This window comes from Oncorhynchus mykiss, chromosome 19 (assembly GCF_057628025.1).
Source record: "Oncorhynchus mykiss isolate SJ-2025 chromosome 19, ASM5762802v1, whole genome shotgun sequence".
Lineage (NCBI taxonomy): Eukaryota > Metazoa > Chordata > Actinopteri > Salmoniformes > Salmonidae > Oncorhynchus > Oncorhynchus mykiss.
In genome coordinates, this window is record NC_143040.1 from 35454096 (window position 1) to 35526184 (window position 72089).

The 72089-nt window shown below is 42.5% G+C and overlaps 1 protein-coding gene across 2 annotated transcripts; it reads left to right on the forward strand.

Moving 5' to 3' along the window:
• Window positions 1–17140: 17140 nt before the first annotated feature.
• On the forward strand, window positions 17141–40664 carry LOC110497563 (potassium channel subfamily K member 2). Of its 2 annotated transcripts, none has more exons than XM_036954521.2 (8): window positions 17141–17719; window positions 20859–21078; window positions 22530–22620; window positions 26793–26910; window positions 28534–28694; window positions 29917–30103; window positions 30526–30665; window positions 36275–40664. In XM_036954521.2, coding segments are annotated over exons 1-8 (1242 nt in total). In that variant the 5' UTR covers window positions 17141–17718; the 3' UTR covers window positions 36599–40664. The 2 variants fall into 2 exon arrangements, with proteins under 2 accessions (XP_036810416.1, XP_090066960.1); XM_090210834.1 differs by lacking the exon at window positions 17141–17719 and adding an exon at window positions 17844–17984.
• Window positions 40665–72089: the final 31425 nt, after the last annotated feature.

The following is a 72089-nucleotide window of genomic DNA, read 5'->3' on the forward strand; positions in this document are numbered from 1 at the left end:
CAAATCTCGAAGCATCTCCATAGTCAAGGGACAGCTTAAAGATGTGAGGTTCTGCATTGGAGATGACCCGATACCAACGGTGTCTGAGCAACCCGTCAAGAGCCTGGGTAGATGGTACAACGAAAGCCTCCGGGATAAAGATCAAGTGCAGCAAGTAAGGCAGGACATCGCCGACGTCTTGAGAACATCAACAAGACCCTACTGCCTGGGAAGCTCAAGCTTTGGTGCCTACAGTTTGGACTTCTCCCCCGGGTGATGTGGCCACTCACCGTCTATGAGGTCCCAATAACAACAGTGGAGAAGATGGAGCGAACCATTACCTCATACGTGAAGAAATGGCTGGATGTCCCACGATGCCTGAGTAACATCGGCCTCTTTGGCAAAGGGGTCCTTGAACTACCTCTTACAAGTCTAACGGAGGAGTACAACTGCTCTAAAGTAAGACTTCAGATGACATTGAAGGACTCCAAAGACCAGAACATTAGCAAGGCTGCACCTCCCCTACAAACTGGACGGAAATGGACATCATACAAGGCTGTGCAGCAAGCAACATCAGCCCTGAGACACCAAGACATTGTGGGGAATATCCAGCATGGAAGAAGAGGCTTTGGCCTGGCAGCAAGCAAACCAACGTTCCATAAGGCAACAATATCTGAACGCAGGAAGCTGATGGTCGAGGAGGTGCGCAGACAGGAGGAGACTGCAAAAAGTGCAAAGGCTGTCTCTCTTGCTTAACAAGGGCAATGGACGCGGTGGGAAGGCCTGGAGAGGAGAAAGATCAACTGGAGTGAGCTTTGGCAAATGGAGGCAAGCAACATCAGCTTCATCATAAGAGCTGTTTATGATGTGCTTCCATCACCAAAAAACCTACATCAATGGTATGGCGAGGACCCGACCTGCCCTCTCTGCCCAGGTCCAGCGACTCTCAGGCATATAATGACAGGTTGCAAGAGCAGCCTCTCACAAGGCCGCTACACCTGGAGGCACAATCAGGTCCTCAAGAGCCTGGCTGCAGCACTTGAGACCAAGAGGAGTGCAACCAATTCATTACCTCCAAAAACAAGCAATCCCGTCAAAACAACAACATTCATCCGGGAGGGACAAAAAAGCTCCAAGCATCCTCCTACGAAACCAGAAACTGGACACCTAGCCATGGCCCGGGACTGGAAGATGCTTGTCGATATTGGCCAGCAACTCATTTTTCCACCTGAGATTGCTTCTACCAACCTTAGGCCAGACATGGTACTCTGGTCCCCTTCACGAAAGGCTGTGTACATCATAAAGCTCACAGTCCCGTGGGAAAACTCTGTTGAAGAGGCCTACGAGCATTAGAAACTGCGTTACACAGAGTTGGCAGCAGACGCAACTCAGCGTGGCTGGAATGCAAAAGTCTGGCCAGTTGAAGTGGGATGCAGAGGATTCGTGGCTTCTTCCACCATCAGGTTGCTGAAAGAACTTGGAATCCATGGACAGGCTCTGCGGCAGACCGTCAGAGCAGTTTCTCAAGCAGCTGAAAGAGGCAGCCAGTGGATCTGGATCAAACGGAAGGACCCTTGCTGGGCTATAACTTCCCCCACCCCCACCTGAGAACCCAATTCAGATCCCTCCAACTTGAGCAGGGCATATGAGGTATGCGGTCAGCTGTAGGGCTGGCTCAGGGAAGAGGACGCCCCTGCCTTGCATAGTCGCGTGGGAAATCTTAATTGGGCATAGGACACAAGCTAAGGCTTGATCACCCTTTAGCTGGCCACCTTTGATGAGGGTGTTTAGTGATTAAAGGCCGAAACACCCACTGATTCGAAGGCACACTACTGAGGATGTGTCCCAAAATTGACATCTTAACCCAGTCTAAGAAATAAACCTCCCATGCCACTCTGTCAACATCACGGCAAATCTCATGTGAGTGCATACCATCTATTGGCAAAATGGACCGTTTTTTACATCTCGTCCCGTGTTTTAGCTTGGCTACACTCATGTAAATGGAAATCTCAAAAGTTTTTCACTCAATAAAAACAATTAAAGTAACTGTCCTGTGAAAATCTAACATTTAGAAGTTAATACTCTGTTAACTCATACCCAAATAATGTTGTTGATGTGTGGACAAAGCATAAATTGGAGAAAAAACATAAAAACCCCCACCTCAAACTTGTATCAAAAACGGCTATTTCCTAATATAGTATGATGTCATGAGGAGGATGAGCTGGCCAATCAGAGGTCTAGAGGAGGATGAGGATTTTTTTTTTTTTTAAAGGATAAAATGTCACTTACATTGCAAGTAATTATAGGTCATTTTAATAGAACGTGAGTTGGCTTGATATAGGTTGAGTTCAATAACTACAGGCAGATGTAGTTGGGGCTCCCGAGTGGCGCATTGGTCTAAGGCACTGCATCTTAGTGCCAGAGGCATCACTACAGACCCTAGTTTAATTCCAGGCTGTATCGCAACCCACCGTGATTGGGAGTCCCAAAGGGCGGCGAACAATTGGCCCAGCGTCGTCCAGGTTAGGGTTTGGCCGGGGTAGGCCGTCATCGTAAAAAATAATTTGTTCTTAAATGACTTGCCTAGTTAAATAGAAAATTAAGATGTATGGTGAGATGCCAGAGGAAGCTTTGAATAGGTCAGTAGCCTACAGAATAATATGAGAAGAAAGCAGTTGTGTAATTTATCTAGATATTCTAAAGTAAGTGTTTTGATAACTTTCAAATGTAATAACAGGTCCGTGCAGAATAAACGACCCTTTACATAATACCATAGAAGCAGTTTTCAGCTAATATAACAATGTCCACCTTTCACCTTTCATTGTCATTCCCAGCCGATACATATACTGTGTCTATCGGCATTTTGTGTGGTGGTAATGGGGCCAACTTGGCAAACATGTCAGAGTGGTCATACCTTCCTGTGTGGTGTCCCGTATACAACAGGAGTTCCCTGATCCTGGTACAGAATACACAGGGTTTCTCCCTCCCAATATTGACTGATACCATTCAATTCAATAATCAATTCAATAATTGAAGTAAAAGTTGTGTCTAGTAAAATTGTCATGCCGAGTGGCAGGTCTCTCTCCATTTAGAGACATCAGTATCAAGCCCGTCTGTCAGTCTGGACTTCACACATCATCTTGCAAGTCTCCAATAGTGTTTCTGTGAACACATACACACATAGTCACGGTTCTATCACCAATGGCAGTAAGGATAGATAATATCTGACACACAAACAGGTACTATGTTGAAGTTTGAAATACTGGATATTTCTGCTGTCCTGTATTTTTAGTAATTACCTTCAGTCCTACATTGTGGATGTGTTAAGTGCCTATCTCTCGGTCAAGTCTCCAAGTGCTGGGTCCATAGATGCATCTGTGAACACATACAGTACACATTCACTGTTCTATTACCAGTGGCAGGTAGGATAGGTGTAGTCTCACGTTGCCATACCTCCAGAATCACATCGTTGTCACGCCTCCCTTGGGGGTCTGGAGGATTTTGTATTGCAAAAACGGTTTGAATGGTCCGCTGCCTCCCAGTGGCAAGATTTTGATTGGATGTTACATTCCAAGAACCGTCCCCCCACACCACAGGTTGTTGGTGGCACGTTAATTGGGGAGAACAGGCTCTTTCTAATGACTGGAGCGGAACAGGTGGAATATTAACAAATGCAACAAACACATGGTTTCCAGGTGTTTGATGCCATTCCATTTGCGCCGTTCCGGCCATTATTATGAGCCATTCTCTCCTCAGCAGCCTCCTGTGCCCCACACGCCCATTGAAGGGTGTGGTACATGTTATGTTAGTCACTGTTTTCCGACCAGGTAGGACACATTATGTAGAAAGTTGTTCCATATGCTAGCTAGTTTGCAACATTGCAGAAAATTGATGTTTCAGCATGATCGTGCACGGCCCCATGTCACAAGGATCTGTACACAATTCCTGAAAACTGAAAATGTCCCAGTTCTTCCATGGCTTGCATACTCACCTGACATGTCACAATTTGTGAATGTTTGGGATGGTTTGGATCGATGTGTACGACAGCCTGTTTCAGTTCCCGCTAATATCAAGCCACTTCGCACAGCCATTGAAGAGGAGTGGGACAGCATTCCACAGGCCACAATCGAAAGTCTGATCAACTCTATACAAAGGAGAGGTGTCGCGCTGCATGAGGCTAATGGTGGTCACACCATTAGTTTTCTAATCCACACCCTTACCTTTTTTTAAGGTATCCGTAACCAACAGATGCATATCTGTAACCAACAGATGCCATGAGAAATCCATAGATTAGGGCCTAATTAATTCATGTCAATTGACTTATTTCCTTACTTGAACTGTAACTCAGTAAAATAGAATTGCATTCGGAAAGGATTCAGACCCCTTGACGTTTTCCAAATTTGGTTACGTCACAGCCTTAGTCTAAAATTGATTAAATAAAAATGTTCCTCCTCAATCTACACACAATACCCCATATTGACAAAGCGAAAACTGTTTTTTAGAAATGTTTTTACATTTATTACAAAGAAAAAACAGAAATACCTTATTTACCTAAGTATTCAGACCCTTTGCTATGAGACTCGAAATTGAGCTCAGGTGCATCCATTTTTACACCTATACTATTTTACTATACATAACTTTAACCCATTATTCTATACATAACTTTAACCCATTGTATAAAAGGTATAAATCTTGATTGGCTTACACAAGCCTCAGATCAGTTTAAGAATATCTGTCTTGAGTAGGGCTGTGGCGGTCATTACATTTTGTCAGCCGGTGATTGTCATGCAAAAAACTGCCGGTCTCACGGTAATTGACCTTTAATTAACATATTTAGCATCACCTAGCTTCCACGCATAGCCTACAAGCGACTGATGCAGACCTTTGGAACATCTACATTTTAAAAGGTCTAATAAATCCATTTAATATAGCCTACACCAGAGGTTCCCAAACTTTTTCACTCCGGGCCCCCCTTCCAGCATTGGGGAACATCTGCCCCAACCCGCTGGAAGTGGTGTTGGGGGGCCAATAGGTAGCACTCTTTCCTCTGGTATAAAAAAGAGCCTTTAAAGAGCTTGGAAAATTCCAGAAAATTATGTCATGGCTTTCGAAGCTTCTGATAGGCTAATTGACATAATTAGAGTCAATTAGAGGTGTACCTGTGGATGTATTTCAAGGCCTACCTTCAAACTCAGTGCCTCTTTAATTGACATCATGGGAAAATCAAAAGAAATCAGCCAAGACCTTAGAACAAATATTGTAGACCTCCACAAGTCTGGTTCATCTTTGGGAGCAATTTCCAAATGCCTGAAGGTACCATGTTCATCTGTACAAACAATAGTACGCAGGTATAAACACCATGGGACCACGCAGCCGTCATACCACTCAGGAAGGAGACGTGTTCTGTCTCCTAGAGATGAACGTACTTTGGTGCAAAAAGTGCAAACAATCCCAGAACAACAGCAAAGGACCTTGTGAAGATGCTGGAGGACACAGGTACAAAGTATCTATCCACAGTAAAACGAGTCCTATATCGACATAACCTGAAAGGCTGCTCAGCAAGGAAGCAGCTACTGCTCCAAAACCGCCATAAAAAAGCCAGACTACGGTGTGCAACTGCACATGGGGACAAAGATCGTACTTTTTGGAGAAATGTCCTCTCGTCTGATGAGACACAAATAGAACTGTTTGGCTATAATGACCATTGTTATGTTTGGAGGAAAAAGGGGGAGGCTTGCAAGCCGAAGAACACCATCCCAACTGTGAAGCACGGGGGTGGCAGCATCATGTTGTGGGGGTGCTTTGCTGCAGGAGGGACTGGTGCACTTCACAAAATAGATGGCATCATGAGGTAGGAAAATTATGTGGATATATTGAAGCAACATCTCAAGATATCAGGTTAAAGCTTGGTCGCAAATGGGTCTTCCAAATGGACTAATGGACAAGTATACTTCCAACGTTGTGGCAAAATTGCTTTAGGACAACAAAGTCAAGGTATTGGAGTGGCCATCACAAAGCCCTGACCTCAATCCCATAGAAAGTTTGTGGGTAGAACTGAAAAAGCGTGTGCGAGCAAGGAGGCCTACAAACCTGACTCAGTTACACCAGCTCTGTCAGGAGGAATGGGCCAAAATTCACCCAACTTATTGTGGGACGCTTGTGGAAGGCTACCCGAAACATTTAACCCAAGTTAAACAATTTAAAGGCAATGCTATCAAATAGTAATTGAGTGGATATAAATTTCAACTTTATTTTTCATGTTCACGATTTCTTTATTTTGAATTCAATACATATGGAGTGAATTTGACCCCAAACCCCTGCCCTATTGCTTGCATTAGATACCAAATTTAAAAACTCTGACTCAGTAGAATTGTGAAGAGAAATGTAAAAACATTCTCTCCCCAGGCGTTCCTTTGTGATCTACATTATTCAGAGCTTTTTTCAACTAGCTGCAAACCAAATCCTGTTTTGACACTACATTTTCTCAGCTATTTTTACCTCTGGCTGATAAACCAAACTAGACCATGGTACTCTTCTGTACTCGCAGACCTCTTGATAAAAAATTGAGCCTTGGCCATCGTCAAACTGGCTAGTTAGCTGATTGGCGGCTATTTAGTCACTTGAGAAATAGGTGCACTGCCTTGGTTAAACAGGCTAAAACAAACTACTTCCTTAGCGCTATTACTGACGGTGATCACTCTAAATTCTGGAAAACCGTTTGTTCATTCACTGAAGCTGGTGTAATTTCCACATACAGCCTCTAGTTGCCTCCCAGCAAGAAACCAAAAATTGTCACTCAAACAGGAGGAGGAACTAACAAAATGTCACTAACTAAAATGAAGCAGGTGGGGTTTTGTAGGGGTTCTGAAAGACACTCATGAGGGTGGCCACTGAAAGTTGACTAGCAACCACTGGGCCCTAAAATACATAAGCATGTCCAAACTCTAAATATAAATGGAAAAACCAAAGCCTGTAACACCTTCCCCCTTAAGACAACAAATATATTCCTTTTAAATAAAAATAAAAAAAGCTACTTTACGCACAACCAACTCTGTGGGCTCTATACAGGCAGTCGAGTTCTTACACATAATCTTGAAAAACCATTTCTTTATGGACCTCGTTTTGTGCACGGGGGCATTGTCATGGTGAAACAGGAAAGGGCCTTCACCAATCTGTTGCCACAAAGTTGGAAGCACAGAATCGTCTAGAATGTCATTGAATTCGGTTGAGTTAAGATTTCCCTTCACTGGAACTAAGGGGCCTATCCCGAACCATGAAAAACAGCCCCAGATCATTATTCCTCCTGCATCAATCTTTAAAGTTGGCACTATGCATTGGGAAGGTAGCGTTCTCCTGGCATCTACCAAACCCAGATTTGTCTGTCGGACTGCCAGATGGTGAAGCGTGATTCATCACTCCAGGAACACGTTTCCACTGCTCCGGAGTCCAATGGTGGCAAGCTTTACACCACACCAGCCGGCTGCTCGGCCAAGGAAACCCATTTTGAGAAGCTCTCGATGAACAGTTCTTGTGCTGACTTTATTTCCAGAGGCAGTTTGTAACTCGGTAGTGATTATTGCAACCGAGGACATATTATTTTAATGCGCTTCAGCACTCGGCGGTCCCATTCTGTGAGCTTGTATGGCGGCTGAGCCACTTCACAATAACAGCATTTACAGTTGACCAGGGCAGCTTTAGCAGGGCAGAAATTTGACGAACTGACTTGTTGAAAAGGTGGCAATCTATGACAGTGCCACATTGAAAGTCACTGAGCTCTTCAGTATAGGCCATTCATCTGCCAATGTTTGTCTATGGAGATTGCATGGCTGTGTGCTGGATTTTATACACCTGTCAGCAATGGGTGTAGCTGAAATAGCTGAATCCACTCATTTGAAGGGGCGTCCACTTACTTATGTATGTAGGGAATCTAATTTCAAGTGTTTCTTTTACACCTGCTATGTTAGGTTAATCTATGGGTAAATAGGGTTGATGTGTTATGCTCAACCCGCTGAGTTTTTCACCACAAAACTCCAGAAAATTGCCAAAAACAGTAGAACCGGCTCATCTGCTTTTACACTATGATTTGACTATTAGATGTTCACTGTTTCTTTTGAAAGAAAAAAAGGAATAGTTTTACCATATTAAAACAAGAGTTCAGTTAACAGTGTTGACCTTAAAATGAGGGACAAACATAAATGAATCACTGATGAAATAAATAATCATCTTCAGAGATGATTTTGTCAAAGCAACAAAATAGCTAGGGCATACGATGATGGTGAAAAGTGTGAGAATTTGGGGGGGGGGGGTTAAACTCTCCCTAGAAGTCACAGAGGATTCACAGAGGGACATGTCAACATTTCTACTTAAAATATGTTATTTTTGTGGAACGACCCACATGCGTCTCTAACTATGTTGTGTTGCTTGTTCCCATCATCCAGCATGGACTGCTCTAACTGAAGTTACAGTCAGGCAACAAAACGGCTGTGTTTGTCCAAGACATAGCGTAAGTGCATTCACGTGCATGTCCCACAGAAACAGGACACGCGCGCACACACATACACACCGAGCACCCCACCGCCCCATTAGTTATGTAGCATGACCCTGTGAAAACTAGGTCTATTTATAGTCCAGGAGTAATAATAGTCATTGTTGGATTTATAGATTACTTATGGGTGATTTATGGATGGGATGGGAGCCTCCTGACCTGACAATGACAAGGACAGTTTTTGGGTCATCGTGGAAATGTCAGGGTTGTTTTCCAACTGACTCTGAGGTGGAACCCTACTGGGCACGTGCAGAAGTTTGACCCTGAAGTGGCATCATCCAAAGCCAAGAGAGTCTTTAGTCTTTAGTCCATCAGAACAGACAGCTAAGATCAAATCTATGGTGGATAATGATTTAGGGGGCTGTAAATGTTTTTGACCCCAAGTTGATCCACTCCTCCCAAAACCAATGTGCCAATGTGTTCAATGTGTAAACGAATGTTTTTCAACTGTAGTGCTTTGTGTTTTATATTTAAATGTGTAAAACTTTGTGCTGCCTATGGCCAGGTCTCTCTTGCAAAATATATTTTTTAAACTCAATGGGGTCGATTTGGAAATGTATGCCTTATTTACGTGTTTTGATTTAAACTGCCAAGAACCCTCCCACTTGTTGGCCAACAGATTTTCTCATGGAGTTTTCATTCAGTAGGATTTTCAGTACAATGATCTAAACTTTTCTCGACAGACTCACAAGAATATATTGAGAGAATGGGTTCTAAGTATTAGGGATCAATGAAGAAAGCCATCCAAATGTGCCTTTGTCTCTGTTTAGTAGATTAAAACATACTCTGTTATTATAGATTATTTAGGGTTATGAAAGTATGAAATCTACTATTTATGAAATCTACCTAATTCATGAAAAAGAAAACAAGTTTGGAAAGACTTTATGCACAACATTTTGGGGAATCAAAAATACAGAGGTTTGATTCATCCTGAAAATTGCCATATTCAGTAGTTTAATCCATGAAATATTAGAAGGGGAGAAAAGTGTACAATAGTAGTTGAACATTAGTCATATAAACCTACCTCAGTCTTCACTGATTATGAGACTGTGATGACAACGGTCCAGTCGTGAACAGTATGCCAAGCTCCAGGTTTAAACTGCCACGTTTTGTGTGTGTTGCATTCAAATAGGCGACATGTCCCCAAAAAATGTATTTTAACTTTTAATGAATTATTATCCCCTATTGCTAGCGACCCTCAGCAACAACCATGTAGCAGTGCGTTCGGAAAGTATTCAGACCCCTTGACTTTTTCCAAATTTTGTTACGTTACAGCCTTATTCTAAAATGGATGAAATTACTTTTTTCCTCATCAATCTACACACAATACCCCATAATGACAAAGAGAAAGCAGGTTTTTAGAAAGTTTATAGAAATACCTTACTTGGTTAAGTATTCAGACCCTTTACTAAGAGACTTGAAATTGAGCTCTATTGATCATCTTTGAGACGTTTCTACAACTTGATTGGAGTCCACCAGTGGTCAATTCAATTGATTGGACATGATTTGGAAAGGCACACACCTGCAAGTTGACAGTGCATTTCAGAGCAAACATCAAGCCATGAGGTCAGTGGCGGAACTAGAGTTTCATACGTGGGGTGGCCAAGGCTACTTCAGGGGATCCATAGACCATGACAGAAGATTAGTGTGTAACCTTAACCTGGCATCTAAGGAGCATGAATGAATCCTATGATTTCTGATTAGAGGTAGAAGTGATAATTCACTTAACCTGGAGTTATTCAATGTGGCAGATAGGGTGGTCCAAAGGGGTTACTTCACTAGAATTCTTTAACATACTATGAATAGTCAACGTCTCTACCTCGGATCTGCAGATTAATCTCTTTCTTTCTCTCTCTCACACACACACACACACACACATGACTGTACTCACATATTGGAGAGACTTGGGTCAATCTGTTTTCATGAATATATAATCTGGGTCTATAAGTGTTGAACATCCCAAATATTTTCAGAAAATAAAGCAGAGAAAGTTTTGGAATTGGCCTAATCAAGACCAAATTAAATCTGTGTGACATGATACCCTTTGGATTTATAATTTTAGAATGTCAGTGTACTAGCTAGTACACAGTGCAGATTTTAATCAGGACCGGAGGGACTGCCTAAATGCCAAATTATCCTAGGTAGATTTAAAACAGCATAATTCTGCGGTTCTGGTGAGAACTGGCAAAATATTTCACAAACTCATCCATGTTGAGGGAGAGTGCCCTCCTTGACTCAACACTGAGAATTCTGAGGTGACTTAACCTGTCATCAACCATTGTTGTCCTAAGGTGGGTTTTAATCCGTTTTTAAAGCTGAGAAGATTCTCTCGCAAGAAGCACTGCTGACTGGTGTAACAACAGAAATCTTACAGAGTTGAAATAGCTCATGGAGACCTCTTTATAAGGGTCTAGAAACACAACAAAGTCATGGAGAGTAGACGGTCTGTCCCTTCCACTTCTCTCCTATCAAGAAGCCACTTGGTTTGATGAACCTCATGTTTGAGGTCCTCTAAATCTGACTCAAAGGTCTGAGCAAAGGCAAACAGAGGCTCCTCATTCAAGAATGTTGTACTCTTTGGGTTGAGAGACTGGACCCCTTGCATTATCTCGCAATTCTTCTTTGAAAAGCGCCTCTGCAGCTCAGCTGTGAGACTGTCAAGCACCTGATAAAAGATAGCTCTTTGGAAGCTCTCACCATCACTTTGATCACTATTTTTCTGTCCCACAGTGCTCATCATCAATGAGACATGAAATCTTAAGCTTGTGTTAGGTTGTCTTTTACACACTGATGTACACTTATTTTGCAGTGCTCTGCAATCTCTTCAACCTCTTTCCATAGTTCTCCATAGTAACCCTCACTTATGTAGTCCTGTAATGTGTCTGTAAGGGCACCTACTAGATCCACAGCCCTTGCTAGGTCAAGAGAGCTTGATTAAAGCATGTCAGAAAGACATTTGGCGTCACCAAGCACTTTACAAAAGGTAACCAAAAACCTTATGAAATGTAAATCTATCTGAGAAAGAAGGCCCCTTGCCTCCACTGATCCATCACCACTATTTTCAAGTGTGATATCCTGTAGCGCTCTCAGAACTGCTGGAAGCCTGTCCCTCAGATTACGGCATGCCACGTATCTGCATGCCCACCTTACATCCGTAAGTCTCTGTAGTTCCCTGGGCTGCTGCTGTGGATATGGCTCTTTCTGAACTGCAAGCCCCTTGAGATGAACGTACGAATCAGATACAAAGTTATCAAGCTTCTGCAGGAGAGCAACAAAGTTAACTGCCTCAGGCACTGATTTTACAGCATCAACAAGAACCAAATTCTAACAATGTGCATTACAGTGCACATAAAATCTTGCACTGTTTTTAATCCGTGCAGACACACCAGAATGCTTTCCGCTCGTGACGGATGCACCGTCATAGCCTTGCCCCACAAGATTATTTCTGTAGTCCAGACCATGTTTTTCAAGGCAATCAACTATAATTTTTGTGAGACCTGCTGCATCTAAGCTTTCAGCTGACTGAAAGTGTAAAAAGCTTTCGTGGAGAGCCCCGTTGTAATAGTACCTCACAACTAAAGACATTTGATATTTTTTCTGCAAATCTTTGGTTTCATCTGATATTACACTAAACACTTCACTTTCTTTTTCAGCTAAGGCCTCAAGAACTTCTTTCTGGATTTGGTGGCCTGTGAACTTAGCATTGCCACATGCATTCATCCTTTTGACCGTTAATAGGAGCACATCTGCAATTGTTTTAATGTAAGTACAGTTTTCCTCCATTTTCTTTTTCCGGTCCTCATTCATGACATCTAACATTGATGAGTTTCTGTCAATAGCCCTTTTATGCTGATTCCAAGTATACAGTGCCTTGCGAAAGTATTCGGCCCCCTTGAACTTTGCGACCTTTTGCCACATTTCAGGCTTCAAACATAAAGATATAAAACTGTATTTTTTTGTGAAGAATCAACAACAAGTGGGACACAATCATGAAGTGGAACGACATTTATTGGATATTTCAAACTTTTTTAACAAATCAAAAACTGAAAAATTGGGCGTGCAAAATTATTCAGCCCCCTTAAGTTAATACTTTGTAGCGCCACCTTTTGCTGCGATTACAGCTGTAAGTCGCTTGGGGTATGTCTCTATCAGTTTTGCACATCGAGAGACTGACATTTTTTCCCATTCCTCCTTACAAAACAGCTCGAGCTCAGTGAGGTTGGATGGAGAGCATTTGTGAACAGCAGTTTTCAGTTCTTTCCACAGATTCTCGATTGGATTCAGGTCTGGACTTTGACTTGGCCATTCTAACACCTGGATATGTTTATTTTTGAACCATTCCATTGTAGATTTTGCTTTATGTTTTGCATTATTGTCTTGTTGGAAGACAAATCTCCGTCCCAGTCTCAGGTCTTTTGCAGACTCCATCAGGTTTTCTTCCAGAATGGTCCTGTATTTGGCTCCATCCATCTTCCCATCAATTTTAACCATCTTCCCTGTCCCTGCTGAAGAAAAGCAGGCCCAAACCATGATGCTGCCACCACCATGTTTGACAGTGGGGATGGTGTGTTCAGCTTTGTTGCTTTTACACCAAACATAACGTTTTGCATTGTTGCCAAAAAGTTCAATTTTGGTTTCATCTGACCAGAGCACCTTCTTCCACATGTTTGGTGTGTCTCCCAGGTGGCTTGTGGCAAACTTTAAACAACACTTTTTATGGATATCTTTAAGAAATGGCTTTCTTCTTGCCACTCTTCCATAAAGGCCAGATTTGTGCAATATACGACTGATTGTTGTCCTATGGACAGAGTCTCCCACCTCAGCTGTAGATCTCTGCAGTTCATCCAGAGTGATCATGGGCCTCTTGGCTGCATCTCTGATCAGTCTTCTCCTTGTATGAGCTGAAAGTTTAGAGGGACGGCCAGGTCTTGGTAGATTTGCAGTGGTCTGATACTCCTTCCATTTCAATATTATCGCTTGCACAGTGCTCCTTGGGATGTTTAAAGCTTGGGAAATATTTTTGTATCCAAATCCGGCTTTAAACTTCTTCACAACAGTATCTCGGACCTGCCTGGTGTGTTCCTTGTTCTTCATGATGCTCTCTGCGCTTTTAACAGACCTCTGAGACTATCACAGTGCAGGTGCATTTATACGGAGACTTGATTACACACAGGTGGATTGTATTTATCATCATTAGTCATTTAGGTCAACATTAGATCATTCAGAGATCCCCACTGAACTTCTGGAGAGAGTTTGCTGCACTGAAAGTAGAGAGGCTGAATAATTTTGCACGCCCAATTTTTCAGTTTTTGATTTGTTAAAAAAGTTTGAAATATCCAATAAATGTCGTTCCACTTCATGATTGTGTCCCACTTGTTGTTGATTCTTCACAAAAAAATACAGTTTTATATCTTTATGTTTGAAGCCTGAAATGTGGCAAAAGGTCGCAAAGTTCAAGGGGGCCGAATACTTTCGCATGGCACTGTACATAGCATTGATGCGATGCTCTGCCTTCGAATGGAGCTTAAACCCGGAATCTTTAAAACAGCGCCTTTTTCCAGTTACAAAGACCTGACTGTGATGCGAAGGCAGATTCAGGTGTATTGGGCAGAGAAAAATGCCTACAGGCGAAACAATAAGTCGAATCTTGACTTACAGACTTTTCAAGCTATGAATTGTCCTTATACAAGGAGCTGTTGGAAGCCCTTTTCCTAAGTACCATGCTGAGTTCTGGGAAATGTTTTCAAACACGGCTGTATCGGACCCTCTTCTCTGGATCTTGAAAAGTCTGAAATACACGTTAAATAGTGTGTCATATCTCTATGGAAATGTATAATTAAGGGATCCACAAGATTAGGTACTAACAGCTACTAACTAAAATGTGCAGTTTAAAGTATAGGCCTGGCCTCCCATTGGGTCCTGATATCTCTCCCTTTCTTTTCATGTTTAATTGACCCTATGCAAAAATAAGACTGTCTATGGTTACATCTAAGCATCCAATTACCCACATTTTAGTCAAATCTCAATCTTAATTACAAATCCCCATTATCATAACCTTACCTTAATAAAATCAACTACCGGCCTAAGTTACTAGTTAGATCATGGATAGCCCTACTCTGCAGTAAGTAACTTAGCTAGCTATAATTTCTTACACCTTTACGATAGCAAACAGGCTATCTGCAAATTGTGGTAATCTTTTGAGTAACGTTAACAGATTGATAATAACAATTGTTCGTTTTGAGTTCAAGTATCGAAAATCTAACTGAGTTAATGGACTTCAAATTGCTGAATGTTAACTTGCTGAACACTGACAGCTGTAGCCTACTGGTTACCCCACATTAGCTAAACATTTGTATACTGTAACTTACGACACTGCACTGTATATGCGGGTATTAATAGCACAGATGTAAACATAATGTTAGTCTAAATTGGGAACCGATCTCTCTTATCTGATGAACTGTCTGTTAATGGAGCCAAAGGTCTAACATTAACTTACACAGCGACTCAACTTTCATCAAAGTGGAAACCTAAACCCAATGCTAAACCTTAAACATGATACTTCAAACATGATGCTTTTGGCAATCGCTAAAAGAGCTTGTGGAGCTGTGGAAATATTCTCTCTTCTTCTTCTGTATGTTCTTCTTATTCTTATTCCTTTGTATCTCGCAACCAACTTTAATATTCTCTCCTTCCTCATCCTCGATTTAAAAAATGCGGGCCGAACGTCAAAATAAATGCTTCTTTCAACAAGAGGTGAAATGAGATGTCAATCAGCATCAAACTGCCAGTAGCGAATTACATTTTGGGGTGGCACCCGGGGGGGCCAACCAGATGTCAGGGGTGTCCAGTGCCACCCCGGACACCCCTCTGGCTCCGCCCCTGCATGAGGTCGAAGGAATTGTCCGTAGAGCTCCAAACAAGGATTGTGTTGAGGCACAGAAGACTCGAGGTTGTAATCACTGCCAAATGTGCTTCAACAAAGTACTGAGTAAAGGGACTGAAAACGTATGTAAATGTGATATTTCCATTTTTTTAAATTTGTAACACGTTTGCAAAAATTTTAAAAATTAAAAATGTCTTTGTCATCATGGGGCTGCTGCCAACATACTGACTCAACTCCAGCCAATTTAATAATGGGAATTGATGGAAATTGATGTAAAATATATCACTAGCAACTTTAAACAATGCTACTTAATATAATGTTTACATACCCTACATTACTCATCTCATATGTATATGTATATACTGTACTCTATATCATCTTCTGCATCTTTATGTAATACATGTATCACTAGCAACTTTAAACTATGCTACTTTGTTTACATACCCTACATTACTCATCTCACTGTACTCGAACACCATCTACTGCATCTTGCCTATGCCGTTCTGTACCATCACTCATTCATATATCTTTATGTACATATTCTTTATCCCTTTACACTTGTGTGTATAAGGTAGTAGTTTGGAATTGTTAGGTTAGATTACTCATTGGTTATTACTGCATTGTCGGAACTAGAAGCACAAGTATTTTGCTACACTCGCATTAACATCTGCTAACTATATGTATGTGACAAATACATTTGATTTGATTTGATTTGAAGACATTCTTCAATCTGAATATTGGCGTTTTTAAGAGAGTGTTGTGAAAACACTTTTTCTGGTTGTCGGTACATGTAAAAGGCAGCATCAAAACACACAAAATATATATTTTTCAGACTGTCTATCATACAATCAAATGGTTAAGAAATGCACATGGTTAATAGCCTAAATATTGACTTAGGATATTTTTTTTTGTGGAATTTTACCTTAATTTTTGCATTGCTATATTTAGGCAGATTAGAAACAGTGAAAATGGGACAGGTGGAAGCAGTAATTGGACTCCCAAGTTCTGGGGCAATAAGATGGTACATTACATTAGAATTTTACACACAACCACACAGCCACACTGTAAAAAAAAATATTGGGTGAATTGAATTTTACTAAAAAAAATCAACCAGCATTTCTGCAAGTTGTTTCAACGATTTGTTAATTTTATTTTGCCATTCATGGGAGAATAAATCCAACTTAAATATTTTTGGTTGTCCTCTTTTAAAATAAGAGGACAACCAAAGATAGAGAAAATAAAGTGAATGAACTAGAAGTCTGGTTTTTAATTGCCTTGCACTTCCTATCTTGTCATGTGGGGGATTGTGGGTAATTCAACATTTTGTTGACTTTATGATTATTTTACACAATGTTGTATGCATGTTTGAAGAAAGAAAAGTATTCTTTCAATATTAGTATTAATCAGCTTGTTGTGCCATGAGGTGTAGGTCTAATATCAAAGCCAACCACATTTCCTCAATGCTTGCTGTAAAACTGCCAGTTACTGTTGGTGGATTGCACGAAAATGCTCCAGAAGAAGTGATCTAATTATGCACTAAACAGTACTTGAAACACCCAAATAATGTTTTCAACCCCTTCTGGTAGTACTCCCAGTCCCTGGCCAGGTGTTGCACAACACTTCATTAAGTGGTGTTACAACACACTGTGTCAGGTTTAAAAACATCTCAGGATGACGTGTTTCAATACTCAAGGAAAGTTAAGGTTTTGACTCCTTTGCGTTGGTGGCAGCTCAGATGCCATTCGTTTTGGTGTTACAAAGCACTTCATTTTAACAGTGCAGTAGCACAATGCTGTTGGTGTCCAACAGCATTTCCTGAATTTGCTGGAAGCAATTTGACCCCACCATCAACCCAGAGAGCCCCATGCCTATCCCTTTCCTCCCCTCTCCTCTCCTCTCCTACCTGTCCCCCTCTCCTCCTTTCCCCCTGTTGTCCCCTCTCGTCCCTTCACACTGAGCACAGACGTCAATTCAACATCTATTTCACGTTGGTTAAAAGTAATTTCATGGAAATGACGTGGGAACAACGTTGATTCAACCAGTTTATGCCCAGTGGGTCTTCTCTGTTTAGTCTGTCCCAGGTCTCTTAATGCGAAAGTGAAACGGCCGGTAAAACCGAGAGAGAGAGAGAGAGAGAGGGCTCGGCTCTGGTGCCATGTGGAAACGTCCGCCTGCACGGATCTGCCCGTGAGCACCGACGGGGCAAAGAAAGGGAATTGGAGAAAACGGTAAAAGGAGATATAACGTTCAACTAATCACGGAGAGAACGTCTGGTGAGAAGCGGAGAGCAGAGGGCATCGGCTAGCGAAGAAGTAAGTGGCTCGCGTTCAGGTCTTTTAATGTTTACCAGACTGGTGTGTGTGTATGTGCGCGCGTGTAAGTTACGTGTACGTGCTTGTGTGAGAGGATAAAGACTGGGTGATGATCCAATCTCTTATAGAGAGAGGCCCGGCAACTGCCCGGTGTAGACCGTATAGGCTATTGAATGAAAGTGCTGAACGATTGTAGCCTATTATTGTTCAATCTGATGATGCAGATTCCCCTCCGGACGACAGAACTGGCAGCTGGTTCACTGTGGTGAGACAAAGTTAGACCAGAGTTTAGTGAAAAGTAGTCACTGCACAAACTTACTGTTCCGTAGATAATAATATTAGTGATTAAGTTTTGTTTGTAAAGTTCTGCAAATAAGGTTTTGCACTTTTTGAGTTTTGTTGGGTTCTGTTATTGGAGTTTTATGGTGGGATGTGAGTTCCCTTGTGCATTTAGACAATTGGTATACAATACCTAAAAAAAGTCTAAAATGATTAGTAGTTCTTTCTTTCTTTCTGAATTTCACTCAAGCAGCACCGCGTTATCCCGTGCGTATGCCTAAGGACAGGTGGAGCGCACTGTTTACGGGCATATCTTATCCCCAGCCCTCAATCTGTGCAAACATGTATTAACTCGCTTATTCTGCACATTTGGAATATAATTTAAACAATAATAAGCATTGGCTGTATGTGGTTGAGATTGGATCGCCTGGATATGTCCTAGGTCAATGGGTTCCCTCTAGGAGGGTCCGGGGATGCACCCGGTGAGATTTTGAAGGGAAAATACATCCAAAATATTCCGGATCATTTGGTCAATGTATCCCAACCACAACTGAAATACCAATAATGTGTGTATTACTTTAAACTGTTGGTCTAACTAACAGTTCAGAAAGTAATTGAGCTTGGCAATTTGTTTGTAGAACGCCTGAGAGAAATTCTGTTCTCGGGTGCGTTCAGTTCGATTGAACGCTTGCTACGTTGCGTAATGGCTTGTACTGAATTACACTTTTCCACAAAAAGTTATTCAACGTTCTTGAACAAACTTTGAGATAGCCTTGTCTCTGTTTGGTGTGTGTGACGGGCGTGGCTTGCAATGAGTGATGTATTTGAAGGGCAGGGGTGTATTTTGAACGCACTATCCAACCGCTCCCTGTTTTTAAACTGGTTGTTCAGAATAGCACTGTTTCTGTTTAACTGAACGTTGTGTTGCGTTTGTTTTGTACTGAACGCAGCCCTGGTGACTTTTCTACTCCAAAATGAATGAAAATAAAATGATGGTGACCATTCAAATATAATTTTTCCCTCCAGAAATTAGCCTAACAACATATTGGTCCATATTATCAGGCTGGTGTGTTATTTAGCAATAAGCATGATCACCTATAGCCCAAGCGATTCAGCGTAGTGGCTGCAAATAAATAGGCTGAATCATGCCCATCCCAAACTTTTTCAGTCATGGCCTCCTTTCATCATGGGGGGAACATCCAATTTATTATGTAAATCAAATATAAAGATGGTTCTGGAACTATTCTTAACGTGAATATTAGGTTGCATAAACATGATGAGTGCTCCCCCCCCCCCCCCCCCCCACAATGTTGGCCTTCACATTTGTTTTCTAAACATAAGTAAGGAGGATAGGTTGCTGCTGCTGGTCCGTCTGTGAGACAGGCTGGCTGCCACTGACTGGGGAGAGAAACAGGCTTGCTTGAGCCTACTGCCTGAGGTTCAGAGAAACAGCCCTTCTCTAGTTCTGTAGCCTACTAAAAAACAGTTGTTTCAAAGTTTATAATAGGTCCGTGCTATCCCCGGATCCTTGGGACGTCCCTACCCATTGAAGTTTAAATGTAATTATCAAGGTAAGGTTAGGGTTAGGTAAGGCAAGGGCTATGGTTATGGTTAATGGTTGGGTAACGGTAAGGGTTAAGGTTAGGATTTAGGGTAGGGACATCCCAAGTATCCCAGATTGCGTTTATAATACTACCTAAATTGTCTTTGAAAATTATGCCCAATATAACCGTTACCAATTATTACTAGTTTTTGCACTCATCACTTCACAATAGAAACCTTTTTCATTAGAAAAGTATCCTTTTCTATATCATTTTTATTTGTGCTAATGGATTTAGCATGTTAAATGTGACTGTACTTCTTTATTTGTTACAAGTTAGCTCCCAGGAGGAAGGGTTTGTTAAGAAGAGAGTGTAGAGAGAGAGAAATAGAGAAACTATTGCTCCATTCTTCTTTACAAGTCTTGCACAACTTTTTTTTACCCTTCACAAACCAAGGCGTCTGAGGACTGGGCCAAACCACGCACGCACGCATGCACACACACACACACACACACACACACACACACACACACACACACACACACACACACACACACACACACACACACACACACACACACACACACACACACACACACACACACACACACACACACACACTGTCCACTACAGCAGCCTACAGCATCCTTATTCTCAAAATAATCAACGTTCAGCTACTGCTTCTTTATGACTACTCTCACACATACACTCTCCTCTACCTGATTTGTTTTAAAACAGCCCTTTTCCTAATCCCATGTGGATACACACACACACACACACACACACACACACACACACACACACACACACACACACACACACACACACACACACACACACACACACACACACACACACAAACTCCCAGTAAATGGGTGAAAGCAGCAGAATAGTAGATGTGTGTGTGTGATTTACGTTGCCACAGCAGTTTAAGAGCCCTGCTGCTCGCCGACCATGTCTCACACAACATTATTTATTGATACATTTCTAACATTACCAACAAATGTGTTTTCATTCGGCTGAAGATCACGTGTCAGATCTACTGTACACAGCACCAAAGCATAACATAAGGAAAATGCACACACAAAAATCACTCACCAGCCACATGGCTCTGCCCAATTTGTGCTCTCCCTTAAGGCATGTGTATGATGATGTGATATCAATGAGACTTAAAGTATGAACTATCTGAGTTTTTAACAGGAAATTAAAGAACATACTTTTAAATGAAAGAACAGACTTTAAAAAATACACTATCAATGAACCAATCAACTAATAATCTCTGCTCCCTGACCTCCCACCACACCCCCAACCTCAAACAGTGGCAGCACCTAACCTACTGGATCCAAAATCCGCCACTCACAACAGCAAGCCCTGCCTTTCCTTCTCCGCCAAGTCAATCACGCTGAGCCCTAGAGAGGAGTGTCAGGCCATCGCCACGGTGATGAAGTGGAAGACGGTGTTGGCCATTTTCCTCCTGGTGGTTCTCTACCTGGTGGTGGGAGCTGCCGTGTTCAGGGCCCTGGAACAACCCCACGAGAGGTAGGGGAGACCGGGGTTGGTTGTCACACTTTTTACTCTCGTGTGTATTTCTCAGCACCAGTATATCTTGGAAGACTCTTTTCAACAGTAATACAAAGACCAACGTGTTAGGTTGAAATAGGAACCCTTTTTATCCTCACATCTTATTTCAACATAAGTCATTAAAACACATTCTGTCCACTTGTGACAACTAGCCCCATCGCGGGGTTGGTTGTCACACAGTATAGAGTTGGTTGTCACAATGTTTGTAGCTTACTCCTTTTGTAACAGAAAGTTAAGCAATATAGCCAACAGAGTCATAAAAATAGCCAAGCCTTTCTTTGGTCTAACAATATTGCTAACAAAATTCAGCATTTTATACCATGAGAACAACATATGACATTTTGAGTAGATTTGTGTACATGTGCAGGTGTGTGTGACTGAAAAATGTGTGTGTGAGGCAACAAACCCAGATTGCAAATATACCTCTTCCCAACAGATGTATACATGATGCATCGGGAAGATGCAGTTTAGACATCGTTAATTGGCAAGACGTCTCACAGATGTGGCCAGGCATCAACATTATATTCTGAAGTCTCTGCGAAGTCCTTCCAATGCGCAAACACTCTCCACACTACATACTCCCAACACATTTTGATAGGTCAGCCTAAGGTGTTCGTGTTTACTGGGAAGGGAGGTCTTTATATCAACAGCAGAAAAGAGCATGGGATTTATTGTATACTGGCAGTGGCAATGTCCCCAAACAATATGGTTATAATGGAGTTGATTTTTATTTATTTATTTCACCTTTATTTAACTAGGCAAGTCAGTTAAGAAAAATGCTTATTTACAATGACGGCCTACCCCGGCCAAACCCTAACCCGGACGACGCTGGGCAAGTTGTGTGCCGCCCTATGGGACTCTCAACCACGGCTGGTTGTTATAATCGAACCAGGGTCTGTAGTGACACCTCTAACACTGAGATGCAGTGCCTTAGACCGCTGCGCCACTCGGGAGCCCAATATAGTGACAACTATCCCCAACCCCCTCCTCCCCCAATGCTAATTAAGATGCTAGTTACCAAATGGATTGACCTACTGTAGCAACTCAGAAATAGGTTTGGAATCTAGCTCTCCCTTTCCTGATTCCAACAAACATAATTCTTCATTTATACTCACATAATTCAAACATTTCAAAAGTAAGTACCAAGAAAACACGTATTTTTACTTTCACCTATGAAAAACACTATATTTTGCCATGCTAACATTAATTGACCAGGTGGCTGAGTTCTTTAAAAGAATTCATACTTTTTCATCTTAAAATTATTAAGATGACACTCTAGATTGGGAGTAATAAGCACTGTGACAACTAACCTGTGAGATAACCAACCGTGGTCTCTCCTAGATCCCTCCCTTATCTCTTTCTCATCCTGTCTTTCTCCTCTCTCTCTTTCTCTTTCTCTCTCGCTCCAGTGCTCAGCGCCTGGCCATCCTGAATCAGAAACTAGAGTTCCTCTCCACACACACCTGTGTCAACCACAGCCATCTGGAGGAATTGGTCAAGGTACTATGTGTGTTTGCGCATGTGCACATGGACAGACTCCCTTATCTCTTCAAAGCAGAGCTTTCTCCTCCCTCGCTTTCACTGCTTTCTCTGTACACCTTCTGCACTTTTGTGCAGACTTGTGTGAGCATGTGTGTGTGTGTGTGTGTAGGATCATGTTTATAGCCAGAGTGACTCATTGAGAATGCTTCTCTGCTGTCGATGCTGGTGTTGCGCCAGAAAACATCCCTCATAATGATCTCAGCATGAGATATGAACTACCGGTGATTTCATGTAAATGCTAATATGGCAAAAAAAAATCGCTAGCTACCCAAAAAACTGTAACGATGTCTTTGAGAGACAGCAAGTGCTCATTGTGCAAATGTATTTATGTTTTAAATAAACATTGGAGATAAAATATAGTTTACATGTTGTCAACAATCTAACCCAACCCTGTCTGTTTTGCCCCATAGTTGCGCATGCATCAGTTTTATTGCTAAACGACCAACCAGTCTATAAAGCCAGTGAAACGTCAGAACACACACAGTAATGCGTTGGTTTTACTTTCTTATTCTGCTATTAAAAACCTGTATAGATTGGTCTATTAATTAAAGAAGTAATAATCAGAAAACAATAATGAAGTCAAATGTGTGTGTGTGTGTGTGTGTGTGTGTGTGTGTGTGTGTGTGTGTGTGTGTGTGTGTGTGTGTGTGTGTGTGTGTGTGTGTGTGTGTGTGTGTGTGTGTGTGTGTGTGTGTGTGTGTGTGTGTGTGTGTGTGTGTGTGTGTGTGTGTGTGTGTGTGTGTGTGTGTGTGTGTGTGTGTGTGTGTGTGTGTGGCCATGTCCGAAATCTGTCATGCCTACTACTAACAAAACAACATGCTGTGTACTAAACATACTGCATACTATTGAGATGTTACTGTTTAATACAAATGTGTGCAGTAAATATCATTATACAATGGGTGGGTCTAACCTCGAATGCTGATTGGTTATAAGTGCATTCCAGCTGGTGTCTATTCCACAAGTTTCCACTGGCTAAATCTGTGACGTTAAATCGCCTGTTTACTCTGTTCCATCTGACTGCGCAATCTACTGTCTCATCAGTCCAGGCAGGAAAGTTATAAACTTGATCTCCACTATAAATCGCATCTAGACATTATCTTGTATTTCTTTTTTAAACCTTGCTGTCTGTCTCGCCAACATTTGCAACATTGTTTCAATATTAAAATTCGATCTCCAACTGTCCCATAGTAACGTGTTGTAATGGGTGCGTGTTGGTGGCAGGGAAGTCAGGCGTATATATACACCTGTTCTGAAAGGCCCCATAGCCTGCAACACCACTAAGCAAGGGGTACCACCAAGGAAACGGCACCATGAAGACCAAGGAGCTCTCCAAGCAAGTCAGGGGCAAAGTTGTGTAGAAGTACAGCTCATGGTTGGGTTCTTAAAAAATATCAGAAACTTTGAACATCCCATGGAGCACCATTAAATCCATTATTGAAAAATGGAAAGAATATGGCATCACAATAAACCTTCCAAGAGAGGGCCGCCCAACAAAATTCATGGACCAGGCAAGGAGGGCATTAATCAGACAGGCAACAAAGAGACCAAAGATAACCCTGAAGGAGCTGCAAATCTCCACAGTGGAGATTGGAGTATCTGTCCATAGGACCACTTTAAGCCATACACTCCACAGAGCTGGGCTTTACAGAAGAGTGGCCAGAGAAAAGCCATTGCTTAAAATAAATAAGCAAGCACCTTTGGTGTTCGCCAAAAGGCATGTGGGAGACTCCCCAAATATATGGAAAAAGGTACTCTGGTCAAATGAGACTAAAATTTTGCTTTTGGCCATCAAGGAAAACGCTATGTCTGGCGCAAACCCAACACCTTCCATCACCTCAAGAACACCATCCCCACAGTGAAGCATGGTGGTGGCAGCATCATGCTGTGGGGATGTTTTTCAGGGACTTTGAAACGGTTTTTTTTATTTAGTTTTTATTTAGTTTTTTAATCAGTGCTTCACAAAACTCCAAAACCAAAATGACAAAATATAAAAAAGTGTGTACAAAACCTGTCGCGCACCGACACAAAATACACAAACATATAATCAAATGAGCAACGACAAGGACATGAGGGGAAACAGAGGGTTAAATACACAACATGTAATTGATGGGATTGGAACCAGGTGTGAAGGAAGACAATACAAAACCAATGGAAAATGAAAAATGGATCAGTGATGGCTCGAAGGTCTGTGACGTCGACCGCCGAACACCGCCGGAACAAGGAAAGGACGAAGTCGTGACACGTGTTGTGACTCCGTGACAGAGAGAGAGAGAGAGAGAGAGAGAGAGAGAGAGAGAGAGAGAGAGAGAGAGAGAGATATGAAGGCAGGCAGGCAGGCGGGCAGGCAGCATTTCTCAGCCAGTCGAAATCATGAATTTATGGATATATACAAAGAGATGTCAAGTGAAAAAGGGTCAAATTAAACAGAGTGCAGCTAGTTTGCGATCTATCCAGATTCATTTTAAAGTTATTGTGTTAGCTGTGTTGTTGGCTAGCTTCTCTGAACATCAGTGTCCTAACGAGTGAGCCTATTTTCTATGATAGGCGACATCGTGCCTCGTTAGCTCAGTGTTATGGATGTATCGAAATAACTGTCACTAGAAAACAGCTTAAACAAATGCAACTACTGTTGTTATTCTGTCTGCACTGTTTGACGTGACTGTAAAATCGCCGTAGTTGGCGAGCTAGCAAGCAAGGGATAAGAACGTTGCAAGCCAGTTTGGCAATGGAACATTTAGATCATACAACTGGTTCATGGCCATAGATTTGTATTTTTTAAATGTAAACTTAGTTTAACTAGGCAAGTCAGTTAAGAACAAATTCTTATTTACAATGATGGCCTAAAGGTAAAAGGCCTCCTGCAGGGACGGGGCCTGGGATTAAAATAAATAAATACAATATAAACATAGGACAAAACACACATCACAACAAGAGAGACAACACAAATCTACACAAAGAGACAACAACATAGCAAGGCAGCAACACAACATAACAACAACACAGTAGCAATATAACATGGTACAAACATTATTGGGCACATTCAACAGCACAAAGGTCAAGAAGGTAGAGACAACAATACATCACACAAAGCAGCCACAAATGTCAGTAAGAGTGTCCATGATTGAATCTTTGAAAGAAGAGACAGATAAAACTGTCCAGTTTGAGAGTTTGTTGCAGCTTGTTCCAGTTGCTAGCTGGAGCGAACTGAAAAGAGGAGCGACTCAGGGATGTGTGTGCTTTGGGGACCTTTAACAGGATTTGACTGGCAGAACAGATGTTGTAAGTGGAGGATGAGGGCTGCAGTAGATATCTCAGATAGGAGGGAGTGAGGTCTAAAAGGGTTTTATAAATAAGCATCAACCAGTGGGTCTTGCGACAGGTATACAGAGATGACCAGTTTACAGAGGATTATCGACTGCAGTGATGTCCTATAAGGAGCATTGGTGGCAAATTTGATGGCCGAATAGTAAAGAACGAATAGATGGCCAAATAGATACAGAAAAAAATACTAAACGACTGTCGCGTCTCACAACCGAGCCAATAGAACGAACGACCAGCCGTAGCAACCATAGATTTGTTTCGAGACAATATCTTGTGGAAGGATGAAATAGTATGAATTAATTAATCAAATAACATTTAGAAGGAAAATATGTCAATCATTATTTGAATATGTTGGTAACCCGTTGTGTAAAAGTGATAATGGCGTCCATACCGGTATTTGGAGGATATATTGGCACGGGTGTTGTTATATTGGCAAACCGTGCCAATATATCCTCCAAACACGGGCCTCTCGGGCATTATCACTTAAACATACTAGGCTCACCCATACTGAGAATGCATCATCTTATGCACAATGTCGTTGTTACCCACCACTCATTCATTTTGGTACAGTGTGCCCCTCAGCTTATTACCAACAGTTGTCAAACACACTTAGGTCTGATAAAATAATTCCCTTCCTCTCGCATGCAGCGAATTCTATTAGATTAAACCCGAAATGAGTATGACATCCGGGCATACTCAATTTTTGAAATTTCCCACTCTAAAAAACTTTACATTTTCACACCCAATCAACCTACTATTTAGAAGTACAGGTATTCGGACATGGCTTATGTTGTGTGTCTCATCCACAGCAAGTGGTGTCAGCGATCCGTTCAGGGGTGAACCCAGCAGGGACTCTGACCAATCACAGCAGTCTCTGGGACCTAAGCTCCTCCTTCTTCTTCGCGGGGACCGTCATCACTACTATCGGTAAGGGTGTATGTGTGTGTGTGTGTGTGTGTGCTGCGTTTGTGTGTGTGTCTTGTGTGTGTAGTATGATGTGTACGAAATCTAATTTAACCTCTCAGTACAGTCAACATTACAATGTTAAACCATTCAAGTGTTGCTTTAGCAGTATGCTTAGGGTCATTGTCCCGCTCGATGGTGAACCTCTGTCCCAGTCTCAAATCTCTGGAAGACTGAAACAGGTTTCCCTCAAGAATTTCCGTGTATTTAGCACCATCGATCATTCCTTCAATTCTGACCAGTTTCAAAGTCCCTGAAAAACATCCCCACAGCATGATGCTGCCACCACCATGCTTCACTGTGGGGATGGTGTTCTTGAGGTGATGAGAGGTGTTGGGTTTGCGCCAGACATAGCGTTTTCCTTGATGGCCAAAAGCTACATTTTAGTCTCATTTGACCAGAGTACCTTCTTCCATATATTTGGGGAGTCTCCCACATGCCTTTTGGCGAACACCAAAGGTGCTTGCTTATTTATTTTAAGCAATGGCTTTTCTCTGGCCACTCTTCTGTAAAGCCCAGCTATGTGGAGTGTATGGCTTAAAGTGGTCCTATGCACAGATACTCCAATCTCCACTGTGGAGATTTGCAGCTCCTTCAGGGTTATCTTTGGTCTCTTTGTTGCCTGTCTGATTAATGCCCTCCTTGCCTGGTCCATGAATTTTGTTGGGCGGCCCTCTCTTGGAAGGTTTATTGTGATGCCATATTCTTTCCATTTTTTAATAATGGATTTAATGGTGCTCCATGGGATGTTCAAAGTTTCTGATATTTTTTAAGAACCCAACCATGAGCTGTACTTCTACACAACTTTGCCCCTGACCTGCTTGGAGAGCTCCTTGGTCTTCATGGTGCCTTTCAGAACAGGTGTATATATACTGAGATCATGTGTCAGATCATTTGACACTTAGATTGTACACAGGTAGACTTTATTTAACAAATTATGTGACTTCTGGAGGTAAATGGTTGCACCAGATCTTATTTAGGGGCTACATAGCAAAGGGGGTGAATACATATGCACGCACCACTTTTCCGTTTTTAATTTTAATGATTTTTTTTAAGTAATTTTTTTAAATTTCACTTCACCAAATTGGACTATTTTGTGTATGTCCATTATATGAAATCTAAATAAAATCCATTTAAATTACAGGTTGTAATGCAACAAAATAGGAAAAACGCCAAGGGGGATGAATACTTTTGCAAGGCACTGATTACTGGACATTAAAAATATTCATGCGAGTAGTCTGCTGACTGGCCAGCTCATCCTCTTCAGCAGGATGACATCATCCTCAATGAAGAATTAGCAAGCATTTCTGAAGCGGTCTGTTTGAGATACAAGTTTGAGGCTGGGTTTTTGAGATGTTTTTTCTCCAGTTTATGCTTTGGCCACAAGTATAGGATCAGTCAACAATATTATTTGGGTATGAGTTAACAGAATATTAACTTTTTAAAGTTACTTTTTCACTGGACAGTTACTTTAAAACTGCAGCCTTTTCTCTCAGCGTCATCGCAAAATCTGTATAATTGCAGGAAATTAGCTTTAAAATGGCAAAGTGTTCTTTTTTAAGAGGCCTTTTTCTTCTGTCCCTCCAGGTTTTGGGAACATCTCCCCCCATACGGAGGGAGGGCGTATATTCTGTATAATTTATGCCCTGCTGGGGATCCCTCTGTTTGGCTTCCTACTGGCTGGAGTAGGAGACCAATTGGGAACCATCTTTGGGAAGGCCACCGCCAGGGTCGAGAAGATGTTCGTGGTGAGTCCATGTAGAGGAGATGTGTGTGTGTGTGTGTGTGTGTGTGTGTGTGTGTGTGTGTGTGTGTGTGTGTGTGTGCATCCTTACATGTGTGAGGCCATTCTTAATTACTTCTTTATCCCAGAAGAGTAGAGGCCTGTCTGTCAGTCTATCCCAGATGAAGGTTGTGAATGTCATTCATTACAGTTAATAACACCCTAGTGTATTGCCAGGAATAATTGGAAGAGAGGTCTAGTGCATTGAGAATACAGTAGCTATTCAATTCCTATGGTCCAATCTGCCCCTCATACCGTTCATCATGGCCACCTCCTAATTATCCCTAGATTTCAGTTGACTAACCTGGCAACTCTTCCTCAAGTCGTTGCTGTATATAAGAAATGTGGTCTCAGTCAACTTACTAAGGTTATTATAGTAAAAAAAAAACTTAACTAAAACTAATCATTAAAAAAAACATTTTGTAAACTGAAACAAAGTAATTAACAAACCCGTTTGAAAAACTGAAACTATGAAATCATAATGATTTTTTTTGGGGGGGGGGAAATCTAATGGAGCTTTCAATTGAGTTTTCAAGCTTTTTTTCTAATGGGATTTTCGTGCTTCGGAATCTGGCAGGTCACATTGAGATTTACTTTATAATTTAAAAGTAGACTCAGCGAGATGATGTTGCCACAAGCATAGAGTCACATATAGTTTTGCGCATGTGCACGGGTGCCCTTCACACTACTTCACACTACTACAAGGTGGTAGCTACGGGACCAAAACAGTGGAGAAGTTTCAACGCTCCTGGTTGTCGCAGAAATTGACCCAATACTACTGTTTACTTCATGCATCTACATCATCTCGCTGAGTCTACCTTTAAACCTGACCCATCACGTTATGCATTAGTGCCTCACAATGGCAAGAATTGGCATTCACAAAAAACACCAAACTTATACAGTACAACACATAGTTGTCTCCTAGCCTGCCCCGCATAGGGTTCTTTCTGTCCCTAACACTATAACTAAAACTGAAATCAAATAATAGAACAAACTAAATAGAAATGTTTTTATGAAACTTCAAACGAAATAAAAACTAGTGGATCTGAAAACTAACTGAAACTAAACAGAATTTCAGATCAACACAAAACTATAATATCCTTGCAATTTTAGCTGGTGAAATTAGGGTTAAATACTGTTGATTAATAAATATCTCTCTATCCCTTTCTCCCGGCCTCCCGCTGTAGCAGTGGGATGTTAGTCAGACTAAGATCCGTGTCATCTCCACCGTTCTCTTCATCCTGTTCGGCTGTCTGCTCTTCGTGGCGCTGCCGGCGGCCATCTTTAAACACATTGAGGGCTGGAGTGCTCTGGAGTCCCTTTACTTTGTTGTTATCACCTTGACAACCATTGGTTTTGGGGACTTTGTCGCAGGTAAATTATCACGAAGATAGTCATTCAAGTCCTAACTTGAAATGTGTATGCTTAAGTACATGTACGCACGCACGCACGCGCACACACACACTTTTTTAGTAAACCTTTATTTATACAGATTTGTTTCATGAAGATATTAATCTCTTTTAGAGACCAGTTAAAGGCTGCAGCAGTCAGCACACATGAAGTGAGCTACAATGAGAAGGGAGAGACAGTATAGAAGGAATGATTTAACCGCAGCTATCAGTGAGAAAAGTGTCTTGTCTCTGTCACACTTTCCCCATTCACTCAGGGAAGTGGGGACGGAGACAGAACAGAGATATAATTTACTGCAGGGTCAGAACTAGAACAAGGACCTGGTTAGACGGAGAGATAAAGAGAGAAATTAAGGGGTTGTGTGTGTGTGTGTGTGTCCTCTCCAGGTGGTTCAGAGATTGAGTATCTGGACTACTACAAGCCTGTGGTGTGGTTCTGGATCCTGGTGGGGCTGGCGTACTTCGCTGCTGTTCTCAGCATGATAGGAGACTGGCTCAGAGTCATCTCTAAGAAGACCAAAGAGGAGGTATCTCTCTCTCTCTCTCTCTCTCTCTCTCTCTCTCTCTCTCTCTCTCTCTCTCTCTCTCTCTCTCTCTCTCTCTCTCTCTCTCTCTCTCTCTCTCTCTCTCTCTCTCTCTCTCTCTCTCTCTCTCTCTCTCTCTCTCTCTCTCTCTCTCTCTCTCTCTCTCTCTCTCACCTCTCACTCTCACTCTCACTCTCACTCTCACTCTCACTCACATACACATCAATCAAGTATATTTTAAAAAGCCCTTTTTAGATCTGCAGCTTTCAGAAGGTGCTTTAAAGTTGCCCAGCCTAAAACCCCAAAGAGCAAGCAATGCAGATGCAGAAGAACAGTGGCTGGGAAAAACTAACACACACACACAAACACAGAAAAGGATCTGAACCCGGGTCTCGGCCCCACGGGAGAAACCAACGTCTTGACCGTTAAACCAAGAGGAATTGTCCTATTCGGGAACGAGCTGACTCTGATTTTGAAGTCGCAGTCATGGCTACCTCATCCCTGTCCCTAATGAAATCAACTACCTACAGTATATCCTCTGATAGACATTACTGTGAGACTCTCCAGTGACACTCTCCAGCTCAACAGAGTGTACAGTAACACATTATACAGAAAGAGAGAGAGAAAGAAAGAGGAGAGAGAGAATCCTTACTGCCCCCTCAGAGTTATCACGCTGACATCCTGCTATTTTACGCAGCGTCATCACTCCACAAGTGACATCACGCTTCCGTCTATGATGGTCAGACGTGTGTGTTTGTGTGTGTGTGTGTACATGGCTGTGTGTTCGTGCATAGGGCTGTGGCGGTCACAAAATTTTGTCAGCCGGTGATTGTCAAGCAAATAACTGTTGGTCTCACGGTAATTGAGAGTTAATTAACATAAAAACATTTAGCATCTCCTGGCTTCCACACATAGAATACAAGTCACTGATATAGACCTTTGGAACATCAATATTTTAAAAAGTCTAATAAATCCATGTAATATAGCCTTCACCTTCACAATAAATCCATTATTAATTTTAGACAGGACTAAAGAAGCATGAAATGAAGAAAATGTCGTCTATTTCAGAAGAACATAATCGCATAGGTCCTGATCTGGCTATGCCAAATGCCTGTGGGCTACACTGCTAAATGAACTAGACAGAATTTAGAATTCCGTGGTGTTATTTATAGTATGAAGAATACAACTGAACAAAGCTGAATAAAATAGAAAGGATATTTTATCCAAATGATTTGAGGGAGTGCGCACATGTGGCTATTCTGTGTTGAGCGGTTAACAAAGAAATAGGTATTCCTATATGCTTAATTTAGAGTTACTAATGTAACTTTAGTTGTTCTACAAATGTTGTGCTATATGTTTTGATATTTAATACATTGTAAGGCTGCATGATGCGACTCTGATGATGATTTGAAAAAAGTAGCTTGAAAGGCATGAGCTCTGCTTTGTTTTTTTGCACAGGCTGCACACACTACATCAGTCACTCATTCACAATTTTACAAATACTTAATAATGTCTAGAATTTCATGGTGGCATCCCCTTTGTGTGGCCGTAATGCACCCTAAAAAAATCCATGCCTTTTGCGGCCAGTGGCTGTTGTGCCCTTCCCCCTGAGTGCTGCGCGCTCTGAATCATCTCTCACTCACAAATCAAATCAAACTTTATTTGTCACATGCGCCGAATACAGCAAGGGTAGGCCTTCCCATGAAATGCTTACTTACAAGCCCTTAACCAACAGTGCAGTTCAAGAAGAGTTTAATCATTTAGGCAGGTTACCTTCGCTTCCTTGGGCACAGGGACTATGGGGCCAGCTTGAAACACGTATGTTTGACAGACTCGGTCAGGGAGAGGTTGAAAATGTCAGTGAAGACACTTGCCAGTTGATCCACGCATGCTTTGAGTACACGTCCTGGTAATCCGTCTGGCCCAGCGGCTTTATGAATGTTGACTTGTTTAAAGGTCTTGCTCACATCGGCTACCGAGAGCTTTATGACATGGTCATCCAGATCAGCTCTCGTGCATGCTTCTGTGTTGCTTGCCTCGAAGCGAGCACAAAAGGCATTTAGCTCGTCTGGTAGACTCGCGTCACTGGGCAGCTCGTGTCTGGGTTTCCCTTTGTAGTCTGTAATAGTTTTCAATCCCTGCCACATTTGTCGAGCATCAGAGCCGGTGTAGTAGGATTCAATCTAATATTTTATTGAGGCTTTGCTTGTTTGATGGTTCGTCTGAGGGTGTAGCGGGATTTCTTATAAGCGTCCGGATTAGTGTCCCGCTCCTTGAAAGCGGCAGCTCTAGCCTTTAGCTCGATGCGGATGTTGCATGTAATCAATGGCTTCTGGTCGGATATGTATGTACGGTCACTGAGGGGACGACTTCGTCAATGCACTTATTGAAGAAACATATTCCAGTCTGTGCTAGCAAAACAGTCCTGTAACGTAGCATCCGCGTCATCTGACCACTTTCGTTTCGAGTGAGTCACTGGTACTTCCTGCTTTCGATTTTGCTTGTAAGCAGGAATCAGGAAGATAGAATTATGGTCATATTTGTCAAATGGAGGGTGGGGGAGAGCTTTGTATGCATCTCTGTGTGTGGAGTAAAGGTGGTCTAGAATTTTTCTTCCTCCGGTTGCAGATATGACATGCTGGTAAAAATTTGGTAAAACTGATTTAATTTTGCCTGCATTAAAGTCCCTGGCCACTAGGAGCGCCGATTCTGGAAGAGCTTTTTCTTGTTTGCTTATGGCCTCATAGAGTTGGTTGAGTGCTGTCTTAGTGCCAGCATCGGTCTGTGGTGATAAATAGAAGGCTACGAATAATATAGATGAGAACTCTCTTGGTAGATATTGTGGTGTACAGTTTATCATAAAGTACTCAACCTCAGGCGATTAATACCTTGAGACTTCTTTAATATTAGACATCGCTCACCAGCTGTTTTGACCAACAGACATACACCCCCACCCCTTGTCTTACCAGACGTAGATTCTTCTCTGTTCTGCCGGAGTATGGAAAATCCCGCCAGCTCTATATTATCTGTGTCGTCGTTCAGCTACGACTCGGTGAAACATAAGATACTACAGTTTTTAATGTCCCGTTGGTAGGATAATCGTAATCATAGGTCATCAATTTTATTTTCCAATGATTGCATGTTAGCCAGTAGAATTGACGGCAGTGGGAGTTTACTCATTCGCCTACGGATTCTCAGAATGCAGCCCGACCTGCGCTCCCTTTTCCTCTGTCTTTTCTTCACGCAAATGACAGGGATTTGGGCCTGTTCCCAGGAAAGCAGTATATCCCTCTCGTCGGACTCATTAAAGGAAAATCATCTTCCAGTTCGAGGTGAGTACTCGCTGTTCTGATGTCCGGAAGTTATTTTTGGTCATAAGAGACAGTAGCAGCAGTAGCAGTACAAAATAATTTACAAACGAAGTTACAAACAACGCAAAAAACTAACAAAATAGCACAATTGGTTAGTAGCATGTAAAACGTAAGCCATCCTCTTCGGCGCCATAGTACACATTATGCTCCATCACGTGATCGGGTCTTTCTCACAGGCTACAAGTGAAGACAGACACATAGGGGATGAAACTGGGTGCTCCCTTATCCAATTCCGTGGTGCATATTGAAGATATTGAAAGAACTATCCACATGAACAGCAAAATCATTAGCCTATGTCAATCTAATATCCCGCATAGTGCAAAGTCAACCTATTTTATTTTGTGCGAGAAATAAATATTCCAAACATAGTCTGGGACAGTTGTGGGATGCGATAGATCCCTAATTAATACAACCACTAGCATCAAAAACTGTTTTTAAGCAATGTGGCCGACACAACAGATCAGAACGTTTAGCATAAAATGTTGATAAACTGTGAGGCTATTTCTTCCACAGCAATGCACTCATGGTAGTAGGCTATAAGCCCAAATGTTCCATTAGCAGGAAAACACCATTTTTAAAAGTGACAGCAAATGCGATTGTGCATGTAATGCTTCTATTATAAAGGTTAATTTTTATGGTGATAATTATCTTCCCCAAACTTGAAACTCACATGCTGCTTATGTATGCCAGTTAGGGTCTACACCCCTTGTAAAGCGGATTAATGTGCTTAATTTTAAGAAGTTCTTTGGCCACTTTAGTTGTGATACAAACCCTATCAAAACATATAAGCCTATGGGCTAGCCTACATGAGGTGTGGGACTATGATTTGAAAAAGTTGCAAAAAAAGTTATTGTTTCTTATGATAGGCTAATATTGTTACCGATCAGACTATTCTTGATTTAATCTTGTCTTTACATATACTAAATAATATATGTCTGAAATTTGTTTTGATTTAAAATGGACCATTATCATGCACTAAAAAAATACATGTCATCTATGCACTTAAATAGCTAATGGAGGAAGCTTTTCCTGTGGTTTATTTTCTTATGTAAAATATAAGCAATGTGCTTAATATTAGGAAAGTTGAGAAAAATATATAGTAGGCCTAGTCTATAGAAAGCTGATGGGATCCTCTTTTTAGTAGAGGCCATCATTCTGTTTTTTTGTGCAATTGCATAGCCTATAGAAATGTTGCACAACATTAGCTCATGGGCTCTCATGAAGTGATGGATTTGATTTTCGATCACATTTGCATTGATGTCAGAGTGATTAGAGGGACAATAGAGTGCTGAGTACCAGGCAGTTAGCGCGTTTGGTAGGCTACTAATGACCAGCAGCAGCATCAGAGCTTGGAGAAGCCTAATTACCGTGACTAAATGGTCACGTGGAATTTGACTGCGTTCATGACTTGTGACCGCCGGTGTGACGGTAATACCGTCATCCCAACAGCCCTATTCGTGCATGTGTGTGTGTGTGTGTGCATGCATGGTACCAGTAATGACACACAACAGTAATGGAACAGATGATATTCCTCGGTCTATCACAATGGAACTCTATTTAATGTGTTTGTTCCAGAGTTTGGTAGCTACCACCCAAACCCACACATTTTGTCAGAGCTCTGACTTGTCAGAGCTCCGACCTTCTGCAGACTTCTCTCCCCTGGCTTACCTCTTTCCTTTGATAAGAATGTTTTCCAATTCAATACAGCGTTCCTAATCAAATCAACTACCTATATCCTCTGATGAACATTACTGTGAGACTTTCCAGTGACACTCTCCAACCCAACAGTGTACAGTAACACAGTATACAGAGAGTGAGAGTGACAGAGAGATAAAGAGAGAGAGAGAGAGTGTGTGTCTATGTATGTGTATGTGTGTGTAGAATAGAATAGAATAACTTGCATTTGTCAGCTCGAACCTTCTGCACTTACACAGCTCTCTTTTTCAAGTCTTGTTCGCCCAGAGCATCGTTATATCAATACTTTATCATCCCAATAACTCTCTGTTTGACAACCTCTAAACCACTAAAGATATCACACATGTTGATAATGCCATGGTGTGTGTGGCCAGGCTGCTGTAATTGAACACACATGTAATTGAGGTGACTTCCAGGATACGTCGAGAACAAGCAGTCTTTCACAGAATCTCTCCCTCCCCCTCGTCTCTCTCCCTCTCTTCTCCCCCGTCTTCCTCACCTGTCTCCCTCCTCTCCTCTCTCCATCCTCTTTCTTTCTGTCTCTAGGTAGGGGAGATCAGGGCTCATGCAGCAGAGTGGACGGCTAATGTCTCGGCAGAGTTCAAGGAGACCAGACGTCGCCTCAGTGTCGAGGTCTATGACAAGTTCCAGCGGGCTGCATCAATCAAACGCAAACTGTCGACCGATCTGGGCTTAAACTCCACCCCCGAGCTTACCCCACCCAAGAGGATACTGCCCGTCAACTTCACAGATGAACGGGAGAGGGAGCCGATGTTCCCGTATATGACCAAAAATGGAAGTATTTTTCAGAATGGACTAGGGGGAGAGCCTAGGAGAGGTGACGTGGCTATTATAGAATACCTCAAGTAGAGTTCACAAACGTTCACCTCTGACCCCTGACCCAGCTTCAGCACAAGCCACACCCACCTGGTTACAACAAGAAATGGCAGCCATCTTTCAGCACAGGGTGTATGACATCATTAATCAACAGCTGCCCCGATGACAGACCATATGACTATATGACTATGATTATGATGCGGTTTGATTATTAACTACAACAGAATCACAACATGAATTATGAACTAGGAACATATCTTTATGGATCTGAATGGAAGAGTTACATTCGGGGAGTACATGTAAGGTCAGGGCAAATCTGAATTGACATCCTAATCCTAGTGCACTACCTTTGGCCACAACCTCACTGGGTTCTGGTCAAAAGAATAGGGTGTCATTTCAGACATATGTATCCTATTTATTATGTTGCCAATGTATGAGGAATATTAATGAGGATGTCTATATGCCTTTAATCAGAGAATGTGTGGGTGTGCATATGTGTGAATGGGTTCTATGGGGTTCTAAGAGTGAACCTTTCCCCTGACTGTTAATCAGAACCGGACCTCTTAGCTTTCTTTCTACTGAAGGAATCACAGCAGTGTCTTAGTCCTTTTCTACCAACAGACTGTACATGCATGTGAATTAACAGTGTTTTCTCTTTCTCTTTTATCACTCTCTCTCTTGTCGTTTTAAACAGCGAGACATTTTGTCATTTAGAGTACGTGACTGTAGTCCTCTGGGCTGCTCTAGGGATGCTGGGAGTGTGGAGCAGCAAATGGAGGCTCCACTATGACTGTTTCAGGGCAGACATTTTAAGGCCAGACACCACAGACTGAAATGGCAGTTTTGCAGCTACCTATACATTTTTAGATTAGTTGGTATTTTGGTCAATTAATATTAGTATTTTCAAAAAGTAAACATACAAATGTCAAAATCTTTATGAAAATTGATATTTTCTTTAGTTTATCATACTACAGTCAAAAATGTCATGGATTTTAACCACTTTAAAATGGACATACATCCATCATTTCAAAGCTCACTACATTGAATTACACATCATTTAAAAGCCCATTTCATAAAGAATGTAACAAACTTTACCATATGTAGTAACTTACTTTGAAGAGATGGTGATTGGGTCCTAATAGGTGTTTTGCGTTTGGTAGTCTAAATTCAGTGTATTTTTCTTTAACGGCCATTTTCAGAAAGTCAGACTCTTTCCACACCCCAACTCATTTTCCTCATCTTCAGAAGCATCTACGTTCACCAAATTGTGTATGGTTTATCCATGGACATATTCTCAGATATCTATACAGGGGCATGGGTGGGCCTGGGAGGGCACATCCAAATATCTGCAGACCCACCCACCAACAAAATTGCTGTACAATGTTACGTACTTTAGCATTTTACACATAGAAAGATGTATAAAAAAAAACGTATTTATCCACAATCTGCTCAGAGTAAGTCTGTCCTGAAGTGGCTTAACCAAATGAAACCAAAATATTTAGGCTGACTTAATCCAGTGTCCCGAAAAATGGATTTGCGGCATAGGAAAATATGTGCATATTTAATGGTATTGCCTCATTTGCACATTTTAGTATAATGTATAAAAGAAAAGGTGCAATACAAAAAAAAGTGTTATAGTTGACATTGGTGCCAGTTTTTTGCGATGTCAAAATGGAGTCCTACTACATATGGAGGGTGGGGAGGACATATCGTCACAAATGTTGAATACATTTCTTCTAAACTATTTGGTCTTAATTTAGAGTAAGCTGGTTTTAGGGTAACGGTTAGGGTATGGGTGACGGGTTAGTTAGCCACAGATTTATGGCGCTATACAGTACTTCTGTCCTCTCTAGGATGGCCAGATAGTGACAGCCATGTAGAGAGGGTGAGGCTAACTGCAATTGGCTGGCAGAAATGTCTTCTTAGTCAGTGTCTCTGCTACCAGGGAAAACAGCCCTCGTCATCTTGCTTTTAGTTCAACACGTTTCCGAAATCGACAGTTCTGATCAACATCATGTTCCCATATTGAGAGCTATGCCAAATCCGAAGGAGATGAGGGTGTGGCGGTTGACTATCAGGCAGATTTTGCCCAATTATTGGCAAAAGAGCTGATCAGGTTGGTCAAAAGGCAATAGGCAGATTGGTTGGTTAAAAGACCAATTACTGGAAATAGATCAGAATTGCCAAATCAGATCTGTAAATCATGTTCTCCTTAAAGGAGATGGATGAAGTAGATCCACATGGCTTATCAGTCTGTTCAATTCTGATGGAAAAGCATCAGCTCTCAGCCACGACTGTCAGCATATCCATTCATGATTTATTTTTTATCACATGCATATCTATTTTTCATAGCAATACGATATCCTATCTTATAGCAGCCCTTTCTATGTTCAGTGTGACGTACAGTATTTTTGACTGAAACCATAGAGGGGTATTTGAGGAGGAGGGGGTTGAGCCAGCCAATGTACTCTAGATACTGAGAGCTAGCCATCGTGCAGTGACGTCACCCGCCCTGAGATCTAGTCAACTGTCGCTTGTGCATATGGTTTGGATGTGTTGTGAATTTTCTGCACATTGCAGACGGATGCACAGGCCAAATTACTTTGAATGTTACTTGAAGTCTTACAAAAACAATGAATGAGCTGGTGAGACACAGCACTTTAACAGGCTATAGAACCATCAACACTCTGCATTCTACACACGCACTCACACGGACTCACACGCACACACCTGAGGGTTCTCTCTCTCACACCCCGTGTACACCTGCCATTCAAAATGCACTTTTATTTAACTGCCTGTGTTTAAAGTTACAACATTTATTGTGTTCACGGCTAACTATTTCACCACGAAAGGCTTTTGTATCGTCGTAATGCGGAGATAAACTGCAACGCTTCTCTTTCTAGCGATGTTGCTGCACGTCTAGCACACAGTCCACAGGGCTGTGTTGTATTCATTAACAGCAGTGTCAAACCATGGCTAAATTCCGTTATCCACATTAGCGTCCCACCTAGAAGGCAAGCTCAATACACTGCTTCATTCTAAGTAGTAGGCTAGATGCTAAAGTGGATATTGAAATAGAGCCCATATGTGAAATCCCTGACATTTCAGGGTACTATTATTTCTGACTGACCATCACTAGTAGGTGGAGAGATATAGAGGAGTGGATAAGAGGATAGAGGACAGTAAAGTACTGTACTAACATGGTCTAAAAAGCCTGGGGAGCAGCACCACACAACGTGTGTGTCATTCAGGTCATGGCGATGTGTTACTTGATTGTGTCCACAGCAGTGCCACAGTAGTGTCCTTGACTTTTCTCTGTCTGTTCTACTGTCAGATCTGGGTCCAATATGCATTTGTTTTGTTTCAAATACTTCAGGTGCGCTTGATTTAGCTTGACTAGCATGCAGAGTTTGCACTTGGGACTATACCATTAGTTCCATTGTGCTGGACAAGCTACATCAAACACACCTCAAGTATTTGTAATATATTAAATGTGTGTAAATGGCCCAGGTCTGGCTATTATTACAATATCTTTAGATGTTGTCTAATCGCTGCAACGGGTTCGGGAGAGGCGAAGGTGGAGTCATGCGTCCTTCGAAACATGACGGGCACCCGGCCCGCCATAACGAGGCGCTAGAGCGCGATGAGCCAAGTAAAGCCACACCAGCCGAACCCTTCCATAACCCGAACGACGCTGGGCCAATTGTGTACAGCCCGGAATGAACACGGGTCTGTAGTGATGCCTCTAGTACTGCGATGCAGTGGCTTAGACCGCTGCGCAACTTGGGATGCCCAGTATCTTTAGCTTTGACTTTAATATGGGTTATTGATGACTGTTAGCATGTTTGATATTTTTAGCTGTGCTAAAAAAAAACTGACTGTTATTAATTCCATGCCTGGACTCTATTCTGCAAATACAACATCAGATATGTTCAGGCTTTTATGATTGTTAATCTTTTTGTTTTCTCTGTTTGTTTGGGACATTTCTATACTGGCTGTCTGCCAGAGATAAAGTTAATTCTGTAAAATGTCTGTAGAACAAGTCTATACACAATCTAACTGGTTTGTTTTTAAATATATATATCTAATGACTTGAAAACATACAGTATTCTCAATTATTTTTCTGTTTACCGTCTTATTCAAAAACACCCATCTGCCTCATGACTTATTCTATTGATATAACCTGTGGTGGTCCAACTGTACAGTGGTTGTGTTCAACAGAAAACATACAAACACAGAACTGATGCTTCATATAGATGAGTGTTTCATGGTTGCTTCAGTATCATTTCACAACGATATTTGTATGAAGCCTGCAGACTTGTCATTTTCCTTACAGTATCTACACAGACAGTGTGGGATATGCACTCGACTTTAGACCATTTTTGAGGAATGAAAAGTGGTGACAGGCTTTTGTTTCGGGGTGAGTTATCAATTTAATCCGATGATGAGAGAGTAGAGAGACACCCCAGACTCTGTCTCTGGTTGGAACAGACGGTCTGTCCTTGTTGACCAATCAGAACAGACCATTCGGAGCATGAAAGTGATGTTATGTAAGCAGGACTGGGTGGCCAAAGTCAACAGACAGACAGACGGTATGCAGATGCATTTTACTGTCCCAGACCTCAGATACAGCAATCCATGGATATTATTAATCCACCGGATACTACACACAGGCACGCACGGACGCACACACGGCACAAAGCATAGATATGCACAGCAGTGTGCAAGCATGGAGGATGTTACCATACCTAGCTAGCTCCCACAGTGGATAACTGCATAACGTACAATCACTCAGCTGCTAAATCTTTTTGCAGAAAAGTTATGACCTATACATGTGACAGTAACTAAATGGACTACTGTAGTCTAACCAACAACAGCATCTGCAATTACTAGAGAATTAGCCTACTGTACTGTAGGCCTAACTCTTTACTCAGTATACCAAAAATATAGTACAGTACTTTATTCTGTGGGATACAGTACCATTTGAAATACAGCAGTTCTTTCCCTGCCCACAAAATGTTTCCACAATGCACTATAAATTACAGTATGTTGCAGTAAAACATTTTACAGTATTTTACTGTTGATAATACCCCAAATTACTGTATAAATGACAGTTTTCCATTACAGCCTAACTTTTTACTCAACTACTGTATTGTAGGCCTAACTCTTTATTCAACCTACTGTATTGTAGGCCTAACTCTTTATTCATCCTACTGTATTGTAGGAATAACTCTTTCCTAAACCTACTGTACTGTGGCCTAACTCTTTACTTAGCTGATCCTGTAAGCTTAAACCATGTACTACTGCCATATCCACAATTTACAGTAGAACTGGGAGAAATATTATAAATGCCAGAATGTATGGGGACATCAGAGAATTGAAGGTAGATAGTGCTCTACGTTCTAACGTTCTCTGACTGGAGTTCCACTGTACATGTACTCGCACAATCCCTCATGATTAACCAACTGACAGACTCTCTGTGTTTCCTCATGGTCCTGGTAAATTAACTCTGCCAGGGATGTTTATGTCATCAACATGCATGTAGTGTATGTAGCTAATGCAGCAATATGACCAACAGTCTTCTCCATAGTCATGTTACTCTAGCTCCATTCAGGTTGGGTTGTGCTTCATATAAAGGCTGATCAAAAGAGTCCTGGTTAAAAAGGCCAAAGTCCGACCCCTAAAATCATCCCCAGTGGAATAGGTCAAACTCTTGTTATAGTGCATTTACAGTAACATGACTGTCACAAGTAACAACACACACTCAGACGACCCTCAGACACAGGATGTGTGTCAAAGGAGTTGACTAAACCACATACAGATGGGACCAGACCAGACTAGGAATACACTTTAAATTGGGCAAAACAAAGCTCTCTAACTCCTTGACTCAGCATAGTGCAGGGGTCCTCTGACCTGCTCTCCCACTACAGAAACATTCCCTGGTGTCCCTGGCTCTCCCCTCTCCTCCCTCGCTCCATCCCTCGTTCACCAGTCAGTCTCAACTTCCTGCTGTGGCTTGGCTCAGGCGTTGGCCCTGGCGACGGTTGCTTAGACAGCATTGCCGGAGAGAGAATAGAGCAGTTCATGCATACACCGACACACACACATCAGTCATAACGAATGAACACACACACGCACCCGTCTCAACGGCAGTCAAAACACACAACAACTCCCAACACACACACCCGTCTCAGTGCCAGTCAAAACATTGCTCGGCCGAGTTAGCACATCATATCTTGTCCCAGCGCTTCTCCCAGGCCCAGTTGTTAATGGCTCAGCTTTTACTGCTGACTTCCACAGACAGAATCAGCAACAGGAACAGCACAGCACGGCCCTCCGGGACTGCATCCGCTCGCTCTGGGAGAGAGAGAGAGGGCGTGGGGTGTGTGGGTATGTGTTTTGGAGTGTGTCGGCTCTTAGTGTGTGTGTTTCAAGTTGTTACATGCGCAAGTACAGTGAAATGCCTTTCTTGCAAGCTCTTTGATGCAGTACTAGTACTATAAAACAAGTAAAGTAGAACAAAAACACACAAGAAATAGAAAGAAGAACACGAGAAAGTAAGCTACTGTATATAGAGGGTCACTTCCAAGGTCAGTGCCAATACCATATTTGCAATGTGCAGGGATACTGGAGTGGTAGATGTAGATATGTGTTGGGGTAAGGTGACTGACGAGGCATCAGGATACAGTGCCTTGCGAAAGTATTCGGCCCCCTTGAACTTTGCAACCTTTTGCCACATTTCAGGCTTCAAACATAAAGATATAAAACTGTATTTTTTTGTGAAGAATCAACAACAAGTGGGACACAATCATGAAGTGGAACGACATTTATTGGATATTTCAAACTTTTTTAACAAATCAAAAACTGAAAAATTGGGCGTGCAAAATTATTCAGCCCCCTTAAGTTAATACTTTGTAGCGCCACCTTTTGCTGCGATTACAGCTGTAAGTCACTTGGGGTATGTCTCTATCAGTTTTGCACATCGAGAGACTGAAATTTTTTCCCATTCCTCCTTGCAAAACAGCTTGAGCTCAGTGAGGTTGGATGGAGAGCATTTGTGAACAGCAGTTTTCAGTTCTTTCCACAGATTCTCGATTGGATTCAGGTCTGGACTTTGACTTGGCCATTCTAACACCTGGATATGTTTATTTTTGAACCATTCCATTGTAGATTTTCCTTTATGTTTTGCATTATTGTCTTGTTGGAAGACAAATCTCCGTCCCAGTCTCAGGTCTTTTGCAGACTCCATCAGGTTTTCTTCCAGAATGGTCCTGTATTTGGCTCCATCCATCTTCCCATCAATTTTAACCATCTTCCCTGTCCCTGCTGAAGAAAAGCAGGCCCAAACCATGATGCTGCCACCACCATGTTTGACAGTGGGGATGGTGTGTTCAGCTGTGTTCCTTTTACACCAAACATAACGTTTTGCATTGTTGCCAAAAAGTTCAATTTTGGTTTCATCTGACCAGAGCACCTTCTTCCACATGTTTGGTGTGTCTCCCAGGTGGCTTGTGGCAAACTTTAAACAACACTTTTTATGGATATCTTTAAGAAATGGCTTTCTTCTTGCCACTCTTCCATAAAGGCCAGATTTGTGCAATATACGACTGATTGTTGTCCTATGGACAGAGTCTCCCACCTCAGCTGTAGATCTCTGCAGTTCATCCAGAGTGATCATGGGCCTCTTGGCTGCATCTCTGATCAGTCTTCTCCTTGTATGAGCTGAAAGTTTAGAGGGACGGCCAGGTCTTGGTAGATTTGCAGTGGTCTGATACTCCTTCCATTTCAATATTATCGCTTGCACAGTGCTCCTTGGGATGTTTAAAGCTTGGGAAATATTTTTGTATCCAAATCCGGCTTTAAACTTCTTCACAACAGTATCTCGGACCTGCCTGGTGTGTTCCTTGTTCTTCATGATGCTCTCTGCGCTTTTAACGGACCTCTGAGACTATCACAGTGCAGGTGCATTTATACGGAGACTTGATTACACACAGGTGGATTGTATTTATCATCATTAGTCATTTAGGTCAACATTGGATCATTCAGAGATCCTCACTGAACTTCTGGAGAGAGTTTGCTGCACTGAAAGTAAAGGGGCTGAATAATTTTGCACGCCCAATTTTTCAGTTTATGATTTGTTAAAAAAGTTTGAAATATCCAATAAATGTCGTTCCACTTCATGATTGTGTCCCACTTGTTGTTGATTCTTCACAAAAAAATACAGTTTTATATCTTTATGTTTGAAGCCTGAAATGTGTCAAAAGGTCGCAAAGTTCAAGGGGGCCGAATACTTTCGCAAGGCACTGGATATGATAGACAGAGTAGCAGTGAAGTATATGGTGATTGGATGTGTGAGTGTGTGTAGAGTCAGTATGAATGTTTGTGCATATTATGTGTGTGTGAGCAAATTAGGTGTGTGTGTAGAGTGTGCATAGAATGAGTGTGTGTATATAATCAAATCAAACTTTATTTGTCACATGCGCCGACTACAACAAGTGTAGACCTTACCGTGAAATGCTTACTTACAAGCCCTTAACCAACAGTGTAGACCTTACCGTGAAATGCTTACTTACAAGCCCTTAACCAACAGTGTAGACCTTACCGTGAAATGCTTACTTACAAGCCCTTAACCAACAGTGTAGACCTTACCGTGAAATGCTTACTTACAAGCCCTTAACCAACAGTGTAGACCTTACCGTGAAATGCTTACTTACAAGCCCTTAACCAACAGTGTAGACCTTACCGTGAAATGCTTACTTACAAGCCCTTAACCAACAGTGTAGACCTTACCGTGAAATGCTTACTTACAAGCCCTTAACCAACAGTGTAGACCTTACCGTGAAATGCTTACTTACAAGCCCTTAACAGTGCAGTTCAAGAAGAGTTAAGAAAATATTTACCAAATATACTAAAGTAAAAAATTCTAAAAGTAACACAATAACAAGGCTATATACAGGGGTACCAGTACCAAGTCAATGTGCAGGGGTACAGGTTAGTTGAGGTAATTTGCACATGTAGGTAGGGGTGAAGTGCAGATGCATAGATAATAAACAGCGAGTAGCAGCAGTGTAGAAAACACATTGGGGGAGGGGTCAATGTAAATAGTCCGGGGGCCATTTTATTAATTGTTTAGCAATCTTATGTATTGGGGGTAGAAGCTGTTAAGTAGTCTTTTGGTCCTAGACTTGGCGCTCCGGTACTGCTTGCTGTGAGGTAGCACAGAAAACAATCTATGACTTGAGTGACTGGAGTCTCTGACAATTTTATGGGCTATCCACAGACACCGCCTATTATATAGGTCCTGGATGGCAGGAAGCTTGGCCCCAGTGATGTACTGGGCCGTACTCACTACCCTCTGTAGCGCCTTGCGGTCAGATGCCGAGCAGTTGCCACACCAGGCGGTGATGCAACCGGTCAGGATGCTCTCGATGGTTTAGCTGTAGAACTTTTAGAGGATCTGGGGACCCATGCCAAATCTTTTCAGTCTCCTGAGGGGGAAAAGGATTTGTCGTGCCCTCTTCATGACAGTCTTGTGTGTTTGGACCATGATAGTTCGTTGGTGATGTAGACACCAAAGAACTTGAAGCTCTTGACCCGCTCCACTACAGCCCCGTCGATGTTAATGGGGGCCTGTTCAGCCCGCCTTTTCCTATAGTCCACGATCAGCTCCTTTGTCTTGCTCACTTTGAGGGAGAGGTTGTTGTCCTGGCACCACACTGTCAGTTCTCTGACCTCCTCCCTGTAGGCTGTCTCATCGTTGTCGGTGATCAGGCCTACCACTGTTGTGTCGTCAGCAAACTTAATGATGGTGTTGGAGTCATGTTTGGCCACACATTTGTGGGTGAACAGGGAGTACAGGAGAGGACTAAGTACACACCCCTGAGGGGCACCAGTGTTGAGGATCAGTGTGGCAGACATGTAGTTACCTACCCTTAACACCTGGGGGCGGCCCGTCTGGAAGTCCAGTTGCAGAGGGAGGTGTTTAGTCACAGGGTCCTAGGCTTAGCGATGAGCTTTGTGGGCACTATGGTGTTGAAAGCTTAGCTGTAGTCAATGAACAGCATTCTCACATAGGTGTTCCTTTTGTCCAGGTGGGAAAGGGCAGTGTGGAGTGTGATTGAGATTGCGTCATCTGTGGATCTGTTGGGGCGGTATGTGAATTTGAGTGGGTCTAGGGTATCAGGGAGGATGCTGTTGATGTGAGCCATGACCAGCCTTTCAAAGCACTTCATGGCTACCGTCGTGAGTGCTACGTGGCAGTAATCATTTAGGCAGGTTACCTTCCATTCCTTGGGCACAGGGACTATGGTGGTCTGCTTGAAACGTGTAGGTATTACAGACTCGGTCAGGGAGAGGTTAAAAATGTCAGTGAAGACACTTGCCAGTTGGTCCGTGCATGCCTTGAGTACAGGTCCTGGTAATCCGTCTGCCCCAACGGCATTGTGAATGTTGACCTGTTTAAAGGTCTTGCTCACATTGGCTACCGAGAGCGTTATCACACATTCATTCAGACCAGCTGGTGCTCTCGTGCATGCTTCAGTGTTGCTTGCCTCGAAGAGAGCATAAAAGGCATTTAGCTTGTCTGGTAGGCTCATGTCACTGGGTAACTAGCGTCTGCGTTTCCCTTTGTAGTCTGTAATAGTTTTCAAGCCCTGCCACATCTGACATGCGTCAGAGCCGGTGTAGTAGGATTCAATCTTAATCCTGTATTGATGCTTTGCTTGTTTGATGGGTCGTCCAAGGGCATAGCGGGATTTCTTATAAGCATCTGGAGCATCCCTCTCCTTGAAAGCGGCAACTCTAGCCTTTAGCTCGATGCGGATGTTGCCTGTAATCCATGGCTTCTCGTTGGGATATGTACGTACGGTCACTGAGGGGACAACGTCATCGATGCACTTATCAATGAAGCCGATGACTGAGGTGGTATACCCCTCAATGCCATTGGAAGAGTCCGTGGTAAATAGACTGCATTAAAGTCTGTGGTAAATAGACGACTACGAATAATATAGATGAGAACTTTGTATGTGTGTGTGTGTGTGTGTGTGTGTGTGTGTGTGTGTGTGTGTGTGTGTGTGTGTGTGTGTGTGTGTGTGTGTGTGTGTGTGTGTGCGTGTGAGTGTGTGTGTGTGTTGATGGTTTGCTTTCAGAGAGACAAATAATCATGTTTTTTTTTTCATAATGCTATATATCTGCCTCACTCTCAGAGAAATAAGTAGTGCTGCTCAAATAAATAAGTAGTGCTGCTCAGAGAAATAAATAGTGCTGCTCAGAGAAATAAATAGTGCTGCTCAGAGAAATAAGTAGTGCTGCTCAAATAAATAAGTAGTGCTGCTCAGAGAAATAAATAGTGCTGCTCAGAGAAATAAATAGTGCTGCTCAGAGAAATAAGTAGTGCTGCTCAAATAAATAAGTAGTGCTGCTCAGAGAAATAAATAGTGCTGCTCAGAGAAATAAGTTGTGCTGCTCAGAGAAATAAGTAGTGCTGCTCAGAGAAATAAGTAGTGTTGCTAGGTTTTACACAGTCAAATGTAACAAATAACTCACTTTTTTACAAAGAAAAAAATGGGTGAAAATCGATACAGCAATATCAGCTCTGTATGTAAAAGATTTACATTTGACATTTCCGTCATTTAGCAGATGCTATTATCCAGAGCAACTTACAGTGCATTTTATCTTAAGATAGCTATGTGAGACAACCACATATTAGGGTCAAATATACAGGACACAAAAATTCCATTCCAGCTAAACAATGGCTATAGTGTCTTAGCTTTTATTACTTATTTATATAATAAGAAAGATTCCGAATACAAGGAAATGAAACATTTACTAAAACGAGTTAGTACCAGAATAACATAGAACAACACTGCACGTGACCAAGGGCGCTCCGTTCTTAAAGGGGGCATCAGTAATTAACAGAACATGACATTCCTTCTTTTACACAACCAAATGTATTTTTACCACACCACAACCAACACATTTATCAGAAATGGTAGTTATTTGACCTTGAACAGTCTTAGTTTATTTTTTTTCTAAGTCCAGTCTGTCTGGTCTACGGCGCCTCGGATTGTCTGGAGGATCCTGAACGTCCTCAGTGTGAGCTTGTTCCATTATAGCTTCTGCTATAGCAGCACCTTCATCAACACGTTCCCTTCTTTCAGCCTGGGGTCTCTTTACTGCCCCTCCATCCTCTACAGTTCCCTGTGTGTCACTCTCAGGATCTCTGTGCCTGTTCTCTCTTGATTGTTGTGCTGTTTTCCGTGGAATGCATTTGGTTAATGTGACGCCACCACATTATGTCTGGGCTCACTTGAACCTGGTAAGTTCTGGGTCCCGTTTGTGTGTGTACGGGTCCCTCTTGTACATTTCCCTCCTCTTCTGTAGTCTTGCACCATAACTTCCTGTCCTGTTTGAGCCACCGCAGAGCATCTTGGCCTATTTGTTCATCACTTCATTAAGCCTGTTTGGCTTCATGATGTTCAGCTGTGTGCGGAGAGGCCTCCCGAACATCAGTGCGGCTGGGCTTTCATTTGTTGTGGCGGCAACTTGACCAGTTTTGTTTGCAAAGTCCCTTCTTCTCGTTTTGCTGCACGGAGTCCTTGCTTTTAGGGTTTGCACAAAGCATTCTGCCAGCCCTTTGGTGGCAGGTTGGTATGGAGCTGAGGTTGAGTGTTTGATTCCGTTTACTGACATAACTCACTTACAACATCTTGCGCGTTATCACTTACCAGCTGCAGTGGCAATCCAAAGCGTGCAAAAGTAGTTCTGAGACACTCTATCGTCTGAGCTGAGGTGGAGGAGTCAGTGCAAAACACCTCTGGCCATTTGGAATGGGCATCAACTATAACAAAGCAACTTGTGCTTTTCAAAGGGACCAGCGTAGTCCACATGAATTCTTTGCCATGGCTCTGTGGGCCATTCCCATGGGTGGACTGGGACAGGAGCAGGCATGTGAAGGGTTTCCAACCATCCGCTACAGTTCTTCACCATATTATCTATCTGTTGATCCAGACCTGGCCACCAGAAGTGTCTCCTTGCGAGCAGCTTCATTTTGACAATTCCACCATGACCTTCATGTAGTTGCTGCAAAACCTGATGTTGGCATTTCTGGCGTATCATGACTCTCATTCCCCAACATCAAACATCCTTGGAACGTTGTCATTTTGTTTCACCGCTGGAAATACGGAGTCATCTCCTTTCTGCCAGTAGCTGGCCATCCTGACATGGTGTAGGTGTACACTTTGGAAAGGTCACATCTTTCCTTGTCTCCCGCTTGATAGCTGTGCGTGTGACAGGTAGTGCCTCGAGCTGAGTGGTAAGGAAAATGTCCACTGCATCCACACTCCTTTGTCTTTCTCCATCTGCATTTGTGTGGCGGGATGACGGCTTAAACTCAATATCATACATATGACTGGCAAGGACAAGGTGTATCGCTGTATCCTGGCCGGTGTCGTTGCCGGAGTGTCTTTCTTTGGATTGAAAATGGAAAGCAAAGGCTGGTGATCCGTAACCAGTGTGAAACGCTTGCCATATAGGTTGGCATGGAATGTCTCGACGCCTCACACTAGTGCCAGTGCTTCTTTGTTGATTTGTGAGTAGTTCTTCCCTGCATCATTCAAGGTTCGTGACGCAAATGCAACTGGCGTCTCTGACCCATCTTTCAGTGTGTGTGAAAGGACGGCCCCTAAGCCATAAAGGGGACGCCTCACAAGCCAACTTCACTGGCAGTTCGGGGTCGTAATGCATTAGGACCTGTTCAGATGTGGTGAGCCGTTTTGCCTCTAGAAACGCATTTTCACACTGCTCTGTCCACTGCCATGTCCAATTCCTTTCCAGGAGCTGATTGAGAGGCTGGAGTCCTGCTGAAAAGTTTGGGAGGAATCTTCTGTAGTCATTGATCGGTCCCGTGAAAGATCTCACTTCTGTGTTATTTTGCATTGTGGTACCTGTACCACTGTATTGATTTTGTCCCGTGTTTTGTGCAATCCATTGCGGTCGATTTCATGTCCACAGAAGACAGTCTTGTCTTTGAAGAACTCACACTTCTGTAAGTTTGCCTGTGGTCCATACTCTTTCAGTCTTCTCAGGACCTCTTCCAGGTTAGCCAGATGCTCTTTGTCTGTGCGTCCTGTTATGATCATGTCATCCAGGAAACGCTGGGTTCCTGGAATTCCTTGCAAAATCTGGTAAATAATTCGTAGCCAAATGGCTGGGGCCGATGCAATGCCACAAACCAGGCGGTTATACCTGTATAAATGTTTGTGTGTGTTTATGATAGGTGAGAATTGTCTGTTAATTGAATGATTAGAATTTATTAGAATGTATGAAATCATAATCAATAAATGTGTTGTCAGAATTAGGGTAAAACAATATGTCTTTATGGTATTATAAACACAGACTGTCTGAGCTTGGTGCCGACCTGACTAGAGATTTGGGAGAGAACGGGGAGTACGTCTCAAGGACAAGGTCACTATCTCTGTCGGCTGGGTAATGAGACAGACAGTGTGTGCGTAGCAGGACGTGTGTGTGTGTATGTTTGTGTGTACGTGTGGGCGTATGTTTGTGTGTATGTGTGGGCGCGAGAAGTCAGTATAAAATGAATTGATTTGTATTCTTGACTTCAGAACCTTCCTGTGAATAAACATTTAACTGTGGTAGACTGGGCCTCTGTCTGTTTTCATTCGACCAGGATCTTACAAATTCTGGTTTGCAGACTGAGAGTGATATAATTAAATTGGGTGATGTACCTGGAGAACATAATTCTCCTATCAGGGTATTGTCAGGTACTGTTTGGAGCTCTCTTCAACCGGTAGCTGCAGGTAAGCCTGTTTCAGGTCAATTTTACTGAAGTGTTTCCCACCAGCTGGTGCAGCAAAGATGTCATCCAGTAGTGGCAGGAGGCATTGGTCCACATGCAACATTGACTTCACAGTTACCTTGAAGACCCAACACATTCTAACAGACCCGTATTTCTTTACAATAGGAACAATGGGTGTGGCCCATTCACTGCTGTCCACTTTCGTCAGGATCCCTGTATCATGTAAGTGATCCATTTCCGCTTCCCCCCTTGGTCTCAGGGAGTATGGAACAGATCTGGCTTTGCAGAATTTCGGGGTTGCGTCATCTCTTAGTACAAGGTTAGCTGTGAAGCCTTTTACTGTTCCCATCTGATCACTGAAAACTGTGTTGTATTTCTTCCACAAGTGTTCCAGTGTTTGGTCTGTGTCTTTCTCTTTGGACTGCAACGTGTGGAGCATTTTCAAGTCACACCAGTTGAGCTTTATTTTTGAAAGCCATTTCCTGCCAAATAATGGGGGGGGGGGGGGGGGGGGGGGGGCAGTTCCATGCAGCTGCAACTGCTGTGTTTGCTCCCAATAACTCACTCTGATCTGCAACGCCCCCATTGGGCTCAATCTCTTTCCTGAGTATGTCTTCAGCAACACATTTGTCTTCTTCAGCTTGATAGCCTTGAAGTGCTCATTGTAAACAGTCGTGGAAATTATAGCCACTGTGTCCAGCTCCATTTTGAGGGGTTTGCCTTCGATTTCTGGCGTCACCCATATTATGCTACTACTGGGAGAAGTCACTGTGTTTAACATGGGGATGCAGGTAGCCTAGTGGTTAGAGTGTTGGGCCAGTAACTGAAAGGTTGCTGGATTGAATCTCTGAGCTGTTTGTTTTTCTGCCCCTGAACAAGGCAGTTACCCACTGTTCCCCGGTAGGCTGTCATTGTAAATAAGAATTTGTTCTTAACTGACTTGCCTAGTTAAATAAAGGTAATAAAACTTGGTTTACCAAATTAATCACTCATCTGAATCCCTGCCGCTGTTCTCTGCTAGTGCATTCACTCTGCTAGTGCATTCACTGTGACTGAATTTTGCTCTGCATGCTCTTTGAATGTGCCCCTTTCTAATGCATTTGTGACAAATTTTGTCTTTGAAACGGCAGGCCTCTGCTCTGTGACCATCTCTGTCACGCCGGTTGTATTTTTCGGCCACACGGGGGCGCTGTCGGCTTCGTGAAAACATGTGCAGGGAAGTTTGTGATCGGTCAGTATTTATTTATTTCCATAGCTACAGGAATTTCAACAGCCTTTGCACAAGTGAGATCTGATTCTCTGATTCATGTTTCAGGCCACAAACAAATCTATCCCTTTTTATTTATTTTATTTAACCAGGCAAGTCAGTTAAGAACAAATTCTTATTTTCAATGACAGCCTAGGACCAGGGTTGTTCAGGGGCAGAACGACAGATTTTTACCTTGTCTCCTTTCGGTTACTAGTCCAACGCTCTAACCTCTAGGCTTCCTGCCGCCCCCTTAATGTGTCATTTAGGATCTCCAAACTGGCAATGCTCAGGACAGTTTCATCAACTCTGCTACATATGTACTAACACCCTCCCCTCATTCTGATCTCTCTTGTGGAAACAAAACATTCCGCGTCGAGGAGTGGTTTAGGTGATAGGTGATTTGGCAATATCTCCACAATCTCTGTGAATGTTTTATTGAGGGGCTTCAGAGTCAGTCAGATCTCTTAGCAAACTGTACGTTTTTGGGCCAATTAAATGCAACAACGCTGGTAATCTCTTGCTATCAGCAATGCCGTTTGCAATGAAGTGCTGTTCCAGTCGTTCAATGTAAGTTGCCCAGTTTTCTTGCGTGTCATCAAACACGCCGATTTTCCCGATGCTAGCCGTTCTCTTTACCTCCACGGGTCTTTGATCTGCCGCCTCGTTCTCGTCAGCTCTCCCCTCGTCGCCACTGCTTGCTAGCTGTTGTGCTACAGGGTCAAAATCTTCCTCTCTTCCTACGAGCTCCATCTGCATTCGTGATGCACACTGCAGGTAATCATCCTCGTCGCCATTGTAGTGTCTTAGCTTATTACTTAAAAATATAATAATAAAGGTACATGAAGGTACACATAAGCAAACATTTCTGATGAAAAAACCCAGATATAAAAATTTTTGGTGGATATGGCATTTTAGAAATAAACTCTTCATATATCTTATGAATCTATTACGGACAACTGATGTTTATATCAGAAGTCTAAGACAGTGCTACATAGCTCCCACTTTCTTGTACCCACATATCCGATACCCAGGACTGCACATTTTTGTTCCAGCCCAACACTAACAGACCTGATTCAACTACTTAAGTGTTTCATAAGTTTATCATCAGGTGTGTTAGGGCAGGGCACAGAGATGAAGAGTGATATTCAGAGCTGGCAAAGACATTGTGATCAATATCTATTGATATGGATCTGAACAGTGGCGGTTCTAGCTTGTATGGCTCCCTGGGCCAACCCCCCCTTCAGCGCCCCTCCCCAACAAAACAAAAAAGCACTATTCTGCACTAACTGTAATTTTTATTCAGACATTTGGAACAACACAAATAATCCTAACATTTAAAACTATATGAATCTATATACAAAAATAAGATAAATAAATATCAAAAAGTAATAACAAAGACAAATGGAAACAAAGTGTAGTATTTAAATACAAATAATAAAGAGAATCAAATTATTACACTATTACCCTATTGCTAACAAAAACAAACAAATAAAACTAAATTGCACAAATCCTATATCACACAAATACACAACTATAATAACACACTTATAAAGAAGAGAACCTGATGATTACACTATTGCACTTCAAACAAGAAACACAAACTAAATTGCACAACTAATTGCATTAATACTGTACAAAGTTAGAGGTGCACTATTTGATAGATTCCCCCACTGTCATGCGGAGCGGATCAGGTGAACCCAAGAGCAGACTCAGACAAGGAGACTGGGATGAGGTAACCAAGGTATTTATTGAAACACAGGGAGAAGATTGAGTGCAGGCCAGAGGAAGCTCAGGCGGGTTGCTGGAAACCAGGTGTGGAAGCTGAGGCTGGAGCGAGAGGTGTGGGGACAGGGTAAGCATCCAAGGGAGCGTAGAGTGGGGTATCCAGAGTAGCAGGACTGACGAGAAGTCGGACTGGAGACAGGGACCAGAGTTAGGGCGGGCAGAACTGTAGCGGAGGAAAACAGCATCAGGCAAGGAAAACAGGCACAACAGAACAACAGGAACAAACGGCTAGAAACATGGACTGACTGGGCAGAGATTACGATCTGCCAGTGTGGAAGTGGCAGGACTGAGTATTTGTAGAGGTCTTGATTATGGAACAGATTGCAGCTGGTGGGGATCTGCTCTGACTCCAGCACACCTGTCTCCGCCCACACAATCACACACACACACACACACACACAGAGAGGGAGAGGGAGCACTGGGGGAGTGGCAGCAGGTCAAGGAGACACCGGATGAGCACTAGAGGGCGTGGCAGGAGCAGATGTGACACCCGCTCCCCCTACCTCAGGTTTCCAGTGGGGAGACCTGTCAACCTCCCCCGGTCCCCTCCCCATCTCGTACTTCTGAGTTAGAGACCTTTCCAGGTAGGAGTGAGCCTAGCTCACAAACTAAAATCAGGGTGCCCACTCCGACAAGGTTAATTGACCCACAGTCCCACACGGTGACATGATATCATTGACGTGACTTGCAAAAGAGCGATAGAAAACCGATCGTGTAAATGTCACCATTCAGAATACATTTCTTTTTTCATTTTTTGAGCGGGCGCTCCATGCCGCCCCCTGGGCGGCAGCCCATGTCGCCTATGCCTAAATCCGCCACTGGATCTGAAGATGAAGTCCCATCCCCTACTGTGTGTAACTACTGTACATTTCACTGGACAAAATGTCTGTTTATAAATGGTGGTGACCTTTGAAACTGATTCTGAAAAGGGCATTTTGGGCTAAACTGTCTTCATCTTCTGTCTCTTTGTTCTCACACATGCATATAAAGCCTATGTGCACACACAATCTGGTCAACATATTTCCCAAGACACTGCATTTCACAGTTGAAAAGGAGAATTCAGGTGACTCCCGCAGAAGCACAGACATTAGACAGGAATCCTAATTATATTTGACATCCCAATCAGAGCAGGACCCAGTTAAAAATGGCAGACACATTTTGATGTGAAGGGGCTCTATGACAACAGCCTATCTAGGATTTTATACAGTGCATTCAGAAAGTATTCAGACACCTTCTATTTTTCCACATTTTGTTACATTACAGCCTTATTCTAAAAAATTTTTTTTTTTTAATTCTCTCATCAATCTACACACAATACCCCATAATGACAAAGGTTTTTAGAAATGTTTGGCAATTTGTTTAAAATTTTAAAACAGAAATACCTTATTTACATAAGTATTCAGACCCTTTGCTATGAGCCTCGAAATTGAGCTCAGGTGCGTCCTGTTTCCTTTGATCATCCTTGAGATGTTTCTAGAACTTGGGAGTCCACCTGTGGTAAATTCAATTGATTGAACATGATTTAGAAAGGCTCACACCTGTCTATATAAGGTCCCACAGTTGACAGTGCATGTAAAAGCAAAACATCTCTCAGCGCAGACGGAAGCCACTCCTCAGCAATATGACAGTTTGCCAAAAGGAACCTAAAGACTCTCAGACTGTGAGAAACAAGATTCTCTTGTCTGATGAAACCAGGATTGAACTCTTTGGCCTGAATGCCAAGTGTCACTGTGATGTGGTAAGGTTGGACCCAGGTGTAGAGAAGAGACCAGATGAGGAATCAGTGGTTAAGGTTAAACATAATACTTTACTGCGAAACGGTAGCCGTAGAATCATAGTACACTTGAAAAAACAGCAAACACTAAGTCTTGAAAACTCAATCAGGAAACGAACGCACACGGTAAACAATTCAAGCTTCTGCAAAGGACCACAGAAAACACACCTATTTTAACAGGGACACAACCATGAAATAGACACACCTGAGTCCAATAAAAGTCTCTAGGGCGGTCTCCTAGCCGCCCTCTGGTGCCAGGAACCATGGCAGTCACGTCTGGAGGAAACCTGGCACCATCCCTACGGTAAAGCATACTGCTGGCAGCATCATGCTGTGGGGATTTTTTTCAGCGACAGGGACTGGGAGACTAGTCAGGATCGAGAGAAAGATGAACGGAGAAAAGTACAGAGATCCTTGATGAAAACCTGCTCCAGAGTGCTCAGAACCTCAGAATGGGGTGAAGGTTCACCTTCCAACAGGACAATGACCTTAAGCATACAGCCAAGACAATGCAGGAGTGGCTTCGAGAGAAGTGTCTGAATGTTCTTGAATGGCCCAGCCAGAGCGGGGACATGGAACCCAATCTAACATCTCTGGAGAGACCTGAAAATAGCTGTGCAGCTACGCTCCCCATCCAACCTAAGCCTGCGAAGATTTGCAGAGTAGAATGGGAGAAACTCCCCAAATACAGGTGTTCCAAGCTTGTAGTGTCATACCCAAGAAAACTCGAGGTTGTAATCGCTACCAAAGGTGCTTCAACAAAGTACTGAGTAAATAGTCTGTATACTTATTTAAATGTAATATTTCAGTACGTTCTTTGAAATAAATTTGCAAACATTTAAAAAAAACTGTTTTGTCTTTGTCATTATTGGGTATTGTGTGTAGATTGATGAGGGGGGAAAACGATTTAATCAATTTAAGAATAAGGCTGTAACTTAACAAAATGTGGAAAAAGTGAAGGGGTCTAAATACTTTTGGAATGCACTGTATCTATGTCCAGAAGTAAGAATCTTCCATATATAATACCCAATCATACGCAACGCACACACCACAGATAATATCATATCAATAAAGATGCTCCTTCACATTCACAAAAATATCCCTTTTCTACAATTTGGCAACTCTATATATATTTCCACTTTCTATTATATTTAGCTACATTCAATTCTTTACATGGTATTATTCCTCCTGCAGTTGAGGAGGGGGGGTCCACCAGTCTAGGCTACAAAACAATCTAATTTCAACAAGTTTCCCTTCGAATGGAAGATGAAGCTTAAAACCTGAAAACTATGGGAGGTTAATGTTTTTATTTAAAAGGGTTTTATTAATATGCCTCTCTCCTCTCCTGAGGCTCGTTATAACGGTAGAGCCGCACTGTATTTTGTGAGGAGTGGTGCAGTCCCACACCTTTCCTCATTTTTGTTTTGCTTTATTGAATAGATAATAAAATGTTGGAATGGTGGGGGGTAGTGGGAGTCAAAGTAACAGATGTTTAAGGTGCAGTCTCTGTTGGGACCGTAATTAAACCATATAAGCTTTATTCCTCTCCTAGAGTCAGCTCTATCCCCAAGGGAACAGCTTCTTGCAAAGGTCCTTTAGGTCAAACTAATGGAAACTCTGCCTGAGAGAAACTACATACGGGACTGTGAAACTGTGAAGCTATAGTAGAGGAGAGTCAGCAACTTTTGGAGGACAACTCAATTAAATAAAAGGCTTATTTGTTCAAAGTAGAACCAATGGGTTTCGGCTTTTGGCCTTCAAGAGTTTTTAGAGAAGTAAAACAGAAAGAGGCTTTTTATACGTCTGACAATGTGTATGCAAATAAAAACATGACGTGATTGGTTAAATCGGTTGTAGAAAGACCAACCAATAGATTGTGAGTGCATGCTGTGAAGTCATAGCACACTGTATGCATTATAGGCCTATGTGTAGTGTACACAAAATACACGTTTTCCTGAGAGCTTATAGTTCCTTATGGAATATTATAAACACATTTCAGTCTTTGAATGTGTAATTATTTGCGAAAAGAGAAACACACAAACTGGGGTCACCTGTCGGAATGGTATAATGAGTGTTTATTCTGAGAGGGACCAGAGAGTCTTGCTGTAGGAGAGTGAGCAAAAAAGAGAGAAGCGATGTATATGTCAGAAGGAAGAAGCACTGGGATCAGAATAGTGAAACTCAGCCCGCGGCTATACACACACACGTTCCTCCTCCAATATACATTCAACAATCCCGACTTTCTCTCACTACAAATCTTTCTGCAGCTGGCTTCAAAAGGCAGTATTCCTCTCTGAGACACCCTGGAGCAGAGATATTGATTTCCTTAGCTGTGGGTGTGTGTGTGTGTGTGACAGAGCCGAGATGTGTGTGTGTGTCGACACACTAGTTAATGCCTGACTGAATACAGCTGGCAAGAATTCAATCAAAATGTACACCAATGTGAGACCATGGGTTAAAAGAGAGAATGGGAGGCCGACGCAAATGTGATCAGAACGTTTAGTAATGGGCTGGTTTCTCAGACACAGATTTAAGCTTATTCCTGGATTTAAAAGAACTTTAAATGGAATGGATTCTACATTAAGCAGGCTTTTTTTTTTTGTCCAGTGGAGTTAATTTGGGTCTGGGAAACCTTCCCTATAAGAGATTAAAACAAATATACAGAAGTCTCTCGTGCCATTAATGGGATAGAAAATATAGACAAGGTTCAGAGAAAAACAAACACCTCTCCTCGCCGCTGGGGGCTGGACTAACACACAGGCCTTTGCCACCAGGGTTGTTAGCCGACAGGGCCCTGGAGGGTCAATGGTCATGTTATGTACAGAGACACGCATAAACTCTCCCCCTCTTTCTAGATTTAAGGGGTATCACTCCAGCTTCTAAGGTACCTGGTACGATGAGCTAATTACAACAAAGTTCCTCTGCAACTACCACAGAGATGCTTTAGGATGTTTCACCACAAGTGAATATGCCCCCAATATGGAGATCTGTTATCTTCTGTTAAACTGAAGTTATGGAGAGGGTGTTCTTTCAGCGTTACTCCTGATTGTCTTGGGTGAAAATCTACTTGACCAGAAAGCAGATGTGTGTGAGTGTGACAATGATGTGAGTGTGTGTCAGTGAATGTGTGTGTAGTCCGGTCTCCAGCCGTAGGCAGGAATTTTCTAAGCTGAGAGGAGGAGAGAAATGGTCCACATTGCAGACATGGCGGCCCAGGACAGGATGACTGAATACAACCACTGAATACAGCCATCTCTCTCTCCATCATCTCTCAAACTTTCTTTTAGTGACACACTCAGAATAAACTTTCGTACCCTCCCACTCTCTCTTGGGTGACATGACATGGTCAGAAAGAAAGCTTTCACTCTCCCTCTGTCCGTCTCCTTCCCATTCTTATTTTCCCTCCCTTCTCTCCAGCTCCATCGTGGCACATTGTTTATCTTGGCTTCTACTACCCTCTGCTGGCTAATCAGACTCGTGTAATTTATCTGCAGTGTGTGGCTCACCTTCTGGACTCTGCTGCCCACCTATGTGTGGATGTGTTTAACTATTCTTGTCCACAAGAATAGTAAACAAACAAAAATTGACCAACTGGGGACATTTTGTTGGCACCCACAAGGTGAAATGCTATTTCAAAAGGGGTTTAGTGTTAGGAGGTAGGGTTAGTTTTAGGGTTAGGAGCCTGGGTTAGGTTTTGGGGATAAGGTTAGGATTAAGAATAGGGAAAGAGAACGGGTTAGGGGTTAAGGAAAATCGTATTTTGAATGAGACTGAATTGTGAGTCCCCACAAGGTTAGCTGTACAATATTGTGTGTGTGTGTGTGTGTGTGTGTGTGTGTGTGTGTCTCATGGCTGCTGGGTGCATGTGGCTAAATCTAAAGGTGTTCTGTCTTGTGTTTTGTGTGTGTGTAAAACTAACTGTGTGTTGGGGGGTTGCAGAGGGAGTGGTGGCACTGTGTCGTGCGGTGGCCTGACGTGGGCTAAAGCGCTGAGCTGTGGTTCTCCTCATGATGAAGGGACTGGCCTCCCCTAGAGGGATATCAGCAAACCCAGAGAGAGAGAGAGACAGAAAAAGAACATGAGGCTAATAGCAAGTAGTTGCTTAAGCTATTAGACCTAAAAAAGGAGAAAGCTGTTGTAACCCATTATCCATACACTATTTCCTCCTGTCTCACCTCTTTGCACCAGCTCAGGAAGTCCCTCTGGTCTAAACTCCTCCACTTCCTGTTCACTTCCTGGTTTTGGCATGGTTGCCGTGGCTTTGATCCTTTTAGCAGCATTCAGCAGGGCCTCCTGGGCTTTAAATGGAGTGCTGCTGTTGTCGCTAGCTGCTATTGCACCACAACCCCTCTTCCCCAACGGCCTCTGAACTGCAGGAGCCGTGTTCTCAGAGTCTGCCGTGGGAGCCAACAAATGACTGAAAGTTTCTTCACGTGCAGTTGCAAAAAGCATCAAATGCTATGATGAAACTGGCTCTCATGAGGACCGCCACAGGAAAGGGAGACCCAGAGTTACCTCTGCTGCAGAGGATAAGTTCATTAGAGTTAACTGCACCTCAGAAATTGCAGCCCAAATAAATGTTTCACCGAGTTCAAGTAACAGACATATCTCAACATCAACTGATGTTCAGAGGAGACTGCGTGAATCAGACCTTCCTGGTCGAATTGCTGCAAAGAATCCACTACTAAAGGACACCAATAATAAGAAGAGACTTGCTTGGGCTAAGAAACACAAGCAATCTGTCCTTTGGTATGATGAGTCCAAATTTGAGATTTTTGGTTCCAACCACTGTGTCTTTGTGAGACGCAGAATAGGTGAACGGATGATCTCTGCATGTGTGGTTCCCACCATGAAGCATGGAGGAGGAGGTGTGATGGTGTGGGGGTGCTTTGCTGATGACACTGTCAGTGATTTATTTAGAATTCAAGGCACACTTAAGCAGCATAGCTACTACAGCATTCTGTAGCAACACGCCATCCCATCTGGTTTGCGCTGAGTGGGACCATCATTTGTTTTTCAACAGGACAATGACCCAACACCCCTCCAGGCTGTGTAAGGGCTATTTTGCCAAGAAGGAGAGTGATGGAGTGCTGCATCAGATGACCTGACCTCCTCAGTCACCTGACCTCAACCCAATTGAGATGGTTGAGGGTGAGTTGGACGGAAGAGTGAAAGAAAAGCAGCCAAGAGCTCAGTATATGTGGGAACTTCTTCAAGACTGTTGGAAAAGCATTCCAGGTGAAGCTGGCTGAGAGAATGTCAAGAGTGTGCAAAGCTGTCAAGGCAAAGAGTGGCTACTTCGAAGAATCTAAAGCATAAAATGTATTTTGATTTGTTTTTCATTTTTTTGGTTACTACATTAATTCCATATGTGTTATTTCATAGTTTTGATGTCTTCACTATTATTCTACAATGTAGAAAATAGTACAAATAAATGAAAACCCTGGAATGAGTTGGTGTGTCTTTTGATTGGTATTGTGTATATATATTTTTTAGCTAAACAGGTAGCTCTGCACCACCTGCCCTGTATGACAGGTCGCCACAGCTCACAGTTAACACAACCTTACCACAGTTAACACAACCTTACCACAGTTAACACAACCTTACCACAGGTAACACAACCTTACCACAGTTAACACAACCTTACCACAGTTAACACAACCTTACCACAGTTAACACATCCTTACCACAGTTAACACAACCTTACCACAGTTAACACAACCGTACAACTGACCAGTATTTAGCAGGGAAATGTGTAGGCCTGCCTAATTTACAGATACATTAAGAGATGGATGGAGAGAGGGAAAGAGAGAGAGAGGAGAGAGAGAGAGAGAGAGAGAGAGGGAAAGAGAGAGAGAGAGGGAGAGAAAGAGAGAGAGAGAGAGAGAGAGAGAGAGAGAGAGAGAGAGAGAGAGACAGAGAGAGAGAGGGAAAGAGAGAGAGAGAGGGAGAGAAAGAGAGAGAGAGGGAGAGATAGATTGATGTTACCTTCTGGAACACTGGGTCATCTTTTTTTCCTAGCCACCAATAAGAGGCTCTAGTAGTCTATGAGAGCAGAGCACATACAGTAATAACTACTACAGCTCCCACTCTCTGGTTCCACACTCCAACTGACTCCCACACTGCACCACTCACTCTCCACTCATCATCCAGGACTCAGGAGCCTGAACATGGCGATGTTATTCATTTGTTACAGTGATGATACGGCTGCCCCTTGTGTAAGATTATGAGATCAGTGTGGCTTGCGAGGCTCGTGGCTGCTTCAGGAAAGATGATCTATATACAGTATTGACAAGATTGGACTGTCTGCTCTAACAATGGGGATACATGTTCGGAAAAGGCGGAAGGCATGCGAGAGGAGACGGGAACATTCTAGCCAATGAGAGGGCAGATACGCATGTGTGAACAACAGGCACAGCTACAATATAAACGTTTTTTCTCAAAGTTGCCAGGAGGCCACGTATAACAGTACATTCGTGACTACCTAAATATTACGAAACTTCTATTCGATCAAATAAGCCTTACTTAGCAAATTAGCAATTACATTTTATGTTGACCAAATTCGTCACTCTCATTGACCTCCATACAAAAAAATACCCACTTAGTCTGCTTCTCTGGCATTAGTGGAGCTGTGACCAATTGTGCAATAAAAAACCAAGTGGGAAGGCGGTAATTACCAGTTGTGAAGTCGTAAATACTGAACACGAGTTGGATACATTCACATGCTTTGAACTCCTTGAGAAACGCAGACTGGCCAATGGTCAACAAGCTGCATCCCCCATGAAGTATAGCTACACCTTGTAAACAAATTGTCGTGCTCAAAAACCATATTACAAGATTGCCTTTTATAAAAAATGTTTTGTTGGTCCATTTAACTGCCAAAAATGCTGTTATCAAGGTAATTTCATTTGGAGTTTCCCCCTAGTAATTACCACTTTGAGGGGCATTCAAGTGGATTTTTCCCAGTCATACAGTATGTTGTAAATACCACCTTCACACTTGGTTATGAAAGCAGCACAAAGACCCAGGATTCTGGTCTGGAAGTACAGACAAAAGGGGAAACCCAGACAAATACACTGAGTGTACTAAACATTATTAACATCTGCTCTTTCCATGATATGAAATCACCAGGTGAATCCAGGTGAAACCTATGATCCCTTATTGATGTCACTTGTTAAATCCACTTCAATCAGTGTAGATGAAGGGGAGGAGACAGGTTAAATAAATATTTTTAAGCCCCGAGACAATTGAGACATGTATTGTGCATGTAGTGCCATTTAGAGGGTGAATGGGCAAGACTAAATATTTAAGTTCCTTTGAGTGGGGTATGGTAGTAGGTGCCAGGCTCACTGGTTTGAGGGTGTCAACAACTGCAATGCTGCTGGGTTTTCCACACTCTGCAGTTTCTTGTGTGTATCAAGAATGGTCCGCCACTCAAAGGACTTCCAGGTAACTTAAAAAAAAAAAAAACTTTATTTAACTAGGCAAGTCAGTTAAGAACAAATTATGATATACAATGACAGCCAACCGGGGAACAGTGGGTTTTTTAAAGAGGGTGGAGCTGAAGCTGCATCACTGTCTCACCCCATGGCCCTGTGGCGAGAAATGTGTGTTTTTTGCCAATTTTAACTGCACACTTGTTTGTGTACATGGATTTTATGTATGTTTTTCCCCCAACACCACAATCCATCAATTTCTATAGCAGACCCTCATGCCAAATTGAGTCAAAAGCCTTTTTGAAATCAACAAAGCATGAGAAGACTTTGCCTTTATTTTGGGTTATTTGTTTGTCAGTTAGGGTGAATATGTGGTCTGTTGTATGGTAATTTGGTAAAAAGCCAATTTGACATTTACTCAGTACATTGTTTTCACTGAGGACATGTAGTCTGCTGTTAAGAATAATGCAAAGGATTTTCCCAAGGTTGCTGTTGACACATATCCCACAGTAGTTATTGGGGTCAAATTTGTCTCCACTTTTGTGGATTGGGGTGATCAATCCTTGGTTCCAAATATTGGGGAAGATGCCAGAACTAAGGATGAAGTTAAAGAGTTCAAGTATAGCCAATTGGAATTTGTGGTCTGTATATTTTATAATTTAATTTAGAATACCATCAACACCACAGGCCTTTTTTGGGTTGGAGTGTTTGTATTTTGTCCTGTAGTTCATTCATAGTAAATGGAAAATCCTGTGGGTCCTGGTAGCCTTTAATAGTTGAGTCTAAGATGTGTATTTGATCATGTATGTGTTTTGCTGTTTGGTCTTTGTTATAGGGCCAAAAAGATTGGAGAAGTGGTTTATCCATCTCCGTTTTGGATAGATAACTCTTCGTGTTGTTTGTTTAGTGTTTTCCAAGAAGTGGCTAGAGTCTATGGATTCTTCCATGACATTGAGCTGATTTCTGATGTGCTGTTCCTTCTTTTTCCGTAGTGTATTTCTGTATTGTTTCAGTGATTCACCATAGTGAAGGCGTAGACTCGGGTTTTCTGGGTCTCTATGTTTTTGGTTGGATAGGTTTCTCAACTTCTTAGGTTTTTGCATTCTTCATCAAACCATTTGTCATTGTTGTTCATTTTTTTAGGTTATCCGCTTGAAATGTTTAGATTTGATAGGGAAGCTGAGATGTCAAATATACTGTAGGTTTTCTACTGCCAAGTTTACACCTGTACTATGTGGTAAACCGTGGGGTGTTGGGTTGAGCGTGCAGAGATTAACAGAGACAGGGAGGTTTTAGTCCATAAACACAACTTTACTAGGACATTAAATAAACAGAACAAAGAAAAGCATGTAAGTTTGACTCGTTCCTTCTTCTCAGCTTTTGCTCTGTGTCGGTCTCGCCCCGTCTTCCTTCGCGGTGTGCCACAGTGCTCCTTATATTTGGCCTCCACGGCTGGTTGGCACTTTCCCCTAATTACCTCCACTTGGAGCTATCCGTGTCGGGGTGCCCAGCTCAAGTACTCCCAGCAGAGGGAGCCAACGTCGCATCACGTACCTCCCCTCTATTACCATCCCCCAGGGTAGACCTCCTGGGATACCACAACTATTACAATGAAACATTTGGTCCAGGAAGTTGTCTAAAATGGATTGAATTTTTTGTTGCATAATGTTTTTTTGGTAGGATTCCACACTACTTTCCTTCCATCTATAGCATTTCTTAATATTATTCAGTTCCTTTGGCTTTGATGCCTCATGATTGAGTATGCTCTGTTCAAGTAGACTAGGATTTTGCTGTGATCTGCTAGGGGTGTCAGTGGGCTGACTGTGATCACTCTGAGATACTCTTGGTTGAGGTCAGTGATAAAGAAGTCTAAAGTACTACTGCCAAGAAATTAGCTATAGGTATACCTACCATTGGAGTCCCCTTGAAGTGTATCTGTTTTTGTTGGTTATGTTGTTGTATTTGTGCCTAGGGGGGCATATGGGGGAGAGAATGCTGTCACCTCCAGGTAAGTGTTTACCCCCTGTTTGCTGGGGGTGTCAGATTATTGTCCAGTTCTGGCATTTAGGTCGCCACAGACTAGTACATGTCCCTGGGCCTGGAAATGATTGACTTCCCCCTCCAGGATGGAGAAGCTGTTTTCATTTAAAACAATTGAAATTCTAGTGTGAGGATATAGGTAGCACACAGGAGGACATTTGTCTCTGTTAACTGCCTTGTTCAGGGTTTTTACCTTGCCGGCTCAGGGATTCAATCCAGCAACCTTTCGGTTACTGGCCCAACGCTCTAACCACTAGGCTACCTGCCGCCCCAACTTGACACAACTGTGGGAAGCATTGGAGTCAACATGGGCCAGGATCCCTGTGGAACGCTTTCGACACCTTGTAGAGTCCATGCCCCAACTGAATAGAAGGAAGGTGTTCCTAATGCTTTGTACACTCAGTGGATGGTGATGAGAGGAAGTTCAGTGGTGAGAAGTTGGAAACGATGGAGCAAGATGAGACTTGGCTGACATTCTGCTCATTTTCTCATCGATGAAACACCTGTTTGTTTGCTCTGCCCGCTGTGCTTCGTTTGTTCACATTGGAAACAACAGTGATGACAAATCTTGGGTAGTTACCAATATCTTTGCTGGGAGAACGCTTTCCACTGCACCTACAGACCCACTTTGGTATTGTCTGACCTAGAAAAACAATTCCCATAGACGGCCCCATAGAGAAGTCAAATTAGAAAATTCCTAATAATACACTTTAGTCATCCTCTATGTGCACAAAACATCCATTGAACTATCAAAATAATTGTTGCAGCTGAAATGATTAACCTTTTATATGATTACAGACGTAGTCCTCTGAGTAAAACTGGATCAAGAAAGATGGCAGCAAGCACGAAACGGCGTATGTGAACGTTTTTTTTTTTTTAAATGCTCGGCCATCTTGGAAGCTGTCTCTAGTGCTTTTGTTGCTCAATGGCTGTGACATAGGAGTTCTCTCTCCCACACACATACAGTATTTGATCACTCTCTCTTACTTTATAGGCAACAGTGCATAGACAATACAACCAGTAGATAGATAGTGATAGCGCTGACTTATCCATATATTCCTATAGAAAACTCCTGATGGCACCAATGGTGCTAAGGATCATGGGGAAAGTGGCTGAAACTAGCATAGGATCATAGTCGATGTAGTTGTTTTCATCCTGCCTGACACGGAACCTAAACCTGCTGCGCCCGTGTTCCATTGTGCGCTATCTTGCATAAATGTATTTTGTCCCCCTACAACAAACGCGATCACGACATGCAGGTTAAAATAATTGAATAACATTGATTTCTAAATTTATTTTGCGACACGCACGCGACGTGTCCGGTCTGGTCAGCATGTGAGAGTCAACCTGGTTTTTAATGTCTATGGACCTGATGCTAGCCTACTGTTACTCCTTTGCAGCAGAAGGCTCATTTGAAAGCTCAGCATTACCATTGGAAAACAAAACGGACAGCAAATATTATCTACGATAATCAGAATTGCAACTGATTTACCAAAAAACGAAATAAGATTTTGAGTGATTAGTGATTTTGAGTGATTAGTACAGTTAAATACAGAACATGCCGGTATGGTGACTCTCTTTGTAAAAGCGAACTCAAATTGTCACAAAGTTAAGCGCACGAGTAGGCTATGTAGTCTAGATATCATATGACCATGATCCTTCCACCTGAAAATAAAAGTTAATGGGCTACCATCAAGACAACTGATCACAATTCAGTTTACCCCATGATGAAAACATACATCAATTATATATAAATTCTACAATTATTTTCTCTCGATTCTGTATTTTTATATGATTGTAGACTATCTTTATCATTTATGCAACCGCATCATTTTGTCATCATAAAAAATAACCTCAGACATACAATGTAATTTGGAATTCAAAAAGTATTCAATTATAATTGCATACTAAATGGATATTTCAAACATAGTATTAGAGCAATCCTCCATCTCCATCCTCTGTTCTCAGCTCTGTCATTCTCTGTTAGCCCCATAGAAACCGGTCAGCCCCTCAATCTCGATTTTACAGAATCATTCACTCAGCGCTGTCATCAGATTCTGGATAGCACACCACACCCACTTAGCTGCACGTGCAAAGATCGTGCATGAAGGTGCGAGCCTCCTCGTAGTGCTGGCTCGTGATTGGTCTGTGTCAGCACGTGATCCTGTGTGATGAAAAGTGTAGTAGTAAGAATGGATCACTATTTAAAGAAATATCTTGATTTGTATCAAAAGTTTTCAATAATTCACACTGGTGAACGAATATGATCATAATAAATCAAATCAAAATCAAATCAAATGTATTCATATAGCCCTTCTTACATCAGCTGATATATCAAAGTGCTGTACAGAAACCCAGCCTAAAACCCCAAACAGCAAGCAATGCAGGTGTAGAAGCACGGTGGCTAGGAAAAACTCCCTAGAAAGGCCAAAACCTAGGAAGAAACCTAGAGAGGAAGCAGGCTATGAGGGGTGGCCAGTCCTCTTCTGGCTGTGCCGGGTGGAGATTATAACAGAACAGCCAAGATGTTCAAATGATGTTCAAATAAACACATTATAGAGCCCAAAAGGGCCGTCCAATTATAATTTTGGGGGCCGTTCTGGGCTTTCCTGATACCTGCTTACAAGCTCAAATTAAAGCAGGAAGCACCAGTGACTAGGTCAATTTAAAAAGTGGTCAGATGAAGCAGATGCTAAGCTACAGGACTGTTTTGCTAGCACCGGCTGGAATATGATCTGCGATTCTTCCGATGGCATTGAGGAGTTCACCACTTCAGTCACTGGCTTCATCAATAAGTGCATCGATGAAGCCGTCCCCACAGTGACTGTACGTACAGGTACATACCCAACCAGAAGCCATGGATTACAGGCAACATTTGCACTGAGCTAAAGGGTAGATCTGGGACTCTAACCCGGAAGCTTATAAGAAATCCCGCTATGCCCTACGACAAACCATAAACAGGCAAAGCATCAATACAGGACTAAGATCGAATCGTTCTACACCGGCTCCGACACTTGTTGGATGTGGCAGGGCTGGCAAACTATTACAGACTACAAAGGAAAGCACAACCGAGAGCTGCCCAGTGACACGAGCCTACCAAACTAGCTAAATAACTTCTATGCTCGCTTCGAGGCAAGTAACACTGAAACATGCATTCCGGACGACTGTGTGATCATGCTCCCTGGAGCAGATGTGAGTAAGACCTTTAAACAAGTCAACACTCACAAAGTCGCAGGGTCAGACGGATTACCAGGACATGTACTCCGAGCATGTGCTGACCAACTGGCAAGTGTCTTCACTGACATTTTCAGCCTCTCCCTGTCTGAGTCTGTAATACCAACATGTTTCAAGCAGACCACCATAGTCCCTGTGCCCAAGAACACTAAGGTAACCTGCCTAAATGACTATCGACTCGTAGCACTCACATCTGTAGCCATGAAGTGCTTTGAAAGGCTGATCATGGCTCACATCAACACCATTATCCCAGAAACCTTAGAACCACTCCAATTCATATACCGCCCCAATAGATCCACAGATGATGCAATCTCTATTGCACTCCACACTGCCCTTTCACACCTGGACAAAAGGAACACCTATGTGAGAATGCTATTCATTGACTACAGCTCAGCGTTCAACACCATAGTGCCCTTTAAAGCGGCAGGGTAGCCTAGCGGTTAGAGCGTTGGACTAGTAACCGGAAGGTTGCAAGTTCAAACCCCCGAGCTGACAAGGTACAAATCTGTTGTTCTGCCCCTGAACAGGCAGTTAACCCACTGTTGCTAGGCCGTCATTGAAAATAAGAATTTGTTCTTAACTGACTTGCCTAGTTAAATAAGGGTTAAAAAAAAATAAGCTAAGGACCCTGGGACTAAACACCTCCCTCTGCAACTGGATCCTGAACTTCCTGACGGGCCAGGCCCCAGGTATTAAGGGTAGGTAACAACACATTTGCCAAGCTGATCCTCACCACGGGGGCCCCTCAGGGGTGCGTGCTCAGTTCCCTCCTGTACTCCCTGTTCACACATGACTGCATGACTCCAACACCATCATTAAGTTCACTGAAATTATGAGACAGCCTATAGGGACAGGACAACAACCTCTCCCTCAACGTGATCAAGACAAAGGAGATGATTGTGGACTACAGGAAAAGGAAGACCGAGCATGCTCCGATTTTCATTGGCAGGGCTGTATTGGAGCAGGTTGAGAGCTTCAAGTTCCTTGTTTTCCACATCACCAACAAACTAACATGTTCCAAGCACAGCAAGACAGTCGTGAAGAGGGCACAACAAAACCTAATCCCCCCAGGAGACTGAAAAGATATAGCATGGGTCCTCAGATCCTCAAAAGGTTCTATAGCTGCACCATCGAGAGCGTCCTGATGGGTTGCAGGATGCATCACTGCCTGGTATGGCACTACAGAGTGTAGTGCGTACGGTCCAGTACATCGCTGGGGCGAAGCTTCCTGCCATCCAGGACCTCTATACCAGACGGTGTAGGCCCTAAAGGAAGGCCCTAAAAATTGTCACACTCCAGCCACCCTAGTCATAGACTATTCTCTCTGCTACGGCACTGCAAGTGGTACCGGAGCACAAAGTCTAGGTCCAAGAGGCTTCTAAACAGCTTCTACCACCAAGCCATAAGACTCCTGGACATCTAATAAAATGGCTATCCAGAATATTTGCATTGTCCCCCCTTTTATGCTGCTACTACTCTTTGTTATTATCTATGCATAGTCACTTTAATAACTCTACCTACATGTACATACAGTGCCTTGCGAAATTATTCAGCCCCTTTACTTTCAGTGCAGCAAACTCTCTCCAGAAGTTCAGTGAGGATCTCTGAATGATCCAATGTTGACCTAAATGACTAATGATGATAAATACAATCCACCTGTGTGTAATCAAGTCTCTGTATAAATGCACCTGCACTGTGATAGTTTCAGAGGTCCGTTAAAAGCGCAGAGGGCATCATGAAGAACAAGGAACACACCAGGCAGATCCGAGATACTGTTGTGAAGAAGTTTAAAGCCGGATTTGGATACAAAAATATTTCCCAAGCTTTAAACATCCCAAGGAGCACTGTGCAAGCGATAATATTGAAATGGAAGGAGTATCAGACCACTGCAAATCTACCAAGACCTGGCCGTCCCTTTAAACTTTCAGCTCATACAAGGAGAAGACTGATCAGAGATGCAGCCAAGAGGCCCATGATCACTCTGGATGAACTGCAGAGATCTACAGCTGAGGTGGGAGACTCTGTCCATAGGACAACAATCAGTCGTATATTGCACAAATCTGGCCTTTATGGAAGAGTGGCAAGAAGAAAGCCATTTCTTAAAGATATTCATAAAAAGTGTTGTTTAAAGTTTGCCACAAGCCACCTGGGAGACACACCAAACATGTGGAAGAAGGTGCTCTGGTCAGATGAAACCAAAATTGAACTTTTTGGCAACAATGCAAAACGTTATGTTTGGTGTAAAAGCAACACAGCTGAACACACCATCCCCACTGACAAACATGGTGGTGGCAGCATCATGGTTTGGGCCTGCTTTTCTTCAGCAGGGACAGGGAAGATGGTTAAAATTGATGGGAAGATGGATGGAGCCAAATACAGGACCATTCTGGAAGAGAACCTGATGGAGTCTGCAAAAGACCTGAGACTGGGACGGAGATTTGTCTTCCAACAAGACAATGATGCAAAACATAAAGCAAAATCTACAATGGGAATGGTTCAAAAATAAACATATCCAGGTGTTAGAATGGCCAAGTCAAAGTCCAGACCTGAATCCAATCGAGAATCTGTGGAAAGAACTGAAAACTGCTGTTCACAAATGCTCTCCATCCAACCTCACTGAGCTCGAGCTGTTTTGCAAGGAGGAATGGGAAAAAATGTCAGTCTCTCGATGTGCAAAACTGATAGAGACATACCCCAAGCGACTTACAGCTGTAATCGCAGCAAAAGGTGGCGCTACAAAGTATTAACTTAAGGGGGCTGAATAATTTTGCACGCCCAATTTTTCAGTTTTTGATTTGTTAAAAAAGTTTGAAATATCCAATAAATGTCGTTCCACTTCATGATTGTGTCCCACTTGTTGTTGATTCTTCACAAAAAAAATACAGTTTTTATCTTTATGTTTGAAGCCTGAAATGTGGCAAAAGGTTGCAAAGTTCAAGGGGGCCGAATACTTTCGCAAGGCACTGTATTACCTCAATTACCTTGACTAACCAGTGTCCCCGCACATTGACTCTGTACCGGTACCCCCTGTATATAGCCTCGCTATTGTTATTTTACTGCTGCTCTTTAATTATTTGTTACTTGTATTTCTTATTTTGGGGGGGTATTTTTCTTAAAAGTGCATTGTTGGTTAAAGGCTTGTAAGTAAGCATTTTAAGGTCCACACCTGTTGTATTCGGCGCATGTGACAA

What these genes read in the sequence shown, in the direction of transcription:
- LOC110497563 (XM_036954521.2), top strand. An exon ending in GACCGTCATCACTACTATCG is followed by an intron (nt 26,911 to 28,533) that starts GTAAGGGTGTAT and finishes CTGTCCCTCCAG; the next exon opens with GTTTTGGGAACATCTCCCCC. An exon ending in CTAAGAAGACCAAAGAGGAG is followed by an intron (nt 30,666 to 36,274) that starts GTATCTCTCTCT and finishes TTCTGTCTCTAG; the next exon opens with GTAGGGGAGATCAGGGCTCA.